At 47.1% G+C, this 72,089-nt stretch overlaps 2 long non-coding RNA genes across 18 annotated transcripts; one reads left to right on the top strand and one right to left on the bottom strand.

The window, feature by feature from the left end:
- The first annotated feature begins 1,856 nt into the window (after window positions 1-1,856).
- On the top strand, window positions 1,857-59,286 carry LOC108384557 (uncharacterized). 17 transcript variants are annotated; one of them, XR_012128548.1, is made up of 5 exons: window positions 1,857-2,188; window positions 2,434-2,606; window positions 3,536-8,155; window positions 10,877-10,930; window positions 22,764-24,171. It is a non-coding gene; the product is annotated as an uncharacterized lncRNA (long non-coding RNA). The 17 variants fall into 17 exon arrangements; XR_012128547.1 differs by lacking the exon at window positions 1,857-2,188 and adding an exon at window positions 21,805-22,571 and having other exon boundaries at window positions 2,199-2,606; XR_012128555.1 differs by lacking the exon at window positions 1,857-2,188 and adding an exon at window positions 21,805-22,571 and having other exon boundaries at window positions 2,199-2,606; window positions 23,529-24,171.
- Window positions 34,478-42,162, bottom strand: LOC140845475 (uncharacterized). Its single transcript, XR_012124262.1, has 3 exons — window positions 42,037-42,162; window positions 41,513-41,608; window positions 34,478-34,506 (listed from the first exon to the last, which is right to left on the bottom strand). It is a non-coding gene; the product is annotated as an uncharacterized lncRNA (long non-coding RNA).
- Window positions 59,287-72,089: the final 12,803 nt, after the last annotated feature.

A 72,089-nucleotide genomic window follows, 5' to 3' on the forward strand; every position in this document is an offset into this window, starting at 1 on the left:
ATGAGAACCACTGTCCGCCCTATATTGACTTGCAGTCTGGCCACATGAGCACAATGATGAACACACAGTTACTCACAACGCAATGAGTGCTGTTCAAAGGCAGAGAAGAGGTGCTCTGCGGGGCAGGGGAGAGGGACATGTTACAGCTGAGATGCTGTTTTTCCCGGAATCGTGTCTTGGACGGGATGAAGAAAGAAGCCAGCAGACAAGAGTAGGGAGCAACCGCGGAAGCTTTAAAGGAGTGAAAGAAAACGGTTTCTGCCAATCAGGAGGGGCTCCAAGGGAGGACGCCACCAGAGCTGCAGTGTCTAGGGTTCAGAAGCACAGAGGAATGTACATGATTGTTGGGGGTGGGGGTGGGGCCTTGTTGCTAGCGTGGAGCTGGATTCACAAAACAACTCCCTTGTCTTTCAGGCTGTGGTTTCAGGACATTTTCCAGATGTCCATGTTGTGGCTTCCTGTTTACTATAAAGCCTTGACCCTAGTCTCTCCTGACTGAAACCTACAAGGGCTTTGAACTCTATTAAGCTGTGTCCTACTAAGGCTTGCCTCAAAGAGGTGGAGCTTGGTGAGGGAGGAGGGCCTAAACATTACCATCAATTATAGCAGTGTCAGTCCTACCTGGGGGGTGGGACGGTGGGAGGGGGCTCAAGACTACTGCTGCAGTTAAAGGACGGTGAGGATGCTGTGCCCACCAGTTCAGAGTTCTCCTCTGAGGCCCTCCCAGACAGTCTCCTTCTTCTGGAGGCTCAATGTTTATTTGGACAAAGCCACTATTGTCCCAAAGTGCCCTTTGGAATAATGATGTCCCAGCAGGATTATAATGTAAGTCATGCGGATCATTTTAAGTTTCCTAGTAGCTACACTCAAAAAATTCAAAGCAGGTACCATTAAGCTTAATCATGCATTTTAACTGTTTAACCCCAAATATCCGAAGTATTATCATTTCAACATGTCAATATAAAAAGTATTCATGAGATATTTTATGTTCTTTCTTTCATATTAAGCCTGAAACACCCAGTGTGTGTTTTACACTTATATCCCATCTTGCTTCAGGTGCTGAATTTCTATTGGAAAAACCTCATTTCCATTGAGATTTCATAACATTTACATTAAAAAAATAGACTGATATGCTCAAGTTGCTCCAAACATACTTAAAAGTTTTCCATAATGGTGTGTTAGTGGAAAAATATTTTACTGTTTTAGACTTAAATTTAAATTACTTAAAATGAATTAAAATTAAAGACCCAGGTTCTCACTCATACTAGCAATATTTCAAGCTCATAGTAACGACCACCTGTGGTTAGGAGCTGCTTCTCCAAGCACACAGCCCTGGAGCCTGGGGGATGCCTCTGCTTGTCCTCCATAGAACTCTTCTTAAATTGGTTTTAAATTCTTTAAAATCACCCTGGACTCACTGGAAGCCTCACCTTTTGGGGGCAGATTCTGAAGACCAGTTGTCAGCCCCAAACAGTCAAAGCTGTAAAACATTTAGTTGTCTTTATTTGGTGTTTAAGGAATTGCAATCTGGAACCACAGGTTCAGAAAGAAACCCAAATGTATGTTCTGAGAAAATTAAGCTTTTAGGGCTTTTAAAGGCAAAAAATCGGAACTCCCAGGGGGCTTCGCTTCCGTGAGTTGTTTTGAAAGAATTCTGATTGGCCAAAGCTATTGTGACCGACCTTGAGTTACCCGTAAGTGGTTGCTAAACCTCCCCACCTGGCAAAAAGGCTACTTTGTTGTGGGCAGCAGATATTTGTCCAGGAAGTTCATCATTTAACAGGGTACAAAGTTTCACCTTCTTCAAGAACAGTCAGTTTCAGAGAGGAGGTCATGCATAGACGTTATTCCTTAATGTCCTTCCCCTGCCCCCATTCTGTTTTGGCTTACTGTCATTGTCCATGCTAACACCATTTTCTCCACATTTACACAGAAAAGTACTTAAGTTCAGGGCTAAGCCTGACTGCGTGGAAAAGGGGTTGTTACTCTGTGTGACTCCTGGCTGGACTTGTTTTGTGTTCATAAAACCCACTTGAGTAAACAAGTTCTAGTGTGTTTGAGTTCCAACTGCTTGCATTACTTCACAGTCACGCCTGACTCAGATTGCAAAATAGCTGGTGTGACCAGATGCACGGAAACCCTGGCATCTCATCATCACTCAGGAACTTGATGGTTCGAGAGACTGAAGGTGAGTGGGATCAAATCTTGTTAGGGATGTCACCCCCCACCAAGCCTGCACACTTCCTCAGGATCTGGGTTCACAAACTGCTAAGGCAGGGCTGAAACATTTCAGCCCCAGGCAGCCTGAGTACCTGCTCTTTGGTCCCTGGTTTTATAGCATCCTCCCCCTGTGGCTCATCCTGAACTCGTTTGGAAAATGACCTACAAGGAAAATAGTATCTTTATTGAACATTCTGATAATAACTTCAACAGATACACACACTGAACTACCCTGAAATATTTTTGGTCATCCAACCCAAAGAGTTCCCCTGTTAGCAGCTCACATACTCCACTATGAAGTTGTTCCGCCTTCAAGTTTATTGGGCAGCACCAGGATTGCACAGGTACAAGAACTGGTAAATGGCAACACCACCTCATACGCAGATGTGAGTATGGGCGCCTAGGTCTGATTTTCCCTTCATTCCCCATCCCTCCCTGCTCTTCTGCTCGGTTCCTCTCCCCTTCTCTCCATCCTGTTCCCCTCTGCTTCCCCTTCTGCTATGGAAACCCGGAAAACCTGGACTGAATCGCTGACGGAAGAACCAGGTGGCATTCGGAGGTCTTGGTGGGTGCAGGTTTATTCCACACCAGCGCTCAGAGGAGAGTGATCTCTAAAGGTCTGAGCCCTGAGCACAAGCAAGGGGAGTAATTTATACTATTTTGCTATGTGGCATTTCGGCATGCGCAGGAAGTAGGCGGAAGAGGAGCCCGGAGGAGTGAGAGAAAAAGACGAGAGGGCCAAGGGTTTTCTGCTGACCTGGACGGCTGTGTTGAATATTTTCCTTTTCATTTCCTTCCGTTTCACCCATTTAATCAACCTTTTAAAAACATGCAGCCCTGCAAAACCTACAGTCCACTGGCCTAGGTACTAGAGCTTCTAAGACTCCTGAGTCTATTTATATTACTTAATGATCCATCCCTTACTTGAGCAGATGGACACAGATATGTAAACACATAAATGTAAGTATGTACATGACAGTAACTGCTACCTCTTGCCAGTTTCAATGTTTCTCCACTCATACTCCATTCACATACTGCCAGGAATTGAAATTGATGTGCATTGAAATCCTAGCCCTCATTCATACTCTAGTTGTGTGTCCTTGGGCAGGTCACTTAACTTCTTTGAGCCTAAACTCCTGGTCTCAGAGATGAGGGTTGTAATCCCTACTTTACAGGGCTGTTTGAAGATTAAATGGGATGATCCAGGTAAGCCTTAGGGTAACACCTGGAGCAAAGCTGGAGGAAGTGCCATGCTGGTGAGGACTATTTTATTCAAACCTCCAGAACATTTGAAATGCCCTCTCTTGTCTTGCAGACTGGAACCCAGAAGGGAAAAGTGCCTCGCTCTTGACTCAAACGTTATAATATGCTGGCTTTGGAGTCCCAGCCACCTGAAGACTTCACATGACCTTAGAGGGCCAGGACAGTACATGCAAGGGGCATCCAAGCCAGCGGGAACAGAAGGCTTCTTACAGGATGTATCTTCTAAGGGGACATCCAGGAAGTTGAGGGAAAAAAGATGAAATAGTGTCTAAGACTAAAGGGATAAGAACAGGCAAATGACCAGAGGCAAGAGAAACACAGATTCACAAACGACAGGAAGAAATTTGGCATGGGTGGAGCCTGTGTGTGTATGCACGTGTGTGTGCATGTGTTGAAGGGTACTGGGTGGTGACTGGAGAAGTAGGTAAGGGTCAGGTGACCCAAGGCTAATTTAAGACATTTATTTATCCTTGTTTGCAAAGAATTGAAGGGCTTTACCTTGGTCATTCACGGATCTTGGAAAGATTATAAAGGCTGCTTTGTGAAGAAAGGTAGCAGAGGAGGATCGGGCAAGATATCACCGGTGGAGGCCTTGCTGTGCTTCCTGGGATCGTGTCTCGGAGGTGACCAGGAATGAAGCCAGCAGACAGCAGTATGAGCAACCATCAAAACTCTTAATGAGGAGTGGAAAGGAAGGAAAAGAATCTTGCTAATCAGGAGGGGCTCCAAGTAAGGATGCTGTTAGGGCTTCAGTGTCTAGGGTTTATAAGCACAAAAACAGAGAAATTTACATGATTGGCGGGGGCTTGTTGCTAGGGCCAAGCTGGGTTCAAAAGAAAAAACTCCCTTATTTTTCAGGCTGAATTTTCCAGGTATCCAGGATGTGGCTTCTTGTTTACTGTGAAGCCTTGACCCTAGGTCCCTCTTAACTGCAATTTACCAGGGCCTTGAGCTCTGGCTCCCTGCATCCCACTAACACCTGCCTCAAAGACACTTTGACATAATCCAGGCAAACATCATGAGGCCTGATGAAGGATAGTGGCTGTGGGATGGAGGACGGAGTGCAAATTGAGAGACATTCATTCAGAGAGCAAGACTGATTTGATGACTTCTAATCCGCGGTCATTGGTCCCAACATCCATAGAGGAAATACTTTAGTCAGTTTTTATGGATTCACAGGCCATGGTTTCTTTCAGGGTGTTTTACTCCAGCTCCTCCTTAGCTTATTTTCTTGACGTCAATGCAGTGTCTTGCCACTGGGGTGAAACTCATTTTATAAACACACCCTTAGGTGGTGTGGCTATGTTAGGGTAAGTAATATTAGTTTTGATAACAAACAACCCCCAAATTTCAGTAGCTCGACACAATCAAAATCTGGCTTTCCCCCAATAAAGTTCAGTGGGGTTGGGTGGGTGAATTTCCTTCAAGCCAAGATGACTCCCAATTCAGGTGTCTTTCAATCAGGGCTTGGGTGTCCCCAGCCACCACATGATCAAAGAGAAGGAGCTCAGAGCATTATGTGGGAAGTTTGAGGGGACAGTTTGAAAGGGGTGTAGCTCATGGATCCCCATATTCCATGGCTCAGAACTTGTCACAAGACTTGGATTCAAAGAATCTTGGAAATACAGTCTGACTGTGTGTCCTAGAAGAGGAGGGTGGGTCTGGTGAACAGCCTGCCGATTCTCTCGTGAAGGAACACATGCCGGAAGCAGAATGTTGAACCAGAGGGTAGGTTCACGTCCATTGTGTTTCCTTTCATTAATCCAGAGTGTTCTAGGTTTCTTCCTTCAGCTTAAATAACTGCAACTCTTAAGGAAAGTGAACAGAGAGCTTCAGGTGTGTGTAAGTCGGGCCTCATCCTCTGGTTGGTTTTTGTCACACCCCATGGAGAATGTGGAGAATGACAGTGGGATGCTGACATGAACAGCAGAGTGAGGCCAACAGTCTACTTTCAGCTTAACCCACGTGCATGTCACCCTAAGGCCTTGGTTTCCTTGTCTTGCCACTTGCTGGGCTGGTCCAGGCAAAATCGCTCTGTGATTTCCAGTGGGATGAGTGGATCTTCAAAATCTCTGGGAAAAAAATCTGTACAGTATATGGAGTAAAAGCACAAGGGAGATAATTAGGGGCACGTGATGAAAGATAAAGACCCTTTACCACTTAATGAGGGGAGGAGGTTTCAAACTAAGCTTTATTGGTTATCAGTTGAACTCTGCAGCCTAAATTCATTGTTTCCTATCATTTTTCTTAACATCTGCATCAAATGCTTATGTAGAAAAGAGAAAGGTGGAGAGTGGCCAAGAGCTCTCATCTCCATCTTTACTAAGAGCGGATCAGCGAGACTGACTCCCAGAAGTGCTGGAACTCTAACATGTTACTGAAGAAACCATGGCCAGTGACTGAAACAATCTAGTCCAAACTGAGACACCCAGTCAGGTAGGCCACTGACCATTCCTGTGCTTTGACCCCTCCTCCATCTTGGCAACACCACCTGGGAGAAGATGCTGGCCTCACAGTTACAAAGAGGACTCCTTCATGGCTCAGGGTTGTGTAAAAGAGATCTGGGAGCTGCCTGCAGGTTGCATTTCCACCCAGGACCTGGGTTTTAGAAGGGCCTGTGACAAGCACGGATAAGCAAGTCACCCCCATGCAAGCGAAAGGACACTGTGATAAAGGGTTGGCTCACCAACTACTCAAAGGAGAAAATGCTACTAAGAAAAAAAAAGCAACACAGCTTCAGCAACAGGCAGAGTGGGCATTGGCTGCTTCTCCTACACCTTCTCCTTCCTTCCCATAGAGCACTGATTGGCCTGGAAAACACCTCCTTTCCCTCTGCTATTCGCTGTGGTGCTGGGAGGGTTGATCCCATCTTTTAGCCTGAGTCCAAAGCCTATCACTCTGGCCAGGATTGGTTTGGAGATGGTCAAATAAATTGCCTGGAAGAGATGGAAGAAAGTATCTCTTTTCTCTCCTGGGGCTGCTCAGAGGCAGATGCCTAAGAAAGGAGCTCTAAGGGAGGGATGCCAGCCAAGAAAAGAGAAACTGAGTCTAAGACATCAGTTCAAGACCTGGCTCTGCCATTCCTGAGTCTTGGATACCCAGCAGATCCTGATTCACATCTTGATTGAAGATATTTTAAGGGGGTAAGAGAAGAGTCTACTGCTTGCGACAGGAAGGGCTCTGGCTACTGCAAGGGGCCGCCAGATCGCCTAAGGGATTCGAGTAGAGATAATTCTAATTACACTGATAATACCTTTTCTCTGAGCCCCTGCTACGTAGTTCACAAATACTGCTTTTTCTTTCCTACCAACTTATAAGAGAGATGCAATTATCACCATTACGTAGCTGCAATCATGGTGGTTCTCTTATGTTGAGTGACTTGTCCAAAGGTGAATTACTTGTAAGCAGTGGAGGAGGGATTCAACCCACTTCTGCTTGTATCAGCTTCTATGGGCTTGTCACTCTGTCACACTGCTGTCCTGCAGGGAGGGGCTGAATTAACATGGGGACAAAGAGGAGAACCAGGGGACACAGTTTGTTTAGATATACAAATCTTAGAAAGGATTCTCCATCATAGGCACAAGTGTCTAGGGGGAAAAAAGATTTAAAAGCAACAAACAAACAAATAGAGCCCCAGGAAAACAACAGGTGCACTGGGAGCAGTGCCCTCCTCCAGAGAAGGCCATGGAGCTAGCTCAGGTCGGTTTTGTACTTAACAAGTTCTTAGACCTTTTGGGTGCATGTAATAGACACAAACTGGCACTCGGTGTGTTACAAGGATATATAGTCTTCAAGACCCTGAGACCCTAGTGTTAGCTAATCTCAGAGTTTTGGAAGTGGGGACCGGGATCTCAAGTTTCTAACTCTTATTTTTCCATCTCTCTACTTGTCTGTTTTAACCTTTTATTCCTCTGTAGGCAGGCTTCCTCACCCTGATCCGCCATCTGTAGGCAGATCTGGCTGTCCCATGACTTCCTGGTTGACGTGGTTCACAGAGACCCAGACACCTAAGGAGACTGACTTTCTGTCTCAACTCCTGATCATTGCCACGTCCAAATTTCTCAGATGGAGAGAGTGGCTTGCTGGAGCAAGCAGTCCACCTGGTCCTCTCAATGCTGGATCTCTTTTGGGGTGAAGTGAGCAAGCGGTACCAGGCTATGGAAGCTAGGAGCCCACCTGCGGAGGGCTCTGTGGTGCATGGCCCAGATGTCCCAGCAGGAACTGAAAACCTATCACCTCAGCTGGTCTCAGCACCCCTTGACATTGTCTCACCTGCAGTCATGTCACTTCTGTGGGAAGGGGGTCCTCCTCCTCTAGGGTGGACCTCTTTGAATGTCACTCCACTCCAGAGGTCCTTGTAAGCTGCCTTCAGTTTGTTTTGGGCTTGAATCACAGTGTAACTGCACCCTCTCTCCAGTGTCCTTCCTGTCTCTCCTGCAAGGCCACCCTTGAATACATTTCCTGCTTTCAAATTTCCGTCTGAATCTGCTTCCTAGAGAACCCAACGCACCACAGTTGGTTCTAAGAATCACCTGAGAAAGGACCCTTGGTGAGAATCTGGAGCTGGAGACGCCACTGCTTGTCTGGTGCTAAGGACTCCATCCCTGGGGTTGGTGGAGCACAGAGGCCCCCGGGGCTGAGCAACAGAACATCAGATCACCTTTCACTGCTGGTGAGCTGGATGGGTACCAGGGGAAGGGGATGCATTAGCTGGCATGGTGTACCAGTCGTTTTATGAACATGGAGCAAGAGTAAATCTAAGGACAGTGGAATGGAGTGGCTATAGCTAAGCTCAATGGATACTCCGGAAAATGGCAATGGAAAGGTAACAGTGGTTAATAGGCACAGGAGAGCTGAGTGCAAAAGTCACAGACCTCCTGATTAGCACACAAAGAGACTCTCAAGTCCTACAGCAAGAGGGCAAAGAAAGCTAAAGATTTTTACCGGAATCCTTGCGCACCAAAGAGAATAAACCCCCACTCAAGCAGGGGAGCTATGCCCAGGTCCCCTGACCTTGGCTGGGAATCATGCAGGTGGATGTGTCCCAAGACCCTGAATCTCTGGACCCCTCTGACCCTCTGGGCCACTCCCTCCTGCTGAGAGCTGGCTTTCTCCCTTTGCTTGAAGATGCTATGGCGGTCTTGCCCCTACATCGTCTACCCTCAGCATCTGTCCCCTCTTGGGCTGCTAATAACCAGCGATCGTTCCCCTCTCGGCTTGGGGCTTGCTGAGAAGAGAGGAAGGAACTGAGGACCTGCAGGGTCTGGTCAGCCTGTGTCAGCAGGACCTGGGGTAGTGCAGAAGACTGGATTTTGAAGGTGTCTGACCAAGGGGGAGGGACATAAAATCAGATAGGCCGGGGTTTATTGGTTTGAGGGTACTTTCCTGGGTTATAAGAGTTAGCGCCCTAGAAAGAACTCCAGGAGATGCTGAGGAAACACAGGTCCAAGAAGCGTGGAGCAAGCAGTGGCTCCCGTCCCTCAACTTGCGACAATTCAGAAAGTCCTCCCCCGCCCCAGAGCTCTCTGCGGGGTTACTGAAGGCCTTTGCTGCAACGGCAGACTAACTCAACGTCTCCCTTTGCCAATCCCAGTTTTTTCCTCTCTGCTTCACCTGTAATTGATGTAAGAGCAACTTCCCAGGCACCCCAATTTTTATCTCAAAGTCTTGCCAGAGGAGCCCACCGATTACAAATACCGTCTGTCTTGTGGGCCAGAAAGTCCCAAATGTGGCTGCTGCATACATGCTCCCTGGAGTCTCTATATCTACAGGGGTGGAAGAGCAAATGATTTGCCCAAAGCAAATTATTAGTGCTCCCAAGTTTCAGATCCAGATATATTTGTCTTCAAAGCTATTGTTCCTTTTGAATCCTGCTGTGGTTTCCTATTTAATACATATTTTTATAATCCATTTGTTGTCAAAGTACCTAAATTCAGAGACAGAGAAAACACCAAGCTAATAGATTTCAACTGCAGTATGTAGTTGGAAACAGTTGGAACACTGTGTCTAAGACACGGAGCTAACTGTCTGTGGTTCATTCACTCATTCTTCAATTTATTCATTTAACAAACTTTGATTAAGCCCTTACAATATGCCAGGCCCTAGGCTTTGTACTGAGATACAGCAATCAGTAAAACTTATATTCTGATTTCAAAACTTATGGTCCAGCAGAACAGAATGATATATAAGCATGTAGGTGCAATAAATATTTAAAGGCAGATAAAGGATGGTTAAAGGATAAAGCATGGGAATAACCAAGCACCACTTTGTGAAGCCAGGGGCCTGCATGGCTACTGTAACGCCCAGGGTCAGTAAAATGCTGGTGTTACTAGTATAGAACTGACAGTAAAACTGATAACCCCATCTGCCCCTTGTACAACTGACCCTGGCCTGAGCTGAAATACCGTGAGCGTCCCCTGTCCCATATTACAAAAATTACAGCCAGTTGGCTTTGTGCATCCTAGCACAGGCAGGTATGGCTTACCAGCAACTCTGAGCAAAGCAGATTATGTTGGCAACATTTCCACTTTAACTTCATTATTTGGTGATATCCCATTGCAAGTAGGATGGGATGCAGGACACCCCCCGCTCCAAGTTGGTCTATGTGTTAATAAAACATGGGCGTGTGATGCATAAAGATATGGTCCATTTTCCTTCCCCTCTTCTGTCCAGCACTGGTTACCATACTGCCCAGGAATCCATAGCTGCCATCCTATTCAGTGGGCACAGCCAGAGCAATGGTAAAAAGTTCATAGAAGGAGGGCAAACAGTGGATTCAAGTTCAGCACAGTGGAGAAGAGAAAAAGATTATAGATAGAGAAGGAGAATGGAGGAGATAGTAAATAATTAAGCAACAAATGTGTACTGTTGTTTTCCATTAGAAATACAGATGACAACATGCTATTAAAAGGCTATGATAGAGGAACAGATTAATGGGGAAAGACAACAAGAGGGCTTATTATCAAGAGCTGTAAAACTAAGAAAGTGGGAAATTCTGTGAGTCAGAATAGAGGCTTTTTTCCTTGCTACATCCTGAGCATCTGGCCCAGAGCTTGACACAGTGTAGGAGCTTAATATGTGTTTTTAAATAAATAAATTAGTGACAGACTGAATGAATCACAGACACTTAGCTCATCATCTGTACACCATGTTCTGATTGTTTCCAGCTACGTGTTTAACTTTCATGATATCTTCCTGTAATTGATACCTACCACCTTGATGTTTCCTCTGCCTATAAATTCAGATATTTTGCCAACCGATCAATTGTAAAAACGTGTTAAACAGGAAAACACAGCAGGATGCAAAAGGGAAGCACAGTGGTTGTAAAGGGAATTGTATCCGGGTCTCAGAATGGGCAGTGGCACCGAGACCGGGCAAATCATTTATCTTTCAGCTCTCTGTACTGCCTCACACCATTGATGTTAGGGCTGATGGAAAGCATGTACAGGTAGGTTTTTCACTTTATTCCAAAAAAACTACAGTGGGTGGGAGTGGGATGATGTTTAAGTGTTTATGTATGCATAAAATGGTGTGGTTCAAAATAGCTGAAACAAAGGACTCATCCTACCACGAAAGCCTGTAGAAAGTCTAGGAAAATGCAAAGCTCCTGCACCAGACCGTGTATTCCTGGAGGGCTAGAGCTATGCTTTTTTCTCTTTAGACTCCAGGTGCCTTGCAGATAGGAAACTCTTAGTAAATATTTGCTTTTTAATGCAATGATTCATCATGTGACTCAGTTTCTCCATTTGTAAATTTGCCTATAATGCCCCTGAACTTGGGAGTTTTGTGAGGACAAGAGTCATGCAAGTCAGGGTCACATAGGGCTCTTGATATAGTATAACCACATGTTATGGTCTGAGCTGTGCTCCCCCAAATTCATATGTTGAAAGTCTAACCCCTTGTACCTCAGAATGTGACTATATTTGGAGAAAAGGCCTTTAAAGGGAGGGAGTTAAGGTAAAATGAGGTCTTCATAGTGAGCCCTAATCCTGAATGACCAATGTCCTTATAAGAAGAGGAGACTGGGACCCACAGAGCCACCAGGCATGTGTACGGAGAGGACATGGAGAGAAGAAGGCCCTCTGTAGGCCAGGGAGAGTGGCCTCAGAGGAAACTGACCCAGCCGGCAGCTTCATCCTGGACATCTAGCCTCCAGAGCTATGAAAAATAAATCCTGCTCTTTGAGCCATCGAGTCTGTGCCCTTTTGTTACAGTGGCCCTAGGAGACTAATACCCTGTGGTTATGAGCACAGATGTGCGAAGAGCATATACCCCAGCCCCCTAAGAGCAGGCTTCTGGTTCTTATATATTTTTAATCTCTGATGTATCTGAGGATTTTTAAAGATCTTTTTTGTACCAAGCCTTTTCTTTGTATAAAGGTTACTTCAGAAGTGGAATTAAGATGCCATCAAAAATGATCCGCATCATAGTATATAAACATGCACACATGGAATCTATTTTCCCTATCCTATAACCTGCTGCCCAGCCCGACGGGCTGAGTCCTACCACCTGTAACCAAGATCTGCCAGATGAGTCCTCACTCCGCAGCTCAGAAGGAATGGGCGAGGTCAGGATGCACTCACAGCAAAGCCGGAGACAGGGCAGGGCCTGCAGGGACAGAGGCCCCTTGCCGCATCGCAGAGCTTCCACGGTGCATTCGTTCAAGCTGGAGCAGGAAGCAGCTCACGGCAACACTTACATCAGCCACCGTTCCCAGGCTTCCTACCATCTTCCTCCACAAATATTTTCTTATCAGAGAAAAATAAAATGTACCTGTCAACTAGATGGAGGTAAACGTGTAGATTTTAGAGACTAAATCAGTTCAGAGAACTCCATGCCCCAGACTCTCCAATCTGCAGAGCACTTTTGAGAATAACCATTTGAAAGCCACTTTCTTAATGTCTAGGGCCCCAGATCCCTCTATGGGAGGCTGCTGAGACCTGGGCCCTTTCTGCTGGGGGAAGCAGTGCGCACATACGGTAATCAGATACCCTGCATGGGTCCACCTTCAGAATACATACGGTAACTTGAGGTTCCTGAAAGGAGTGAGGCTGCCTGCACCCCACACTCTCAGGGGCAGGACCGAGACATGGAGCCAGGAAGCCTAGTGGTCGCTGCCCTCATGTCCTCCCTTGACAGAGAGAGTAAATTCATGGGCACCCCTGTCACAGACATTCAATGGGGGTCCAGGTTCAGAGCCAGTTGTATTTCAAAATAAATAGATTTCTTGAGGTGTAATTTGCATGCCGTAAAATTAATCCATCTCCAAGTGCAAAATTCAATGGCTTTTTGTAGCATAGGTACAGGATTGTGCAACCACCTGTGCAATCTGATCTTAGCACATTCCCAGCACCCCAAAGACACTGCCTGTCCACCAGCAGTCAGTCCCCACTCCCACCTCCACCCTAGGTAAACACCAGTTGCCTTCCTATCTCTGTCGACTTTCCTTATCTAGAAATTTCATCTACATGGAGTCATACAATATGTGGTCTTTTGCATCTGGTTTCTTTCACTTAGATGTTTTTGAGGTTTGTTCACATTGTAGGATGTTTCAGAACTTTGTTCCTTTTATTGTCAAACTGTATCCCCAGGGCTGATTGCTTAAAGTTATAGAGAGTGTGTGTGTGTGCGTGCGTGTGTGTGTGTGTGTGTGTGTGTGTGTGTGTAGAGCTATTAGGAGAGACCGTGTGGGGAGGGTGGGGCTGAGTTGCTACATCACAGGCTATTTTTGAGTCCATGGCTGAGGTGACCTGTATGCAGGACCTGGGGAGAGCAAGTGGCTCTTTCTATCTCAGGGACAAGAGCGAGCCGACCTGAACACTCTGTTTTCCCCCCTTCCCAAGTGCTTGGCACATTTCCTCTGAAAACAATAGAGATTTCCAGTTGCTCAAGCTGCAGGCCTCTGGGGCCTTCTCCCCTACAGGGCTGGATTTCTTTTGTGCTTGGTCTGCTGGAATTCAAAAGCTCAATATCCTTATTCTCATCTCAGATTTGAGGTCAGCTTACCTCGCTATGCTCCATCCTCTGATGGATGGCCTGGGGTTTGAGCTGATAGGAGTCCCGTAAGGCACTGCCCCTTGAAGCGCACCTGTTCATCCAATTGTCTTCAAAGTCTGAAGGGGGTTGCATGGGAGAAAGCATGGGTGAGGGTCCAGAGGGCCAGACAACAACCCGTGTGTGTGAGCTATTGTGTGTGGACTAACAAGGTGGACTGTGGCAGGGGATGGGTCACCTAGCAGGGGCTTTGAGGTCTGGCAGAGCACCCGTCCCAATAGGTGGTTTAGGTCCCAACAAGGATTTTGGATAGAATTCATGTCAACTGAGAAGACTCATCTTGGGCTGGGGAGGAGGAAGCCACTGTTAGTGCCTTCGTCTCACTTCCCTTGCATGGACACCAGACTGTGGGCATGGATACGCCAGCGCTCTGCTGCCCCTGGGCAGTGCTGTCTGAGTCATAGGGCATGGCTGACCCTTCTTGGGAAGACCCTCTGGGTTTCCTGCTGATCAAACTAAAGGAAGTTGTGGTCAGTTTCCTTTTGTCACTGTAAGCAGGTTCCCATTTCCCTGAGTTCTGGGGTTAACTAATAAGAAAGGAGTAAATCTATGAGTCATTCCATGTCTTCTGATGTCCACAGCATTCTGAGTCCCCAGTCCTTAAATCTCCAATATCATCGAGGCAGATAATGACTCCCATATTTAAGAGGAATAACGAATTTGCCTTGCAATCATTTTTATAAGATCCTTTATGAATAGCAACAATGTCTACATTATGATTTTACATTCCACTTTAATAAGGATCAAATTGCTATGGGCATTCTGAATGAGCTGGTCTCGTCTTCCAACTGCAGTAGGTCTTCTGGCAATGGGCCTGCTCAGCTTCCTGGCTCTTTGCCAGATAAAATTAACTTTCTCCACAGTTCATCTCTTAACCCTCTTTGGGCAGCAACCCAGATGAACAGAAAGATTTACAGAATTTCTGGCTCTCAAAGGATCTTAGAATCTCCTCAACAAAGTACAGAAATTCTGGAAAGAGCAGACTGTCCAGTCTCTGTTTGAATACAGTCAGGGAGGGTCTCCCTGTTTTATCAGCAGGCAGGTCCTGTGCTTGTGCCTCCGTAGAACTGCCCCCTCCCCCTGAGCAGAGAGGGGCACACCAAACCAAGCGGTTTCGGAGGGAGACATGTGGGTCTTGCCTGACTTCCATGGTTAGTTTTACATGTCAGCTTGACCGGACTAAGGGGGGCCCAGATAGCTCATACAATATTATTTCTGGGTGTGTTTGCATTTCTGTAAGAGATTGGCATTTGAATTGGTAGACCGAATAAAGCAGATGGTCCTCACCAGGGTGGGTGGGTATCGTCTAACCCACTGAGGACCTGAATAGAACAAAAAGGTGGAGGAAGATGAGTTTGCTCTCTGCTGGGACTGGGATATCCACCTTCTCCTGTCCTTGAACATCAGCGCTCGTGGTTCTCGGGTCTTTGGGTTTGGGTTGGAACTACACCACTGGTTTTCCTGGGCTGCCAGCTTGCAGGTAACAGATAGTGGGACTTCTCAGCCTCCATCACTGTGTGAACCAATCCCTGACGCTGAATCTCTTTATATATGTGTATATATATCTATCTTCTATTGGTTTTCTGTAGAACCCTGACTAATACACTGACTGTGTCACTTTCTTGATGCTCACTATTAATCACATTACTTAATTTCTCCGAGTTTCAGTTTAATCATTGGCAAACTGCATGTAATAATGTTGATCACATGTGGAATGGAGGCTTAACTGTGATAACAGATGGAAATGCGGGGCATGGTCCATGTGCTCAACAAGCTGTAACTGTATTTATCATGAATATTAATACACTGGAAGGTATTAATGATAGCTCACTCAAGAAAGTTCAGACAAAAACAAACCTAAATAAAATCAACATCCCGTAAACTCTCTTGCATCCAGGTTTCTGCATGTGACCCAGGGTCACAGAGAGGAAGCCTTTGGGGACACAGAGAGGAAGGGGAGGTACAGCCCTGTGCAGGGCAATCGGGTCTTTCTGGTGGCTGGTGGCCGGGTCCCCTGGGGCAGTCCTGTGGTTTCTGGCCTCTGGTCCCCCAGCACCAGAGGAGAGACCTGGAACTGCAGTGTGTGTGTGTGTGGGGAGGGTCGGTAGGGGGGGGGTCTCCTGGGATCTGAGGTAAGGTTGTGCATTTCTCTTGCCTGTTGTTTCTGGACACATAGATTCTAAGTCTGATGCTCTGGTTTTTCTAGAGGTGTTAAAAGCTAAGGCTTTGATACATCTTACTGTTTAAAGTAACCTAGCTCCCAGACCAGTAATTGTTTATGGCAATTCCTCTGCTTCTCTGAATATATGAAATGCTACACAGAGCACAGAGTGAATCTGTGCCCAGACAGCCAGTGGTGGAAGAGCCCACAGGGCTCACCCATCTAAGCTCCTTGTTTTAGAGAGTGGGCTACTGAGGGCCAGCGTGGGCAGTGCCTCCCCCGGAATCTCACAGCTCATTGTGTGGAGTGGTGAGTGTTTGCCGTGTAATCGGTACCATATTTGTCATTTCATGTAATCTTTACAAGAATCCCAGGTGATACACATTATCATCCCCTTACAGGAAGGAAGTAAAGCTCAGAGAGCTTAAGAAACTAGCCTAGGAAGTCAAACATAATATGTGGTAGGGCTGGGACTTGGCATAGACCTAACTCCACAGCCCATGCCTTTAACCTACCCAGTTTGCTGCCTTTTATGGTGGGGGCTCTAATCCCTCCCTTCCTTCACCCTAACTGATCCTGCTTGATTAGGAAAGAGAACAGGCATGCAAAGCACCAATCCCCCCCTGCGCCCAGGGCAGAACACCGTCCTGTCTGCAGGACCACATGTAGCTCCGGAGGACTGAGAGGCCGGTGCTTGGCAGAGGACGGTGGCTGAGGACGGGGCAGGAGGAGGCGACCGGAGCATGGAGGACCTGTGTAGCATTTCAGGAACCCAGTTGTCCGATCCCTGCCTCCCAGCCAAGCCTCATATAGACCTAAGGCAGCTTGGAGACCCTAACTTCCCCCACCTTCCTCCTTCCCAGCCTCTGAATCTCTCTTGGGACTCTTCCTTTAAATCTGCCTAGTATATTGATTTTAATGGGTTTTCACCTAGGTCCTGGAAAGGAAGATGAATCTGGTAGCTCAATGTCCCACCCCTACCCCAGAATGTCGCACAGTCAGCACACAACCCTAAGTCAGAGCTCATGAAGGCTTCGTATCATTATACCATTTGCTGATCTGAGCACCCCTGAGTTAGGGGTGCCCCTTAGGAGGTGAGGCCCAGAGAGTCTGGGTAAAATGCCCAGGGGTCCTCAGGTCTTAGTGGCAGGACACAAAAAATCTTGACAGTTTTAACTCCAAAGCTGGTGGCAATACAACCATTCTTCTTGGTGTTGGCCCGACTCTCCTGGGGCCCAGAGCAATGCGCTGCTGGCCTGGGTCCTGCGGGATGAGCTGGGGCTGGGCCTTGGTAGGCTCTGAGCCTTCTCATGTTTTGGGGGAGTTGCAGAGAACATCGTGGAGTCCCCAGGCTCCTCTTCCCTGGTGGCAGTTTGGTTGGCTAATAAGTGACGCCCGGAGCCAGAAGCTTGCTAGCACACCCAGCTGCTTCTTTCCTTCGTTTCCTTACCTGTAAAATGAGGGGGTTGGACAAACAGGCCAGTTCACCTCTGACTGCTCGTGAGTCTGGGGTCTTAGAAATGGGGGCAGTGAGAACCCTGCAGAAAGTCCAGTCCCTGCTTCCCTAGGTCCACCCCTGAGCTCCTGTCATGCCCAGTTTCTGAGCTGATGAGGGTCAGGGGTCAACACAGTGATGCTTCATCTCACAGGAAACACAGATAAGTTGATGAAGGGTTCATAGAGGGTTTCATATGTTGAAAGAATTCTGAGGCTACCCTTTGGCCCTGGTGGAGAAGCATTTGGTGGCTGCAGGATTTGGAAGTTGTAGCACACATACTGCCTAGGAGCCAGCTCGAGCCCGTGGTGGAATATGCTTCTCAGTTCTAGAGGACTGAGTGATTTGAATTCCCATTGGCCTTGAATCAGTTCTTCCAGGAGGGAACTTCAGTCTCCTTTCTTCTGCAAACCACACTTCATGGATGGGTATGATGATTCTTGCTTTCTCTATGAATAAACCAATGCTCCGAGAGGCTGAGTAACTTGTCCAAGGACACACAGCTAGGATAAGATGTACCCAGGACACAAATCCTGATCTGTCCAGGTTCAGTTTGTGTTCTCTCTGTGCGTTAGTACCCTCTGCCCCTTACAGTGATCTCTGGCAGAGGCCAAGACAAAAATGTTACAAGTATGAATGTATTTTTTTTAAGAACTGAAAATCACCAAATGGAATGAACTTGAAATTATTTTTTTAAAAATTTCTCAGTTAAAGAATAAAAATCCTGGTTTGATTAGTCATAGAACAGTTACAGGAACACTCATAAAGCTCTTTAATATTTGTTCCTGCGTTTGAAAGGGAACAGCTATGAAGAGCTACTCTAGATGTTTAAAAGGTGACTCAGACCTTTCCTGAGATTAGCCCAAAGCAGATAAGGACAAAGTGTTTTCATTAAGGCTATTAAAGCTGGCAGGGGACACAGCCTGTGCATCACTTTAGCTGAAAGCCCCAGAGCATCTGTCAGCCACAGCACCTTAAAACAGGGGAAGGGTTAAATGTATCTGACTGCAAAGCAGGAAAGCCGTGGAGTTGATTCAGCAGAGTTCTCCTCCACTGGGCGGTTCTGACATGGCAAGTGATTTATTTGTGTATTCCTTTCCAATGTCTAATGTATCACATGGCATAGCGTGTGACTAAATGAAACTCAAGTAGAGATGAGAAAGGCACTCAGTGGTGTCCATGGGTTTATGGTCCTTAAACTGTTCCCTTAAATAATAGAATTCTTTAAGATCCATTACATGAGTACCTGTTTTTAGATAGTCTGGCAAGGCAGGTGATGGCCAGGGGTGGGGGCGTGGTTAGATCATGGGGGTCTCGAGGACTGCATTAAGGTAACTGGACTTCACTCTACAGATAGTGGAGCCCCTTTAAATGGGGGATGGACATTGTCAGGTTTGAATTTGGGAGCCCCTTTAGTTAAGTGTGAAATATAGAGAGAAGGGAGCGAGGCTGGGGGCAGGGAGACAGTCAAAAAGCCAATGGAAAAATGTCTGGCTCCCGGCTCAGCTGTCTGGATGAGGGCAGGCAGTGTGCCTGACTTGCTCACCATTGTATCTCTAGGGCAGACAATGTCTGCCACTTAATGGGCCCGCAATCAATATCGGTTAAAGGATCGAATGATGTAATTGCAGTGATACCTCTGCAAAGGTAAATCTCCGTCAGAGCCCTGGTAGGGGGAATTGGGAGAAGAGGATGGATTAGCGACCTAGGGCTTAAGTTCGGGAGGCCTTGATAACTGATGAGGCAGCGTAAGGGCAGAAAGGAGACTGAGGCTTCTCCAGGTTTTTGGCCTGGGCCCTGGGGCATGCCACTGAGTGAGATGGAGGCAGATTTGAGGGAGACAGTGCTGGGTCAGGATGAGGTTGAGATGCCTGGGGCCATGTCTGAGGATATCCAAGTGGAGATGTCTTAGTGGTGAGCCCCTGCGTGGCTGACTCTCCCCTCACCTCCATCCCTTTGCACATACTATGCCCTCTAAACCAGAAGTTCTTCCACCTCTTCATGCAGTTAAGTCTTCCTTACCTTGGACTTGAGGTGAACCTCACTTCCCCAGGGAGGCCTTTCCTGGACCCAGGTTGGTCAGTCAGGTACCCTGGTGTCAGGCTTCAAAAAAGGCAGCTCCTTCCCTTCTGGCCACGGCTGTCAATTGACAACAGACCCCTATGAGTATGGCTGATAGATTTAATGTCTGTTGCCCCCTCTAGAGCATGAGCATCATAAGGGCTGGGACAGTGCCCTTCTGGTCACCCATGAATTCCTAGTAAAAAGTACCACACCTGGCACATAATAGACACCCCAGCAAATATTTGTTTAGTGAATTAATAAATGTTTTATAAATAAATGAGGGCATGAATGAACAAATGTCAGGGCTCTATCTTGTAATAAATGACATGACCTAAGTCCCAATTAGCCTCCCAAGTGAAATCAAAGAGGCAGGTTTGTAGAGCAGGAATACAGTGGGTTCTCAGGCTTGAATCTGCGTGTCTGCCATATAGTAGGTCCTTGGGTAATACTTACTGAAGTATTCCTGGCTCTTCTTACCATCTTATCTGAATGTCTTTAGGTAAGAAATGCAACCTTTTGAGGCCTTGGTTTTCTTATTTATCAAAATGAAAGTAAGGACATCTATCTCAGATATTTTTAATGAGAATTTGATTAAATAACTTTGATCAATGCCAGGCATGTAGTAGACACTCAATAAATGCTCATTATCAACAACTGGGCTAACTGTGTAATGCAAGTTCCTGAGAGCTTACAGAGGAAAATAAAGAAGAAATGAATGCAACAGCCAAAACAACCCAGGTCCTTACAGACACATACACACACACACACACACACACACACACACACACACCCTAGCCCCTAATCCCCCCTCCACACTTCCCATTAGCTTTCTACTGCTAGTCGCACTCCTAGAAAGAGACTGGCTTTCTTGCTGTGAATAGTTCCCGAGTATTTTTGCTGGGAGTCAGAGAAGTGACTGAGTCTGTGGCTCTCCGTGCATGCTCACATGCAGTGCCCCCGCTCAGCCTGCACTCGGCACATGCCCGCGGCTCCTGCCTGCCCCACTGACCTGGCATTCTCAGCTCTCCGCACAGGGCTTAGCAGGTAGTAGGTGCCTTGTGCAAGTCTGAGCTAAGATAAAGGAAGAGAAGACAGGAAGGGAGAGAAAGAGGGAAGGAAGGGAAGACAGTGGCCCAGCCTGTGCAGCCGAGGTGAGGGGCGGCAACACAGGTTCTGAGCTCAGAGCACAGGTCTGGTTCCCACCCTTGATTCGGCTATTTTGTTGTTTCATTAGCATTAAAGCAGTGGAACAGAATCCTGAGGATGATTTCACTTGCTGCCTGTTTAAAATCAGTTTCACAGACAGCTTCCAGAGAGAAGTACAAAGAAGAGGTTGGGGAATCAGAGCAGGTTGGAGTCCAAGGTTGCACCAGCCTTTCTGGGATGAGGCCGCAGCAGGCAGAGCCAGCCCATCAGCCTGCCTCCCTGGTCATAACACGGTGCATGGCACCTAGAGGTTTGGGTAGAAATGAGGCGTCCTTGTTGCTGCAGAACAACTCCAGCTGTAAGTCTGGTTCTCATCTAGAAATACAAAGGTACAACAGGAATATGCATGTGTCTGGGCCTCAGTTGCTGTAAAATAATGTCCCATGAGCAGTTCTGACTCTGTCCCCTGTGTAGTCCACTCTGCAGGGCATGAGCCCACTGTCAGGACTTCTGACTCCCTCTCCCCCTCGCACACTTCACTACGTAGTGAGATACAGAGGTTTTTAAAAACAAATCTTTTTATTAAGTTGAGACATAACTGATGTATAACATTGTATTCTTTTAAGGTGCATGTATGTACTGTGAAATGATGGGCACAATCAGTTTAGCTGACATCCATCACCACACATACTTATAAATGTTTTCCCTATGATGAGACCTTTAAAGACCTACTCTCTTAGCAACTTTCAAATATACAATATAATACTGTTAACTATAGTTCCATGCTGTACATTATATCCCAGGACTTATTTTATAACTGTAAGTTTGTATATTTTGACTGCCTTCACCCATTATAAAGACATTTAAATTTCATTTATTATATAATTGTATCCTAAGGCTCAAGGTACATAAGATACATACATGCACACATATACACACATGTATATGTTCATATTATATATGAATAAGTATAGCACATATATATGCATGCACACATACATTTATATGTATGTTTCTCTCTATATAAAACACTTGTAGATATATATAAATATATACATTACCTATATATGTATGCCTGTACCTACATACACACATATGCATACCTATAACATACCCCCACATATACACACATATGCATATATGTAGGCTCCCGGGCTCCCCCTCTATATTCTAGGCCCTCACCTGGTGACCCTCTGAGGCTGATGTCCCTGCCACCACTGGCCTCCTGGCTTCTGTCAGCCCCCATCACTCCCGCCTCACCTGTGGCTGCTCAGCTCAGGGCCACAGGTGTTGGAATGATAGTAGCATGTGGTCCAACTCAGTCACTCCAGACCTTGGAGACACCCCACAGTGGTGCTTCTTGGGTGCTGGGAATTAACAGGTGCTCTCCTTTCTCCCCCAGGCAGGGCAGGGGCAGAGGAAGGCTGGAGGAAGGCTTGTTCCACCTGGGCCAGGCTGGGCCCCATGCCTCCGAGACCTTCTGACACTCCTCCCTGAGATGCACCTCTTAGTGCATCTTCTCTCCATTCCCTCAAATACATGCAGGCCCCCATGCAAGCCTGTAGGTGTCTGGATTCAAACTCAGCGTCTGCTGGCTCTTTTCCAGGGGAGTTTATTGACCCCCATTTCAAGGGTGCATGGAAACCATACCTAGTGGATCTGGAGAGGACGGAGACAAGAATGAAGTTGCCTGGCACAACATGGTGGTGGGTCAGCGGGGGTGGCACCGTTGTCCTCGTGTTCTGGCTGAAGAACCAGACGTGAGTGAAAGTGCCCCAGTCACCCAGCTGTGGACGTGGGGAGTCCACCACCTGCCTCCAGGCTGCCTTGAAGACCGTGGGTGCTTCTGAGCGTGGCTTCCTGGAGCACTGCAGAGCTGTGAGCTTTCCAGGCCCAGAGCTCTTGGGCAATGCCGGTCCTCTCAGAGGTGAAACCAGGAATGCAAGGCTCCGAGCCTGCAGCGCTCAGGCACCCACGGCACCAGGGACCAGAGAGACCATGCGGCGAGCCAGCCCCAGGAGACGAGGGGGCCCTGGCCGGCTGCGGGCACATGCGCCACCCCAAGGGCAGCTGCCTCTCTGTCCCGGCCCGCAGGCCCACCTGGATTGGGGGCCCAAAGTTACCAGACCTGCTGATGCCTGAAGGGAAGCCAGGCATTGGGGGGTTTAGGTAAGATTCCCCAAGGTCAGCAGCTCATTCAAATAATGTGTATGCGCATGCACATACTGTGCTGGCTAAAAACAACACAGAAGCACTTATGTTAGAAAAATCTTGCTGCAAGCCACCACTTTGCTGACTCTATAACTCATTTCATAATTTAATGAAGGCATTTTGGTTAAAATTGTTTTTGTTTTTTTTTAGGGATGAATCTAACAAACCTACCTCAGCTACCCCAGACTCCTTACAAGCAGCTTCAGGCTTCCAATCAGGGAAACTGAAGCAAAAGTCACCTGAGTCGTTAACTGAGAAGGAGTGGGGCTGAGGGGTGCATTTTGTCCGCCCCAGAGGCAGCACCCCACCCTCACACAGTGAGCTCTTAGGTGGGGCCAGTCAGGAGCTCTGCTTCCTCCCCCGGAACTGAGAGCTCAGAGCCTGTGAGATCCCAGGGAAGCCCGTGAACTTGTGTTGGTCAAGTGCCTACCTAGTACCTGGGACAGAGGGGACTCCGTAAGTGGTTGACACAGAGCCTGTGGCACAGTCTGTGGGGCCCCGTGCAAAATGAAAATGTGGAGTCTCTTCTTCACATGGTGTCAAGAATTTCAATACAGCAACTTCAGAGCATTAAGCCCAGCCAGGACATTTCCATGCACTGAGCCCAGTGTGGCTGCGCTGGTCATACACCCTTGCAGCCTGCCCCGGAAGGATCACTGTCATGATTAACTACCAGAGCTAACGTATGTGGAGCACTGTGTGCTGGGCACCATTCTAGTGCTTGTCCTGTTTTTATGTAATTCTCAAAGCGGATTAGCTAGTATTCCCATTTAACAGGTAAGAAAAATGAAGCCCAGAGAGGTTAAATCACTTGTTCAAAATGACACAGCAGGAGAATGACAGAGTTGTACTTGACCCAGGAGAGCTCCTGAAGCCCTGTCGCCATCACCACTGTTCTCTTTTGCCCTTGAACAGGGAGCTCAGCCTGACGTGAGGTGGAGAGTGCCCAGAGACCCCCTGGTCCAGGCCCAGAGCTCAGGACCTAGAATCTGACTCCCACGGCCGGCCAGACAGGCCCAGGCCCAGGCGGCAGGAAGGGTCAGCCCCGACATGCCGCCAGTACTGAGCCGCGCTGAAGTCTTGGACCTGAAGAGAAAGGAAGGAGGGTTCAAATGAGGACAGTCCTTCTATTCCCCAGAGCAGAGGCCTCCGCAGAGCCGAAAGCACAGGCTTTATTCTTTAATCCAAACTGTGGATCAGAGCTGATCAGCGCAAGGCGATTACTCCTGTTACAGCTCCGGGCTGACTCAGCACTTTCGGATCCTCCATCCCACTGACATTTAGAGTTTCCAGGGAACGGTGGTGGCGCCTTAGGAGATAAGAGGCTGGCCTGGTTGTTCCTTAGACCAAACCCACGCTCGCCTCTGACGGGGGAGCGTTTTCCTGGCGGCTTCTCCTCCTGGCTTGGAGCAGTGAGCAGTGCCTGTGTGGCCCTGAATTCCTCAAACGATCTCATGAATTTAAGACTTTAAATTGTAAGAGAGAGGATGAGGTATCAACAATATTCATGTTAAAAATGTGAAAATGGAAACTTTTAATTAAAATTGTTAAAAACAAAAGAAAAATGTGTCCCGAGGTTAATGGTTCACTCAGAGTAATGATTTCATTTCTTGTTCATGAAATACGAATGATGACCAGGGCTGTTAGGGTGCTGCCAGCGATAACAACAGCTAACGTATATTAAGCCCTTACAATGTCCCAGGCTCTACACTAAATGCTTTACACCAATTATCTCCTCATACATACCTGCTTGATGTAGATGCGATTCTACTGTCCAAACCACTTACACCTTTTTTCAAGTCACACTGAATTATAGCTGAAGCAATTTACATGCACTTAATCTCCTTAATTGAATGCTTATGGTTGGATAATGTAACCAAGGTGTAGATGCCTGTAATTCATTGAGCTCCTCTGCTCCAGTTGGACCTTGCCTGTTCTAAGAGGAGGGAGTGTAGCCAGTGGGAAGAGAAGACAGGGTTGGGGGGTGGCAAACGGGAAGAGGAGGCTGACCAGCTGGCAGGGACCCCCCATATGCCCTTGCCACATCTCCTGCCACTCCCCCTTTACCCAGCTCCAGCCACACTGTCTTCTTTTCCTGCTGTGTTCCTTAAATTCTCTCTGCGTCGCAGGGCCTTTGCAAGTGCTGTTCCCTTTGCCTGACGACTGTTTTCCTCCCTTTGCAAAGGTAATGCCCACTCACCCTTCAGACCCTCAGCCTGGACCCTGGAGACCCTGGATCCTCATCAGGCTGTGCAGCTTTCCTCCACAATGCCTGGCAAAACTACAGTTTGACAAGTTTTAGGGTCTTATTTGTTAATGCTTATCATTCATTAGACTCTTGACACCTTGAGGACAGAGACTGCTCCAGTCTTATTTATTATTTATTATTGTGTCCTTACCACTTAACACATGGTATGGATCTGACAAATACTTGTTGAAGGAATCATTAAATAGGAAGGTGAGTTCAGGTAGCAGGTGGATGTAGGTAATAAATTCATTCTGAGCTAGACCCTAGGGCAGATATGGGGGAAGGGGTTAGGGTGTGGGGGCCTTAGCCAGGACACTGGGTACAGATTCATCGTGAACCAGACCCTAGGGCAGATATGGGGGAAGGGGTTAGGGTGTGGGGGCCTTAGCCAGGACACTGGGTACAGATTCATCGTGAACCAGACCCTAGGGCAGATATGGGGGAAGGGGTTAGGGTGTGGGGGCCTTAGCCAGGACACTGGGTACAGATTCATCGTGAACCAGACCCTAGGGCAGATATGGGGGAAGGGGTTAGGGTGTGGGGGCCTTAGCCAGGACACTGGGTACAGATTCATCGTGAACCAGACCCTAGGGCAGATATGGGGGAAGGGGTTAGGGTGTGGGGGCCTTAGCCAGGACACTGGGTACAGATTCATCGTGAACCAGACCCTAGGGCAGATATGGGGGAAGGGGTTAGGGTGTGGGGGCCTTAGCCAGGACACTGGGTACAGATTCATCGTGAACCAGACCCTAGGGCAGATATGGGGGAAGGGGTTAGGGTGTGGGGGCCTTAGCCAGGACACTGGGTACAGATTCATCGTGAACCAGACCCTAGGGCAGATATGGGGGAAGGGGTTAGGGTGTGGGGGCCTTAGCCAGGATACGGGGTACAGATTCATTCTGAGCCAGACCCTAGGGCAGACCTGGGGGAAGGGATTACGGTGTGGTGGCCTTAGCCAGGACATTGGGTACAGAGATTCACACATCGGCTACATTGCAGGTCAGTGGTAGGGTAGCACACGGAGTCTATTCTTTCAGGGGGGTGTGGGGCTTACTCTTGCATGGCCTGGATTTGAAGCTAGGAGAGGAGAAAAGCTGACCTTTGGGTGTTAGACCACCCCAGGCTGCTGCCAGGTAGGTGACAGGTACACTGCTAGTGGCTGTGCCCTGGAGATCTTTATCAGGAGTTGGCAGATATTCTCTGTAAAGTAAGTAGCGTAGCCTTTGCAAGCCGCACGGTCTCTGTTGCAGCTACTTGCCTTTGCCACCATAATACAAAGCAGCTATTAACAATGCAGCAATGAATGAGCAGGACTGTGTTCCAGTGAAACTTTATTTATGGACATTGATACTTGAATTTTACACCATTTCATGTGTCACAAAGTATTTTCCTTCTTTCAGTCTTTCCCCCCATCATATAAAAACGTAAAAACCATTCTTAGTTTGCAGGCTGTACAAAAACAGGTGGCCTGTTGGATTTGACTCAACTCGCAGGCTGTGGTTTACTGACCTCTGGTCTACACACTCCTGGTCCAAACCGCAGGGCCCTTTCTCTGCCATTTCACAGAAAGGCAGCCAGGCTCAGGTCCTCACCCTGACCTTTACTCCTTGTGTGAAGAAGGGAATGTCACTTCAGCTCTCAGGGGCCAGACGCCAGCAATAGTTGGGCGGTGTTGGTGTCTGGTATCATGTTGGGGGTCTCTGCAGGCAGTGGGGGCTCCATGGGGTCTGTCTTCTCATTCTTTAGGAGAGTCTCTAATTTATACTCAGAATTAGCTCTCAGCCTCCTATTCATTCATTTTTCCCACTAGCCAAACTATGAAAGATTATGGGGAATCCATACATGATTTGTCATCACAAAATAGGATTTGACACCCATCGAGGCTGTGCAGTAAGATTCAGAGTGGGGCAAGGGACACGGGAGGTATTACTTCCCGTTGTGTGGGGGCGAAAATTACAGATCACAGCTGATTTAGAAAACAGAAAACCAAACCAACCTGTTTTCTCATAGCCTTGTTCTTGTAAATGACCCCAGTGTATGCTCAAACTGGCAAACTGGATCTGCCCTGGACTCTGTCCCCTCTCCCCGCGGTTATCACGGACATCTGCACATTTTCCCCAGGGTCACGCTACCTCCCCCACTTCTTCTGTTTCGTACTTTATCCTCTCTGATGGGCCACATCTGACCTCCTAAAATCATCTCCCTGCCTTCAGACACTCCCTACATTTTAGGCTATGATTTTTTTTTTCATAAAGGAAAATCATCATATCACATCGCTTACCTGATAGAAATTCCTTAATGGCTTGGGATAATGAGGAAGCTTTGGAGGTGGCTGGTGGCGCTAGTTGCATGACATGAATGTGCTTGATGTCCCTGAACTGTATATTTATAAATGGTTAAAGTGGTAAATGTTGTGGTATGTATAGTTTACTACAATACAAAATTCTTTAACGGATCCCCATTGGTCACAGAATACCCTGTAAGGCTTACAGGGACCTCAAAGAACCTCACCTCCCCTGCCATGTAAATTTCATTCTCCACTCACTGATCTTAACCTTCGCCAACTTGCCATTCCCAGTTACACCTGCTTGTCTCCATTTCATATGCCTGACGCTTATTTTATTTTTCCCTCTTCCATACTTTTCGAGCAAGCTCAACCTTTAAGATCCAGGTCAATAAGGAATATGGTCACCTCTTCCGTCAACTTTTGCCCTGCATTTCACTTTTTTCTTGCATTTAGAACTAAATGATTCGTTGTTGAATGATAATATCAAACACTAGATGAGAGGGAAAAAGGACTGTTCATAAGCTATGTATCCGGTTAAAAGAACCACAGTATAATAAATGCCTGTATGGCCACCACTCCGTCTAACAAACGATGCTGTCCACCTTTGTGGTCTTCATCTTCTGCCCGTCTCTCCCCAGACCCCTCCCTCCCTTCAGACTTGAATCCTACCAGGAATTTTATGTTTGTCATCCTATTTATTTTCTTTAGTTTGACCGTGCTTATTTGTTTTCCTGAATAATATATTATCTAGTTGTACATGATTTTATACAAATGAAATCATACTGTATATTCTCTGGACTTGCACTTTGTCCCTCAAAATGACATTTGGGAGAGTCATCCACTCTCACACTTTCTGGTAATTCATTGATTTTCACTGCTGTATACTTTTCCATCAGGTGAATGAAGCACATTAAAAAAGATTCCTGCTGGCTATGGGCATCTCAGTCATTTCCAGGTTTTGCTATTAAAAAGTGTGTGGATTTGGCCAACTCTGTACAGGTCTCTTGGTGTAATTGCAAGATTCTCCAGGGTGTCCACCCAGAAGTGGAAATGCTGGGGCAGACTTACACTATCTTCAACTCTACTCAATGATGCCAAATTGCTATCTGTGTGCTCTTAGCAAATTACCCTCTCACCCAGCATTGGTTGGGAGAAGTGATTGCCCCACTTCCTTGACTCATTTTGATTGTCAGACTTTAATTTTTTGCTAATTTGACAGATACGAAATGACATGTCATTTTACTTTGCCCTGGTGTCTAGAGAGGTTGAGTTGCTTTTGGTATGCTAATTGTTCATTTTTCCTTTTCTATTGAATAGAATCTATTTGGCCCATTATTCTATGAGTTGTTTGTTCTTACTGATTTATAGTTTGTTGCATATGTTGAAAAGTAATTCATTGTCAATTTTATACGTGCAGACACATCTTCCCAGTTTCAGCTCGTCTTTACACTCTCTATGGTTTCTTTTGATAAATTGAATCTCTTAAGTTTAATGCAGACAATTTTGTCTTTTTTGCCCTTTATTATATATGCTTCTTGTGTCTCATTTAATAAATCCTTTCCTAGCTTGAGGCCGTAAAGTCACTTTTCCATGTCATCTTTTAAATTTTCTGTAGTTTTACTTGTAATCTTATAGTCTCTAAGACTTTTGGAGCTGATTCTTGTATATAATGTGACATAGGATTCCCAGTTACAATATTTTTATATGTGGATGAGAATTATCCTAGAATTATTCATTGACCATCTACCCTTTCCCCCAATCAGTTATAAGGTTTTCATAGATGGAGATTCTGCTTCTGGGCTCTCCCTTCAGTTCCAAAGTCCACCCCTGTCCCCATGCCACACTGCCTTCATCCCTAGAACTTCATACCAAGTCTACATACCTGGTAAGATAAGTTGTATCACCAGTTATTCATCTGGAATGTCTTGGCTATTTCCATTTCTTTGCTTTTACACTTAGATTTTATAATCAGCTTGTCAAGTTCCACCCCCAAAAATGATTTGAATGTCATGATTTGGATCATATGATTCTTAATCATTGCTCTCATAGTGTTGTATATGATGCATATAAATTCATTTATGCTTATTTATTCACAGTATCTCCTTTTATTCTTAAATTTTTTCATAGTGCCTGATATAGAGCAAGTTTCTTGGGTGAATGAATGAATGAATGAACGAAGTCCTTTATTCAGCTGAGATCACTCTTATATAAAATCCCCAATTTATAGCATGGTTAAGTTGTTCATCTTTTGAAAGGATCTTTCATTCCATAAAAGACATGAGAAAGAATTGTCTGTCATTATTCCCATACCTACTATGTGCAGTGAATTGTGCTGAGAGAAGGGGACAAAGACCCAACTTGGAATCCTGCAAGAAGTCAAGCACCCTTAGTGCTTTGACAATAGGATACAATGTTCAAAACACTGGATCTGTAGTCATCTTCTCAGGGATGTGCAGAGGTGTAGGCCACACTTCTCTAGCCTGGGGGTGGGTAGGAACACTGGATTAAGTCGGACTCACAGGGAATTCTCCTTGCACAAGATACCTCTCCTTCAATAAAAAGTTTCCTAAGCAAATTGCAAAGGGCTACAGCCGAGTCCGTTTCCAAGGTCTGTTTGCTGAATGATGCATTCTTACAGCAACCCTAAAGGTGAGCTGTGAGGTCAGCTTCTCCAGGGAATGGACTCTGGGATTAAATTTGCCATGCAGGATATTCATTAGGGGTGTCATTGGGAGTCTATGATCCTGGTCAGGATGGTCCCTGCCCTTCTTGCTTAGCTCATCCGTTGGCATGGAGAGTCATAGCTTATAGGTCAAGAGAACTCTTGTGTCCCCTGGAAGAAATTTTCTTCCTTTGGGACCCAGGACCACAAACTCTGCAAAGCACAGAGTGGTAGGGATGAGAAATGTGCATTCCCAAGGTGGCCACTGGTTAATTCACAAAGAGTTCATTCTTAACATAAAAGACATCCAGAGAAGGCAGCCCAAGTCTGGAAAACATGTTTCATGAAGTCATTAGGGGTCTTGGATTGTTTTGTCAACTTTTGCTCTACCAATCTTTGAAGATTATTTTTATCTTCAAGTTCAAGGAAGGCTGCTCATATATACATTCTAGGCAGGCAGAAAATAAGAGTCTTGAAGATGTCCACCCTCAAGCTGTCTGTTCCTTCTCTTAAGGAGCTTTTTAGGAAGTCCAACTCCCAAATATTACACTTATATCCTATTAGCCACCCATACTTGTAAAGGAGACTGGAGAACATGGTATTGTACTAGGCATATTGTTGCTAGGAGAAAAATCAGGGTTCTGTTACGAGAATGAATAGAGTGGTAGTTGGGTAAGCAACTAGAGAATTCTGCCACACCTTCCCTGACCAATCCAATGCTGCTGCTCCACACCTCTTGGCTTTATCATGCTAACCTATGTTTTATTTTTAATAGGAAACATCACTGTCTGAAATGATCACTTCTTATTGTCTTGTCCATTTGCCTAGAAGCTGCCTGAGGGTGAGACTTTGCCTGTTTTCTCTGCATCTGCCCCTGTTGTATCTGCATTTCCTGTTGAGATCTTAGAGCACATTTGTTCTCATATCAAGGAGAGTCAGTGGTGGCAATAGACCATGAAACAATTCATTCATTCATTCAGCTACTAACTTATTCTACAATTATTATTTAAGTTCCATCTGTGTGTTAGACTCTATATTAAACACTGGGAGAGTTTAACTGTAAGACATAGACTCCCAAGGGAGATTACTGTGTAAACAGAGAAGTTAAACTGTGTAAAACTTCAATAAAGTCATGCATAGAAGCTGTAGAAGCCTAGAAGGGGAAATGATCCCCTGACTGGAGAAAGGTCTTCTTAGGTGAAACATTCTAGTCAGGACATGCAAGGTAAGTGGGAGTTCACCAGATGAGCAGGGTGTTAGGGTCAGGCTTCCCCTTCCCCAACAGGCTAAAGAAATGCAAGATGTGGCCAGATCAAGACAAGCAGCCTAGAGAGGCCCATTTCCTTTCTCCTGTGGGGTTTTTCCATAATGCATGTAAGACCACAGGCACTAGGAAGGCTGGGAAAGAGAGAGCAAAGGCTTCCCCGGGGTCTCTGAGGATTGCCTGGGAAGGAGGAGAGAGGGTGACAGAGCTAGGAGAAGGCACTCAGGGGATAGGCTGTCTCAAAAGTCATTATGTGCTTTTATGTAAATTCTCAATTATAATGATTCTAATGGCTTTAATAAGTCTGCAGTTTGGAGCTATGATGTTCTAATGTGTCAGCTGTCATATGCCTCAGTGAAATACTCTTTTTCTTTTTCCCTTGGAAACCCAGTATTAAGAGGGCCCTTGCTGTGGTAAATTCTGCTAATTTCTCCCCCAACCAGGGTTGAGACCTCTTACTGAATTTAAGCCGGACTCATCCCCCAGGGTGGAGCTCACAGCCCACGACACCCAAGGCTGTGTCCCTGAGACTCTGCCAGTGTCACACCCTAAATGTCAGCAGCAGAGAGAATGTTCCAAGGGGAATAAGTTACTGTGTTAGATGCAGCTCAACAGATTTGGATTCAAATCCTGCCTCTGTCTCATAGTAGGAGAGAACTGCAAGCAAGCCAGGTCCCTCCTCTGTGCCTCAATTTCTCATGTGTAAAATGGGGATGATAACATCCACCTCACAGTGTTGGAGGAATAGACAATCCCACGTGTGTAAAAGTCCCTACTGGCCATATAATGGGCTTTTCCCATTATAGCCAAACTCATTTTTGCAGATGAGAAAGAAAGGGTAAACTTGTACAATGTCACCTTGCTACAAAATCGCTAACACAGTGAGACAGCAAGATGTGGTCCAAGAAAGAGAGGAAGAGCTGTTTCTGCAGCCAGGAAACGGGCTCACCAGTTATCGCGGGCGTGGCCCTGAGAAAGGACTCCCTGGCCTTTTCTCTTGCTTTCCCATTGCTGGCAGTTCTTCCTCTAGATCCTTCATGGTAAACTCCGCTCAATTTACTCTGGTCTCTGCTCAAAAGGGGACTTCCCTGGAGAGGATCCCCCTAATACTTCTTTCAGAAGCCCCTGCATCACTCTCTGGCCCCTGGGCCTGCCTTGCCATCCTGACTGTGGCCATTTCACATACTGACTCGTAAATTCATGTACTGTCTGCCTCCCCCAGTTCAGATGCAGACCCTTCAAGAACGGTCTTACTCTGCTGTACCTCCGCATCTTAGAACAGCCCCTGGCACAGACCAGCACATAACGCATATGTGTTGTGTAGAGTTTGAATGAATGTTTCTTAATTTCCTTAAGCTTCTGATTGTTCCCGGGAATGGAAGCACCTCCCTCCTAGGGTTATGTGGAGAGAGCTTATATTAAATGGCTAGCATGGGAAACAGCATGGCATGTGGGAGCATGTCAGTCAATAGGTAGGATTACAATAATTAGGCCCCTCTAGCCCCCTGTGGCTGGGACAGGCCCTCAGAGCAGCCCCTGCTGCTAAAAGCCTTTGTCAATGGAGGAAGATTTGGGTCAGTCTTTCCCAAATCTGCCTGCAGATCAGAATCGCCTGGGAAGCCTTGAAAAAACACAGCTGTCCAGGCCCTGCTGTGCTCATTCTGTCCTAGATCTCTGGCTTGGGCTCAGGAATCTGCATATTTTAACTATTGGTGTGGTCATGACATTTCCCAGTTAGGAGTTAGGAAGGAGTTAGAGACAGACAGCATTGCGTCAACGTTTCAGGTAAGGTCATTTCATTATTATAAGGAATAAACACTTCCTAAACCAGGTGAGGGCTACATATAAAAAGCCCAATTGTGAGCACAGTAACAAGTGAGCAAAGAACATAAAACAGAGAGAACTTGCTGGCAAGGAGCCAGCAGCTTGGTCAGATGGAGAACCTACACCAGGCACGCCCATGGCCTGGCAGGTGCACCTCTGTGGGTGAAGCCAACAAGCAGGATGTGATAATTACATTGCTTCCTTTAAATCCTGATGCTGTTGGGTAGCAGGTAGGCAGTGAATTCCTGCGAGACTGTTTGCATTTCTGAATGTTTAATCTTTTAATTATGACTCTCTCAGAGTTTTTATAGTGTAATGCTAATAAGCAAACACATGGCCTCTTTCTTGAACTTAATTTTGTGCATAGAGTGTTTACACAACTGTGAATCCCCACAGTGAAAATACTGGGGTCGGCAGTAAAAACCATTGGGTAAACAAATTGAAGTCATTCCATGTTTACAATAAAATAAGTGTATAAATAAGTAACCAGGCGATATTTTCTTAGTAATTATCAAAGTCCGTGCTGTTGCTTTTAGTCAATGTGACATTTAAATTTGATTACAATTGAATTAAAAGTTCTGTTCCTCAGTTGGTTTGGCCATGTTTTAAGTGCTCAGTGGCCGCAAGGGGCAGGTGGCTTATGGACAAAGAGAGCACATTTCTGTCATTACAGAAGCCTCTACTGAAGAGTGCTGGTATAAAAGTTCTAGAAGTGTGTTAATTTTAAGCAGCTTACAGCTAGTGAATGGAAATCTGCAACCATGTGCCCAGTGAGTAGTAGAGACTAAAAGAGGCCACAGCACAAAACAAAGGTATTTCATTAAGAAAACAGTCCCAGATCACATTTTTTGTAATTATTTATTTTTTTATTATCTTAGGTATTTAAGAAGAGGCTCTTGATTGTTGATAGGAGAACACAATCGATACATTAAACAGATAATAAAAGGAAATGTGACTTTGGACAGATGTTTGAAAGGTTTCCCCCAAAGAGTGACTTTGCCTGTGTGGAGACCAGTAAGGCAGGAGGACCCTGAATGTCCACCGCCTCCCTCATGAGGACAGGTGTAACGTCCCAGGGCTTCGTGGAGTGAAGGCAGAATGGGGAGCACCCAGTTTGGAGTTGGTATCTGCACTTCTATTTCCTAAAAAAGAAAATCACATTAATCTGAGAGGACTAGCTACCCGAACTCACACTTTTTCTTTACTTTCTATAGGAAAGACAAGCTGGGTTAGACAGGGGCGGGTACCTACACATTTAAACCTTCGAATTGTGCCTCAAGACGACCTGGCTGTGTGACATTGATTGAGTTACTTTAGCTTTCTAAGCTTCAGTTTTCTCATTAGTATTATAGGGTAAATAGATGTCTCTGTCTGGTGGAACTGTTTTGAAAGGGAAATGAATATGCCTACAAAGCCCTGAGCCCTGAGCCCAGCACCTGTAACAGATGGCGTACTGTGATGCGTACCTGTGGGTTTGTAGCTCAGGTGGTCCCACTGCCTAGCCTAGCTTGCTATTTATCAGCCATCTGCTTCACAAAACCCCTTTGGTTTTTTGTTGATCTCCTCCTCTGTAAATTATGGATGATGCACTCTTTGAGAAGGTTTGTTCTGAGGAACAAATGAAACAAAATGCGTTAAGAAGCAGTGACATGGCTTGACCCATAATATAAGCCCATCAATGCTGCTGTGCTCTTGATTCAAAAGACATCCTTGAGAGCAAAACGTTTTCAGTCTCCAAGCTTGAAATTATTTCATTTTTCATGGTCAAGGCTGAGCTGGGCCATGTTTAACCATGAATGGATTTTCCTTCCACCCTGAGCTGTGTTTGTCCAACCATCCCTCTATCCCTGGAGAATATGGGCAGACAGTCAATTCCAAATTGGAGGGTCCTTGGCTGGTTATGAATACCTGAGATCTGAGAACAGAAAACTCCACTGGGGCTGTTGCTTGATCCTCAACTTCTTACCCCAGAGCCCCAGCTCACCAGGAGGCTGCCTCCCTGCAGGAAGGGGCCCTGTAGGCAGAAGGGAGAGGGTAGTGGCTCTAGCCTGTGGCAGATGACTGCTCTGGTCTGATTACTGGCACCCTAGAGCTCTGCCCTGCATATTTCCTGGGGTTTTCGTTAACCCAGTAATTCAGGGAAGCAGCTGGGCAGGAGGTTTCCTAACTCCACTGCACAGAGATGGAAGCTGACCTTCCGACAGGGGGAAGACTTTCCAGAAAGACTTAGCTGCTCAGTGGTCAAGCTGGGAGGAGGGCCCAGAACATCAGAATCCTGGTTTTGACTCTTTTTTCCCCCCAGTCTAACCTCCTTCAGGCTGCATAACCCTGTGTTCTTTTCGGCTCCCCCCATCCCTGGTCCTATCCAAGCCAGCCCTTTCTCAGAGCACCTGGGCTCCACTTGTCCCCCTTTCTCCTCTACCACCTTTTACCTTCCCAGTAGCTGAAAGAAACGTAATTTGACCAACATAATTCTGTCTAAAGGCTTAGGGACTAATATTTACCAGCTCAAGAAGGTTTTGAAAGAAAAGTTTGGTTTACTCTAATCACAGCCTGGTATGGTCAATTTCAGACACTTAATAACTGAGATACTGTGTCGAGGGGCAGAGTGGGATGCACTGCTTTGTCAGGGGTTGGCTGGTAACACTGGGCTGGCCTCTTACACCTGAGCCTTGGTCTGTGTGTGTGAAATGAAGCCATCAGCCCCCTGCCTTCAGAGACCCTCCAGCTCTAGGTCTCCTCCCACTTCGAAATGAGGGGCAGCAGGTGACACTTGGCAGAGTTGGCTCTCTCGGTCTATCCTCGTCCCCTGGCTTTGTACAAGACTCTCCAGGATTTGGAGACAGCACCAAGACGTGCAATGACCAGCCTTCAGGGACATTCTTGTAGCAACTCCCTATCTGGGAAGCTCTGAGCGAGCAGACCCCAGAATTCTCCCCTCTTTGGAGATGTCTAGAATTCTCTCTCCTTCTTCAGTCTCCAGGGGATCTTCCATTCCCTTCTGAGCCAGATCCAAAGATTTTCTGCTGTTTATATCCTTAAGTATTGTCTCCATGCCTCCCCCTCTGGAAAGCATAGCACAGCTGCTCTCAAAGCCAGGAGACACAGTGACTTCATGTGCCCAGAGCTTCTGCAGTTGTTGACACAGCCACAGGGAAGCTTGGAGGCAAGGGAATCGGGCTGTAATGGGGAAGCAAACTCTCTGTAACAGTGAGGGCGGAACAGAAATTAATACTTCAATCCTGTCATCTACATGCATACGCATATGTCAGCCATGGCTAATAAGCATAATTCAATACTCTTCAAACATTTATTGAGTACCTCCCATGATAGGTGCATATTTGCAAATGTTTTCCGGTTCACAAAGCGTAGTTCGTGTACTGAATTAGTCAAGCTTCTGTCGGTAACAAAATCTAAAACCAGTATTGCTTAATTCATTAGGGAAAAAAAGCATGGGTGTGTGCATGTGTGTGGTGTGGGGGGTTGGGGTTTACTGGAAGGATATAAGGGCAGTTCAAAGAAACAACAACAAAGAACATCTCAGAGACAGAGGGTAGGAACCTGGGGACTTTGAGATAGAATCAGTCAGGGTCAAGCTGGGTAAACAGAAACCATTCCCAGTCTTCTCAGCAGAGGGTATTTGTGACAGAATAAGAAATGTATGTTTGGTCTCTGCCCCTGGTTTCAGACCCTGAGCCCTGAAATCCCTTAGAATTTCCTGAGTAACAGGAAGGCCTTTTGGTCCATTTGAGGGGACCTTGGGTGTGCTCTGGAAAGCTTCAGCATGGGGCTGGGCACCGGAAAGACCAAGCCAAGATCAGGAGCTTGGGACTTTCAGCCCCACCCCATCCTCTGGGGAGGCCAGAGGGGCTGGAGATTGAGTTACTAAGAGATCGTGTTTATGTGATGAAGCCTCCATGAAAACTGCTACACTACAGATTTAGGGGAGATTCTGGGTTGGTGAGTGCATCCATGTGCCGGGAGGTGGGGCACCCCAACTCTGTGGGGACAGAGCCCTTGTGGACTTGGTTCTTGTGCTTCCTCATCGGGCTGTTCAGCTGTAACCTTTACTATATCCTTTATAACAAACCAGTAAACATGTTTCCCTGAGTTCCACAAACTGTTACAGCAAATTATTGAAACTGAAGAGGCGTCCTGAGAACCCCTAATTTGCAGCCAAGTTGGACATAAGTTGTGGGTATCTTAGGGTGTCACTACTTCGGACTGGCCTCTGAAGTAGGGGAGACTCTTGTGTGGGGCTGAGCGCTTAACCTGTGGGGTCTGCACGAATCCCAGGAGTTATCGTCAGAACTGAGCTAACTAGCACACCCAGCTGGTGTCTAAGAATAGTTGCCTGGTTTACAAAAACCCACACATTTTGGTAGCCAGAGTTTTGAGAGTAGAGAATGGAAGAAAAGTAGCTTCTTTTTAGCATTTCATACAGGGAAGTGATTATATGAGGGATGGAATGGCTGAGAATACAGGGGACACGGAGGTCCCCAGGTTAGTAACAGCGGAAGCCTGCCTTTCCTTGGGCTAGATGGAAAGTGTGTGTGTGTGTGTGTGGGGGGGGTGATACACAAAATCAGGAGTGGGGACCCTGAAGCAGGAGCCGGAAGCATGATGGACGCTGTCCTATCAGACGCTGGGACAATGAGGTGAGGAGGTCACGTTTGATTGGCTCTGAAGCTGCCAACAGGAGAGACAAGCCCATCCCTGAAGATGCAGCAGAACAGGGAGGTGGGAGAAGCCTGGGCTCCCCCTGTCTCTTGCCCACCGGTCCTCTGCCAGTGCATTCCCTGTCTGAATGTGCACACAGGCAGCTGGCACAAGTGGCTGGGTCTGAACGCAGAGCAGGAGGAAAGGGTCTGAGAGGAAATGGGCGGACGGCCTGCTTGGAAACCTCTGCTGTCCCACCCCCTCGGGAGCGCTGTCCCTGAGGCACTAAGCTCAGCTACCCTAACAGCACGACTTGTTCTCTTCAAGGTTCAAGTTCCGCAGCCAGGGGTTGTGGTGGCCCCAGCTTGGTTCAAGGGCCGTCTGGACGCTCAGCTCCCGCCAAGGCACGGGGTTATTAAAGGGACTGTCAAGCCCTGCGTCCGCCTTACCCTGTACCAGGGGGCTGTAGAGGCATTGTCTCACTTGATGGCTTGGGAGGTGGTCTTTATTTTCAGCTTTGCTTTGCAAACAGAGGCACTACAGCTCCTTAAAGCGAAAAAATTTCCCACATATTGTGTGATGGTTAAGAGCTACTCGGACTCACGGGAATTTGGGCTTGAATTGTGGCTTTATACTTCATTGGCTGAGCGACCTTGGGCAGGCGATTTGACCTGTGTTCAGATCTGTGTAAAGGGAATGGCCATATTCATGTTGTATCCTTATTGGGAAGATCCGACCACACACACACACACACACACACACACACACACACACACACACCCCACCCCTGACAAATCTGGTGTTCACAGTCACCTACTGCCAACAGAGCAGTGGCTTGTGTTTGCACGCTGTGACCCAGTTAGTTCATGGAAGGGTTAGCCAGGTCAGCAAGAGCTTCTCCATCTCATCAAATAAATCTGTTCTAATGCAGAAGGTCACCACCCAGAGTGATCAATGCAAAGATGGGGATTAACATCTGGGAGGGATTGGTCCTTGGAGAAAAGGTGACTTACTTTTTTTGTGGCTAAAGCACAGACACAGAGACATTATACACACAAATGCTGAGTGTATCTTTGGGGTTAAAAATCTCATGGTGGGAAGGTGGAGATTAGGGGTAACATAGCTAAAAAGCTTCTTAGGCAGTACTGACGTGCATGTCAGGTTTCAGAGCAGGCTTGGTTGCTCGGCAGAGAGGTGTCTCCACCGCACTGGGGGAGGGTGTGGGGGAAAGTGGCTTAGCTAGCGTCTGACCTGATGCCAGTGCCCTTGGCATGGGCTTTCGAATTATGGGGAAGAAACTTAAAATCCCAGCCCCATTATTCCTGATCACATGCACCTGGGAGGCTACTTTACCTCTCTGAGCCTTGGGTCTTTGGCTCTGAGTTGGGGGTGTGACTTCTCCTCATGGCCCCTGTAACTTTCTGCCGCTCAGCGCCTGAGACCAGGATCACCGCTGTTGACTCAAGGCCAAGTCTTGGAGCCTTATTCTCGTGTTTGCTTCTCACTCCGCTCCGTGCCCTGCCTGTCCCTCCACATCCCCCTGGCCCATCCCGTGTCTGATGACTTTCCCTGGGCCTGAGCTTCCTCTAGAGGGTAGAGTCTACAGCAGCCTCACCCAGGGCTGGGCCTGCCTCGTCTGCCCTTAGGGCCTTCTGAGGGGCATCAGACTGTCCTGTCTGTCCCTGAATCCTATCCGCACATCTCAGCCGTGACCCCGTGGCCATCAGCCATTGTTGCCATGCCCCAGTGTCACTCAGGTGGTCAGTCCAAGGCATGGGGGTGGGGGAGCCTTCTTCCCCACCCAGGCTCACAGCCTGCTTACAGAGCCAGCATCTGTGCTCCTGTCCAGTCAGAGGAAACTGTGTTCCCTACCCTCTGCTGGGGTCTGGCCTTCCTGTACAATGACGAAGGGGTGGCTGAGAAAGGAAAAGGGCAGGTGAGCTCCTGTCATTCTCAGCAAACACTCTAGATTTGCCTCCTCCAGACACCATCTTCTTCTTTTTGTCTCAGTTCACTTAAGGGCTCACCCACAGCCCTGCCTCTGAACCGTTTGGATTTGGTATTTTCAGTTATTCACACAACAAACATTTATTAATCACCTACTACATTCATTTCCTAGGGCTGCCATAAAAATGCACCACAAGGTGAGTGGCTTGAAACAGCAGAAATACATTCTCTCACAGCTGTGGGAGGCCAGAAATTCAAAGTCAAGGTGTGGGCAGGGCCTTGCTCCCCGGAAGGCTCTAGAGAAGGCTCCTTCCTTGTCTCTCCTTAGCTTCTGATGGTTGTTGGTAAACCCTACAATCTGATTTGTGGAGCCATCCCACCCACATGTACCTGCTTCCTCCCTGTGTCTTCCCTCTCCATGTGGCCTCTCCTCTCTAGGTGACTAGTTCAAATCTCCCTCATTGTGTAAGAACACTGGCCATTTGATTGGGACCCACCCTAAACCAGTAGGACCTCATCCTAACTGGGCTATTATATCTGCTGTGAAGTGAGTGAAGGGATCTCAGGTGAGTCAGAAGCTGGGGCGCGCTCAGCGATGTGCCTGCCTGACCGGCACGGAGAAGGAAGCCTTGTCTTGGTCAGGGAGGACACTTCGCAACAGGAGCTTCACCTTCTGCTTTTCAGAAGAAGGGGGACAGTACCTCCTCGCCTGACCAGCACCCCACTAAGCCCCGCCAGGCGCCCCAGCTCCTGTTGGTGTCCAGGGAACTTTTGTTTCGAACCATCCTCTCCACTTCCTCCTACAACCTGGTGAAAGCTGACCTTGTGTCTTGGACTTGTCTGGGGTTTTGTCATAGTTTGTGTGTTCCCAATTGCAGATCTTCTGTAATTCCCAAATAAAGTCATTTTACGAATCAAATAACTGGCTATTTTATTTTTACAGTTGGCACAGCCAAGATCCTATTTCCAAAGAAGGTCACATTCAATGATGGGTGGAGGGGTTAGGATGTCAAGATATCTTTATGGGGACATAATTCAACCCACAACACCTACTATTTGCCAAGTCTTGCGATAGGCTTGCTGCTCAATCCTTACCTTTTGGCCTGATGAAACCCCACCTTCAGGGTACATTCTAGCCGGGAGGGGCCATCAAATGAATTCTTTGTCTCTGTTCCATCCTAATTCTCCGTCTTAGCTGCCCAGATCTCTGGCTTTCTCTTTCCTGTATGGTTAGATTTTCCAGGGTTTTTAAAAATATTTTAAAATTACCCCAATATCTGTGTCCAATCTCTAACAGAAAGTTTAGATCAGTGGGATATCTGCAAACATCTGCTAGGGTGAGGCCAAGTTGGCTCACTCAGGATTAAAAAATGGGAAAAAGAATAGAATTAAAGGGAACGAGAATAATCATCTGTCTCAGGTTCTCATAGGAAAGAAAAAAAAAAAAAGAAGTGCCTTCAATCATATTCAGGGGAATCCTCCTGCCCAACACAACAGCTCTCCTCAATTTTCCCTGCAGAAAATGGCAGATATAACAGATTTTCAGAGAAGTTAGTTACAGTAAGGACTGGCGAACTTTCTGGAAAGGGACTATTGTAAATATTTTCAGCTTTTGGGGTCGTAGGGTGTTTGTCACTAGCATAGCTACTCGACTCTGCCTTGTGGTGGGAGAGCAGCCACAGATGGTAGGGAAAAAATGGACGTGGCTATGTTCCAAACAACATTTATTTACAAGAACAGGTGATGGGCTGCATTTGAGAACCAGAAAGCATCTGGAGTGTGATTCTGGAGCAGGTGGTGGAGCTGGTCTGTGCAGCTGGCTGCAGCTGGCCCACGTCTTGTGATGGCAGTCTCCACTTCTGAGTGCCCCCTCCCCGTGTTCTGTAAGAGAGGACCCCTCGTGTGGACTTGCAACTGTCCCCTGCGCCCTCCGCCATTGATCTTGGGGCCCCCGACTGCAACCCCAAACTGTCCTGCACCCAAGAGCCCTTTGGATTTTGACACCCACCGAGTCTTCTCTCCTTCAAGTAAAGCACTTTGAAACTGCTGTGGTCACTCCGTGGTCGGCATGGATTTCTCTCCCTTTTCAGGTCACCGTCGTCTCCTGGGATGTGGGCGCCAGAGAGGGGATGAAGAAAGTAGAAAAAAAAGCGCAGTTTCAGTTGCTGCCTCACAAACTCACCTGGCGGGCAAGTGAGGGCTTCCTCCTATCCCTCTTTCCCATACAGATCTGACACGGGTTTGCAAAAATTTACTTTGCTTAAAGAAATCGAAACTCCTCACCACCCTTCCCCTCTCTATTAACATGGTGACTTTGCAAACTCTCTGTCCAGCTTCTGTAGCAAGAGCTCAGAGCTCAGAACTCAGCCTCAAATGCTGTGAACAGTCACTCCCTTGTAATCCTGCTAAGATTCAGAGAACAGCACCTGCTCTAGGTGATAGAAACTGATCTTATTTCTCTAAGAAAAATGACTTAGTGATCACTCCACCACTTCATCCCACCTTCCACGGAAGGAAATGAAGCGTAGCTACCTCAGGGTTGCTTTTCTAAGTGCAGTAAAGCACCAAACCCCCTTCCCCTGCTCCTCGACTTCGGGATGATCCTCTTTCTGGACCCTTTTCTGGTGGATGAAGTCAATGAAAAAATTCCGATTTGATGTATTTGTTTGGTTGTTTAAAACAATGAGTTGAGAAACTACTGCATGTGAACCCCCATGCTAGGGACTGGAGATACAAATATGAAAATATGGTCTTTGACTTATAAAAATACTGCAGTAGTTTTGGGTGAGGAACACATAAGCAAACAATTAAAATATGACGAGGTACTTAATTGAAGTTTGTATTGGTGGTATTAGGACCTTAGGAGAATGGACACTCAGCAAATATTGGCAGGTATGGAGAGGCAGGCCTGCAAGGCTCCATGAAGCAGGCAGTGTGCGAGGTGAGCTTCCTAAGCAGAGGTGCTTGTCAGCGTGAAGGAACCGTTCCTACAGATGCTTGGAAGCAGCATCCTGAGGACGAGAACAATTTTCTTTCATGGTTCAACAGTGTTCTAATTTGATGCTTTTCATGGAAAGTGAAAGCTTTACTGGCTCTTGATTGGCGCTGTGGGGACACAGAGCTGTGGGGTCTGATGTTCAATCTCAGTTATCTTCATGCATTCAGGATATTTATTGAGAATCCATAACATGCCAATCACATGGCAGAAAATGGAGATATCTTGGTATCAGTCTGGCTTCTCTGGAAGTTTGGGGTGTGATATACTTATTTGGGGCCTACAACTATGAAGGAAGGGAATGCAGAGGGAGAATTTGAAAGAAGAGGCAGGCCCAGTGAAGCTTCCATTAATCCCCCAGATTTTTTCAGCTTTGGCACTACTGACATCTGGGGCCGGATAGCTTTTGTGGTGGGGCATCCTGTGCATCGTGGGCTGTTTAGCAGCCCCTCTGCCCTCCACTCAGTAGATGCCAGTAGCACCTTCCTAAGTCAGGACAACCAAAAATGTCTCCAGAGATTTCCGAATGTCCTGGCAAGGGGCAGTGCACCATCGCCCATTCTCCAGAGCCATGGGGTGTTGTAATCCAGAGCCAAGCATCGGAGGTGCTGCTGGGCAGGCCGAAACATCCAGGCCTTCATAGCATGTCCCAGCCACTGGAGGGGCTGCCCAGCAAGGGGGTGACCCTGACTGGAGCTGACAGAGGTCTGCAGCCACACTCCCCACCGCCAGGAACCCGTCCTTCCTTGCTGGAAGGCGGTACGGGTGGTATCTGCATGCATGTGTCCTCAGCCCCTCCTGGCTCCCCAAGATCTCAGCTGGTCCTTTGTCCCACGGGGCCACTTGGAAGAGGGAGGCCACTGTCCCCACTATGGCAGCTGGCAGCGGGCCACGTGGACATGAGTTTCCCTCCTTTACTACCTAACCCCCCTTCATGCTCAGCTCCAGCCCCGCCCAGCTGAGTACCTCTAAGATGCCGGTCCAGGCTTCATGCATGACCAGCTGCACTGTCCAGGGCTCTACTCACTGGAAAGAATTTCTCCTGCTAGTGTCCTTCAGGGCCACCCCTGCGTGGGGCCACGATCCATGTAGGGCTCACAACCACATAACAGACTCATCCAGGCACCAGGCCCAGATTTTTTCCCACCCCTTCTGCTGGTCACACAGCCCCCCTCCCACAGTCCTAGGCATGAGGGGCTGAGCAAGGGCACCCTGGGGTGGAGCCGCAGCGGCCGGGGCGTGGGTTGCTGCTTGGACGGCTAACAGGGCCCCCTGCTGCTGCCTCTGCTCCGTCCAGGGCACCCGTGTCTCCTGAGAGGCTGCTGCTCATTGGAGCAGCTCAGGATTAAGTGAACCCAGCTCGTGATGGGTAGTTCCAGACAGATGGTCATCATTTTGTCCCTACCAAGAACCAGGACCACGTAGGAGCTGTTTTCAAAACACATGCGATTTCATGTGATTCTCTACTGTAGATGGCACGGCCTTTGGCTAAAATCCAATGCCTGCCCGGGATAGGTCCCTGGGGCATGCCACCGATTCCATATGGCACCCTTCCCACAGTCGATACCAGCAGCGTGGGGGCTGTTGAGTCACACATCTCATGAGGCGGTTCCTTGCACCACAGCCTGGACCGGCCACAGAGCCCCTTTGTGCTCTGGTCCCCACTAAATGCTGGCAGCTGTCATGTCACTCAGTGTATGTACATCAACGTATTAACCTCCATGCGGCAACTGCTCTGATGAGAACCTGCGGAGGGTGCCAGGCGCAGCACGCTTCCTTACGCGGGGAGGGAGATGCAAGAGGAAATTCACTGCCCTCTACTTTGCAGAGGTGCTCAGGCACGCCCCTGGCCACCGGATCCCTAAACGTTCTTTGGATTTAGCAGGACTTGCATCTTGATAGGGTTTCTCTGGGGCACTTGTATCTTATCAAGGTCTCCAGCCACGTCTTGCTCATCTGGGGCTATCAGCACCACGCTGTCAAAGTGAAGTTCTGCAGCCTATCTAGTGAGCCCCTACCTCTTTTGGCAATTCTATGAAAGAGGACAGAGTCAACACGGCTCTGGGCGGGCCTGGGCTCCAAGCGTACGTTAATGCTCATGCCACATGACCACAAACTCCCTCACACCCTCTTTTCTCACTGGGATGCCGCAGACGCATTTGCCAAGTCAGGGTCAGCGTACCACGCCCCGAGGCTGTTTAACCTTAGTTGAGCTTGTAGTGGTCTAGACGTGGCCTCTAAGATCTACCTGGTTCAAGGTCTATCTGGTTCCTGCAGGGGCCACGCTAGTGAACTGAGTGGAAAAATGACGGGAGCACCTGTCCTACCGAATCCTCAGCTTCCTAAAGGGCTGCCTTCCTCCCTGCCCAGCCACGAGTCAGGGACTGTGATTGTTTGTTATTGGCTGTCATGGCTGGGGGAGGGCAATTTTAGAAGCTTCCACCCTGTCTTCCACACTGTGATAGCGCATCCCCCAGGCCAGGGGCCAGTGCAGAGCCGGAGATGCCCACCTGTAGACTAGACCTTAGACGTGTGCTTCCAAGCTGCCCCATGTGGCCTGTAGATGTTACGTGATATGGGTATTTACCCACCTGTAGCTACAGGATTTTGCAATAGGACGTGTATGAATCTGACTGACATCCTTGGCACGTGGGTGTCAAGAGCAACCCCGAGCTCCCGAGAAGCTTCTGATGTCTCAAGCAGACCCGGCACTCGTGAGATGGCCAAGACAGCTCACAGAGGGCCCGTGCCTCCCCGTGGCTGCCTTTCCAGCCTCCCCTACCTGCCCCGGTGTGCATGCTCCTCTTTTCAGAGGCTGAGGGTTGCTATGGTGACAAAAAAATGAACTGTGAAGGTCTATAGAAGTGCCGTAATTAGGGAGAAGGAATTTTAATCAGTATTAATTGTTTTCCAAACTATTCCTTCCAGTGAACCTGTAAAGTCACATCACATCACCAACAAAGGCCACAGTGGAGACAAGGAAGGCAGAGGATCAACAAGGTGCTGTGGGGCATTAGCCCCATCTTCATGTTGTTATCCTGGGGGTTCTGGGCCCTGGGCTGGGATGCCAGGTAGGGGAGGGAAGAACCAGGAACAGTGAAGTCCCTTAAGAGTAAACAGAGTTCGAAAATTACCAAGCAAGTTAGCACCTGCTAATCTCTTCATCCCAACAGAGAAGGGGATGTGAGGCTGGCAGGCAAGGTGGCACGACCCCACCTCACAGGGAACAGAGCCTCCTTCAGGGGGCACGGGAGCTGCCTGAGGCCATGTGGTCAGCAAGGGGCGCACGGCCATCCCTCAGGTCCCCAGGTCCTCAGGCTGGCTGGTGCTGTCTGACTACCAGCCCCCCTCGAGGTGGCTGAGGGCCAGAGTGGGGGCCAGGAGCCTGTTCCCCTTGGCACCCTTCTCTCGCCTGCAGTGCGGAGGCGGTAAGGGTGTGTGTCCCATGCCTTCCTCAGCAGAGTCCTGAGGCTCACCAGTGGCCAGTGAGGAAGCAGCTAGCCAGAGTCAGCCCCCCTGGCTTCAGAGAGCCTAATCCACTGTTATCTCGAAGAACAGCAGTGCGGGAGGCCATCTGGGCAGACACTGTGCTCTTAGCTGCCAGGACAGCAAGTGGGGCTCAGAAGGGGGCTCGGTGAAGAGCAGACAGCCTGCGAACGCGCCGTGACAGCCTGGGGAAGGTGGGGCGCGGGGAGTCCCGCAGAGCCGATCCCGCCCTGGGCCACTGAGCTGTCCTCACTCAGGCCAGCCGGACAGGGGTGACAGGGGGAAGAGACGGCAGGTCCGGAGACGGCCCAGGCCCAGGCAGAGGAGCGGCTGGGCCAAGGTCATGTTGACGTGAGCCGTTAAGCGGAATTAGAAGCCCATCTCCAGATTCCTGGGTCAGGCCTCCTCCCACCACTGCCCGTGTTTCTCTGGTAGCCCCACCTGGATGCTTAGTTGTGATTTTAAACATTTTGGTCAAGGAACATCTTAGGAAAGGGATGCCTGAACAGACGCGGGAGGAGGCCAGGCTGGGATCCGTGCGGCCATCCGGGAGGGTGCCTTCAAGGGAGAGGGAGAGAAAGTGCAGAGACCCTGGAGCAAGAACAGCTTGGCGCATCTGAGGCACAGGGGCCAGCAGGATAGGTGAGGGGCTCCATGGGGAGACCGTGGGGGAGGAGGTCTTAGGGGAGACGGGGGCCCGCCTGGGACGCTGGCACAGGGCCTGGGAGGGAGCTCCCCTTTTCTCTGAGAGAGAGGGGAACATCCGGGTGTTTGGAGACCAGGACTGGCGCAGCCATGGCCCAGGCTCTGACGGGAGCCTGCTGGCTGCTGCTTGGAGGCCAGCCCGGAGGGGAGGCTGGGACCCCTTTAGCAGCTACCCCACAGCAGGAGGCCAGGGCTGGTGGCGGACATGTTCCCGTGTGTGCCTCACTTTGGGTGTGAGCGCAAAGGAAACAGGAAGGTGTTTAGTCTAAAGCCTTAGAAGAACAGAGGCACCATTTATGGAGATGGAGAGTATGTTGGAAGAAGTTTGTGAGGGAAAATAGAGTCTGGGTTTGACACCATCCACATAGTCACATTCACAAAGCATGTACTGTTTCAGAGCATTTTTATCATTTCTTCTTTCAGTGGATTTTATCCTCACAACAATCCTGTGAAGTGTGCATGAGTAACACACACACGTTTCTAAATATATCGGGACACTTTTCGGAAAGGGGGCAGATACATTTCAGAGAGGGCAGTTGCCACGGCAATTGCTTTTATCTTGTCACCTTCCTTATTGCAAAATTCTAGAAGTATGATTTTATGTAACAGAGCACAGCAGAGCAAAGTGTTCCCAGCCACCTACTGTCCTCAAGAGCTAGTGGACTTCTCTGTGTCTAAAACAGCTGTGCCACTGCTACCCGGAGGGGGAAGGCCGTGCCGCTTTCCTTCTAGGGGCACAAGCCAGAGAGTGTGCACTGCACCTCCACTCACACCCTTCGGGCCAGAAGTAATCACGCAGCCAGTCCTAGCTGGACATGCATGGGAAATACCGTGATGGCAGCTGGGTGCCATGTTCCCCCCTAAAACTTGGAGCAGTATCCTACTTAAAGAAAATGGGGATGGGTGTGGGGGACAGGTGGCAGTCTCTGCCACAGTTATTCTCCCTCACCCCCATTCAACTGAGAACTGGACCTCAACAAGATGACGAACTCCCCAAATTACCCATCTGACCACTTACGTCTTCAAAACATTTCTGATTTTTTTTGCCAACAAAGGGTTGGTAAAAAGAAAGTTACATTGTATAACATCTTCAAGAATTTTTTAAAAGTCTTCCTTACCCCACAGCTCTCTCTCCAAAATATTAACCTCATTGAAGTTTGTAAACGTCCTTTTAGCCTCTGCTGATCTGTCCATTTCCATCTCAATCCAATCACAAATGAGCAAACTGAAGCCCAGTGAGAAAGAATCACCGCAAACAGCGATGCTAGCATAGCCAGCAGAAGGGGAAGGATGAGTGTGTGTCATGTTTTGCCACATGTGCGTGTGTGTGTGTGTAAATCTTGGGCAACTCCTTACCTCTTGATGAAAGTTCCTCAAATCACTCAATGTTCATGCATTTACAGGCTAAGGCCTCCACCATCCTGACCCCAACACGTGGTGATCTTTTCCAACAAGGAAGCCTGAGCATCTTTCAAAGTCTTGCCCCATCTCATTGGTGCAGCCTCCTGCCCCCTCAACACCCCCGCAGGAAAAAGACACACATTTCTTCCTTTGGTTTCGCAGACACATTCTATCCCCAACAAGAAGGCAGTGAAGCTGAGGCCACATCTGAAGGCTGAGTCAGAGCTTGTGGCTGGGTGGGGTGGCTACATCCCAGGGTGTCAGAGCAGGCACTGGATCTGAGGTCCTTCCTGCTCAGCCTCCCAGACGCTTTACATTCGATGCATAGCTGTTTTGGCCCATTGAACACCTCTCTCCTTCCCTCCTGGAACAATCCTCATCAGAGAGCTAAAAACTACCCATTTTCTGTTCATTCCTGATGCACCTTGAGTCCCCGCAGAAGGGAAAGCTGTGCCTCTGGCCAGCTGGGCCCTGAGGGTGGCAGAGAGCAGCCCACCCAACAGCTAGAGTAGCTGCCTAGAGGCTGTGCTAAGAAACGGTGGTGCTGCTGGAGGCACCACATTGCAGAAATGAGCCCCAAGTGCCAGGAGGGCATAGGTTTGGGTGGAGTAGGGTTAGGGTCAGGGCTGGTGCAAAGATGGGCCCCGACCCAGAAGGGTGTGAGGAGGCCGCAGTGTGGTGGTGGATGTGTCTCTGGGTGAATCAGCTTTTAGCCTCTGCCACATCACTCTCTGGACCTCTCCCCTGCTCTTCCTTGAACCATGCCCTCCCCTCCTCTCTGCTTCTCCCACTGGCATACAGCATCTGCTCCTGGCTCCTCACGCAGATGGCTCCTTCTCCCTGTCGGGCTGGTCAAGGCAAGACCAGCACATAAGTCAAAGGGCTGGTGCAGAATGAAAATGCAGAGCACCTTGTTCAAGTAGTAGTAAGTGTCCCAGGACAGTGTCAGCAGAACTCTGAGTGAGCTGCAGGACACTCTTTAGTGCAAGGTGCCAACTGCCCAGGTCACACACCTACAAAACTCCCGGGGTCAAGGCATAGTCATGTCTGTCCCCAGCACCAAGAACAGTGCCTGGCCCAGGGCAGGGATATCTGTTCAAATGCTCTTTGAACAGAACCGATCCTATAAATTCCTCATCCAGGTCACTGCTGTCTTACAGAGTTATTGTCCAGACTCCTTTTGACAGTGGAAGTGGAAGCGAGTACAACCTGGAGCTAAGCTTTGGTTCAAGGAATGGCAGCCTCCACTGGAGTAGAATAAAAATGGTAGAAGCTACATCTCCCTTAGTGCTCAGGATGCATTAGGTGTGATTTGAAGTGCACTCCACAGAGAGTAACTCATTTCAGCATCACAACCATGTTCTGCGACAGGTACACCAACGTTTCTACTTTATGAAACCAAACTTGTGTACACAGCCATGACGTGACGGCACCAGGATTTAAATGCAGCATCTGGGCCCTGAGTCTGTGCTCTCAAATTCTAAGCTACTGCCTTCCTGGCAATGTAGTGTGAGCCAGGGCCTCCGGGGTGGGCGTGGGACCTTCAGAAGTCGCAGCTGCATTCCTTTATTTGCTAGTGATGCTATTTCATTGTTTTTTAAATTATTTTAAATTATGTTTCAAAATTGTAATGGCGAAGAGACATAGAACATGAAATTCACCATCTTATTCATTTCTAAGTGTACAGTTCAATAGCTTGCAGTTCAACGTATATTCACATTGTTGTGCAACCAATCCCCAGAAATCCTGTCATCTTGCAAAACTGAAACTCTGTACCCATTAAACATCTCCTCGTTTCCTCCTCCCCACCAGCCATCGGCAACTACCATTCTACTTTCTACTTCTATGAATTTGACACCTCTAGGTACCTCACATAATTGGAATCATATAGAATTTGTCTTTTCGTGATTGGCTTATGTCATTTAACATAATGTCCTCAAGGTTCATTGGTGGTGCAGCACATGTCAGCATTTCCTTCCTTTTTAAGGTTGAATACTATTTCATTGTATGTATATACCACATTTTGTTTATTCATTCATCTGGAATACTTGGGCTGCTTCTGCCTCTTGGCTATTGTGAATAATACTGCTGTGAGCATGGGTGTGAAAATATCACTTTGATTCCCTGCTTCAATTTCCCAGAAGTAAAGTGCTGGACCACATGTTAATTCTGATCAATTTTTACGTGTTGAACCATCCTTGCATTCCAGCAATAAATCCTACTTGGTCATGATGTATAATCCTTTTAGTAACAATTCATTTTAATTTTGTTGAATGTACATGGTTTGCTGCTGTGAATACCACCAGCAACTGATGAACATTATCTCTAATAGTAGTAGTAGCATTATTATTACTATTAATAACTCATGATACATGTATGGCCTCTAATAGCAATGGATATGGTACTAATGCCAAGCAGATGTCACATAGATCCTCTCAGTTATCTTATAAAGAAGAGAAAGCAGTATTATCTATTGTATAGATGAAAAAACTGAGAGATTAGAGAGGGTAAAACCACTTCACCAGAGCCAACAGTGAGAATCACCAAACAGCTGCCATATAGATAGAGATTGCTGACTAGGTCTGCTGTGTGCAGCCCTGAGGAAGCAAAACAGGAACTGTTGGGCGTACAACAAGTGAGGACAGGGCTACGGGGGTAAAATTCCAGCTCTGTGATTGTCAGAACTGCCTTGTGAGAGAATGGACCACACAACATCAGCTGCATTTTTTGGGGGGTTGCCTGCAAAGGTGAAGAGGTCTCAAGGGAGATGCTACTGAGAGGTAGTACAAACATTATAAAAGTAGTAGAAAGGAATGGATAATGTTTAAAATACCCGTTTGTCTCTAATGCTTTATTACTTTGGTTCTTTTTAGCACTGAGCACTAATGGTAAGCAGAATTTTGAAATTGTCACAATGCTCTGAAGCAGCATCTGTATTCTTGAGAAGGGTTATTTAAGAGAAATATCTGAATCTGAAGAGAATTCCTCCACTCTGGATATTCTTAAGACAGCAGCTTTGTCTTACATGTTTATTTCTATCATGGTTAGTAGAGGACGTGGCCCATAAATAAGTATTTGTTGAAGGGAAGGGCAGTGGAATGAACAAATGAATGCATGAAATGAAATTAATTCTCTTTCCATCCAAATAATTTCAAAGGGACATTACAGCTGGTTAAGGAAAGAAGGAACTGTCAAAGACTCCCTTTGACACAACAGAGTCATTGGCCAGCAAGGTTCAGAAGTTTGCCCCAAATTACCTGGGACATTGTGTTCCTTGCCTTATATATTTACCAACTAACATGATGTCCCTCCCATATTCTAAGATTTCCTATCAACAATAACAATAAAAAATGTTTCTATGTGATTATTGAATATATTTCTAGAGGGCTTGCTCTAGGATAAATAACTCCTTCAGTTTCATGACAAAGATAAAGTTCACAAGGAGTAACATATTTTGGGGCTTAATCTGCCACCAAGCCCCTCTCTATAGCTAACCTAAGTCTCTCATGATGTAGTTTGTCAGTTTCTGAAATCAAAAAGATACTTTTCTCTGGGTTATCTCAGAACGAGGCCTCCCTCCCTCTACTGTGATAGGTCTTACACTTTGTTCAAGATGCAAAGTTCCTTGTGTCGCCTCCCTCACTAAAGCACAGTCGGCTTCAGGCTAAGTGTCCTGCACTGCCAGTGCCGACCATGGGCTGGGCACACGATACATGCTCAGGAAGTATGTTGGGTTCACACCAGCCTGGAAGGCACCCCAGGGACCATGGAGCATCATGCCTTCATTTCACAGCCAAGGACACTTATAACTGGGCAGCATAAATGACCTTTTTTTAATCTAACTGCTCCTCCTGTGTGTTTCCTCAGAAGAGTCCCTGGAGGAGATAGGGCTAATAGCACTTCAGACTTAAGTCATTACGACACATAGTACCACAAAGTAACAGAGACCCAAACCGAGATTCCCTCTTCTGCCTTCCCAAGATGTGCCCCCTGGGATGTTTGCTACGAAATCAAGAGACAAGCAGAGGAGGGGCTTGACACACTGACCTCAGCAATTCCTCCTAGGGGAATGTGATTCCCTTTACTATACAGGGAGACATATACATGCATGTGAATAAGGCACTCTTATTGCTTGACTTGAGCCCAACAATTACATTTGATTGGTGTTGTGGGTGTGTGTGGTCATGCCCATTACGGCCTGTTAGCATCAAGGCCCAGCGTGTGGGTCTAGTCGGCATGAAGTGGAGGAGTCCCTGAAGAGTACTCGGGGACAGCCCCTTGCAGAATTGCCCTGGTCCTCGGAGGGCACCGGCTCACCCTGCAGCTCTGCAGGGACTCCAGGCCATTGCGGGCACCTGGAGCATGGGGCCACTGCTTCCTTCCTCCTCTGCCCAGTACAGTGCTGGCATACAGTCCCTGCTAAATAACTATCTTGATCTATATTTTCTGCTTCCAATTCTGGTTGCAGTGCTCTCCCCTCTGCCCTGTGGTGCTTTTAGAGATGTGACAGGCTTTCTGCACCCCAGCCAAAGCACTTGCTTCCTCCTTCACCAAACTGTGTGTGTTCCCTTTGTGCACAGTAATGCCTTGTGTCCAAGGACAGTCTGTGGCTTCGCTGAGGCAACGCTCCCTGGACAAGATCAGCTCTTTCCTGCTGCCTGTGAATAGAGCCCTGGGAAGGTTGAGTTCCATCCTTGCCCAGTTGATTTCTGATTGATCAGCCCAGGAAATGAATCAGCAGGCGGGTTGGGAAATGTTGCAAAGTGAATGGTCACTGATAACTGGATCAAGAGCTGGAGCCAGAACCCAGAGGAATTTATCACCAGTACTAGGATTCAGTGGGAGGTTCCCCAGGATGCTGGCTCGTATGTTGTGGGCTGGTGTTGAACTATCCCAGCCCATACAAGAGAGATATTTGCACTCATAGACAATGTGGGGAATTAATGAAGGGCAAGCCTGAAGCCAGACTGACCTGGGCTTGGATCTCAGCCCTTCACTTACTAGATGGGCTTTGAGCAGGCTGCTTAAGGTGTCTAAGCCTTGGTTTCTTTATCTTTTAAATGTGTATACTGGTATCTTATTTTTTAAGGGATGCGTGAGTTAGTATAGATCTGAATGTAGTTGGTGTTTGATAAATAATCTGTTGAATGCGTTACTGAATATAAATAACCTTTCCTATTGTCTGGCCCATCATGTATGCTTTTAATCAATGAATAAGTGAATGAATGAGTATCAATTTTATAACATAGTATATGCTAGACAGTCTGTTGTTACAAATAGTTCTCTCCCCCACCAAGATTTCATCCCCTCCAACCTGTTTGCTTTCATGATTTATAAATGCTGGCCCAGAGAGGTGAGATAATCTTGTCAAGGTCACAGAGAGACAGGGAGTCAGAATTTCCATCTAATGTCACCCCTGCTCAGTGTCTGGTGGCTCCAGTTAGTCCACCTCTCCCCACCCCACTGCTTCTAGAGTCATGCAGATCAGTTGCCTCCCAACCTACGCCAAGGAGCTCTTCCATACTCACTGGGGCAACACTGAGTCAGGGCCTCAAATCCTACCTGGGCTTAGATTTCCTCACTTCATCCCATCTGCAACGGTTAAACTTATATGTCAACTTGGCTAGGCCACAATACCTACACAGTTGGTCAAACATTATTCTAGATGTTCCTGTGAAGGTAGTTTTTAGATGAGATGAACATTGCAATAAGTAGACTTTGAATAAAGCAGATTACTCTCCATAATGTGGGTGGGCCTCATCCAATCGGTTGAAGGCTTTAAGAGAAAAAAGATGGACCTCTTTAACAGAAGGAGGGGTCCTGCTGGCAGACAGCCTCAGCCAAGGAGGTCAAGGTTCAGCACCAACAGTCAAAAATCATGTTAATTGTATTTATCTTTGAAACGTGATGAGAAAGGTATTTACCTCTTCCTTCCAAAAACTCATAACCCTGATATAATCTGTAGAAAAACATCAGACACATCCCAACAGTAGGCATCCTACGAAACATCCTCAAAGTTGTCAAGGCCATCAGAAATGATGAAAGTCTGAGTAGCGGCCAACAGTAGCTTAAGGTGACATGATGATTGAAGGTAATATGGTACCCTGGCAGGAACTATGGAATATAAAAAGGACACTAGGAAAACCTAAGGAAATCTTAATAAGCTGTGGACTTAACTTGTTAATAAGGCCTCAGTGTCAGTTCGTTGATGGTAACCAACATGCCATGCTAGTGTAGGATGTTAGCTCAGCAGTCCCTCTTAGCTACAGTTGCACTTTCCCAGTTTGTTACCTGCTGTCAACCACGGTCTGGAAGCAGATGATCCTCCTTCTGAAATCAGAAGTCAGAGGTCATGAATTCCCTACTGCTATGTCACAAGGCCTACGTCATTCCCTTCACTACATCTCATCACATGGCATTTATCATCTCACAACATCGCAATAAGAAGGGTGAATACAATATAGTAAGATATTTTGAAAGAAAGAGATATACCACATCCACCCAAAGTTTACGGCAGCCTATCACTATAATTATATTGTTTTTATCTCTTACTGTGCCTTGCTTATAGATCAAAGTTTATCATAGGTATTTAAAGGAGAAAACATTGTATATATAGGATTTGGTACTACCTATGGTTTTTAGGCATCTCCTTAGGGTCTTGGAACATACCCCCCATAGGCATTCTAATAGGGGAAACTAGGTGGCGTACACAGTGTGCTCTGTACTATCATCTCAATTTTTCTAAATCTAAAACTCTTCTAAAAAAAAATGAAGTCTATTTAAAAAATAAGAAAATGGGAAAGTTATTAAGCATCAACAAATCTTAATATCTTGACCTTATTTGGATCCTGATTAAAAACCAACAAACAAACACAAGAAGAAACCTGAGACTCAAATCCAGGGCTGAACCTGTAAGATCACGCCGATTGCCTGTGACACTATGGAAGTATTTTTGTTTCTTTTACTCATTTTCTCTTCCCCTAGAAGAATGTTCCAGAGCTTAGTTTAAGTAGAAAACTCCAGTCAAGCCTTAATCTTTCAGGATTGGGAGAGGTACTTCACAGGAATTCATGTCGCTCCACCCCAAGCCCAGATCGTAGTAGTAATCTGCATTCTGAAGAAGGACACAACTAACAGGATTCCCTTAAGGACAGTCGGCATTTGCTTCTTTCAGGGCCACATGTTCCTCACCAGCAGCAGGAAGGTTTGAGTCTGCTCTCTAGCTCCACCTACTGGACCTTGTCTAAACTCCCTGAATAAATGCACATGCCCTGCAAGCCCCAATGCTAGGCACCAAGGGGAAAGAAACAATTTGTTACACCAGTGAATACTGGAATTGGAGGGAACTGGAACTTTTAAAATGAATCTCGTCTTTCATTGAAAGGAAAGTCAAGTGTTAGGTGCACTGGGCAATGGTAGGTGTGGAGTCCAATTGGCCAGGCTCTCATCCCTATCCTGCTGCATCTTAGTAATGACACTCAGGCAAGCCCATGACACTCTTTGACATTCACTCTCCTTATCTAAATGGGAAAAATGAACCTATTTCACAGGGTTGTTGTTAGTTTGTTATTATGTTTCTTTGGTAGTTTTAAATTTTTCATATGAAGCTATAGAAGTTTTGATGGGTGTTTCTTGTTTGATACTTGAGGTCTAACTGTCGTTTTGAGGTCCCACCACACACACGTGTATATACACAGCCTTCCTTTGACAGACTGGGAGAATGGACGGCCAACAGGACTGGAGAAAGGACCATTTCCATCTAGGCCAGGGGAGGAGGCAAAAAAATGGCAAGAGAAAAGCAGCTGAAACCAGCAAGATCAGCGCAGGTTAACACCTGCTCCACTCCTGGATTATATTCCAGGAATCCCATTCACCTTTTGTTTACTCATTCATTCAAAAAAGATTTACTCCACACCTACTATGTGCCAGATACTGGAGCAGCAATAGCAATCTGCTCTCATGTCCCCCCAGAGCTAGCTTGCAGTTTCACTGAAAATAATTCCTAAAAGAGTGACTTTGGTCTCTTTAAGAGAAGGTGGGTACAGAAGTCATTCACACATATATCTGGTCAACTGAGAATGTCAACCTCAATGGCAAAAAAAGTGGAGTCCTTTGGTCTACCATTGCTCCAAGGCTAGTCACCAAGCCTATAGTCCAAGTCTAAGGTCACCCAGCTAACAACTCTCTCTCCAAATCCACGTGGGCAGCAATTTTTGGATGAATAATACGGACCTTGGTGTGGTTTGTTTCCAGAGAACAGATTTTCTGCCCAATAGGTACACACATTCTGGGCTTCCTCTTAGAACCTAGATACCTTCACTGGACAAGTGGACATTTTGATTTGCATATTGTAGGAGCTCAGTTGATATCTGTTGAACAAATAAATGCATGAATCATGCTCTAGAGGATTTGTTAAATATACATTAACAAGAGACATGTCACCTCTCTATGTACTAGTCAAATAGAGATTCTGACTTGAAGATCACACCTCAGATTTTGCTAACAATACCAAGAAGACTTCACCTTTTGTTTATAAATGAAGCATACAGACAATTTCATTTCCTTATGCCTAATATATTGCACACAATTCAATGCTGAATTTGACACCTTTTAAAAGTCACATTTTAATTGTTATTTGTATATTTAATTATATTCCTAGCTAGATTGTGGACTCCTTTTGAGAGTAAAATCCTCAGGACATTTTCTCAAGGTAAGACTCTGAGGTCACTGCCCTCTACTCTGCCTCCCCTCCCTTTACACTCATTCCACTCTTATCTACCCAGGGTGCAGTGCGCCAGGTTCTGTGCTGGGCTATTTGAAGTAAAGATTTGTACTTTTTATCTCAGCATTCTCTCCTTACATCCTCTCTTGAAGTCATTGCCCTTCACAACCCATATACTAAATATATCTGACAGAGGGAAACATTGACCTCTTGGTTGCAAAATCTAATAAACAGATCCCCTTACTACTGTGTTGGCCTTCTCTGTTACATCTGATTCCATTTACCATTCTTTTCTTCCAGGAATCCCTAACTTTTCTCTACCTTTCTTGGCACCATTATCTTCTAGTCTTCCTTACTTTCTGTCTGGAGCTTTGTACCACACATATCCAGTTACACTTCCATTTGAATATCTCCCCAGTCATTATAAATTCAAAGCGTCCAAAATTAAACATGTCATTAGGGTCACCAAACAATTGTCCTGAGGATCAAGTGGGGCAGTCACACTGGGGGGAGATGCAGATGGTTGGGTTCTAAACAGGTTTGGAACTCAAAGGCAATTTCACGACTCCAAAGCCAAGAGGTCAGTGCGAGGGCCCAGATGCAGAACGGGGCTCGCAGCTGGCGGAGACACTTACGGAAGCAGGAACGCTGAGAGGGACGACAGCTGAGTGGGTGGTGGAAGCACTATGAGAACATCATGACGCTGATATGCAGCTGTTAATGGGATGATCTTCAAGCTGGTTTGAGTGGATGCATGAAGTCCATTAAATGGGTAGGCTGTCTGCCTTCAAAGCCCATGACCTTTTAACTACTAGAGATTTCAGAGATGGGAAAATAATACGGTTGAGGGGAATGATGTCTACAGGAACCCCAATAGAGCCATCCTTGGAAAGGACCATGCAAACCCTATGGTAGAGGAAGCTTAGAATTCTCCATGCAGAGACAAAAGCACATTAGTGACCACATACACGGTCGTCTCTTCCTAAAGGAGTTTAATTCAAGTACAGAGGTCCACATACCCATAAGCTTCAGACCTCTAAGTGATGGAATTAAGGACAGAAATCATGGCAAACATTGTCTTACATGTTGAGTGATTTCACTTTAGGAGAGAGAGGGGGGAGTCATATAGCTGAGAAAGGTTAATTAGTATTTAAGCACACAATTGTGTTTTCTATTTGGTCTGACTGGAAAATAAATTATGTTTTTCAAAGCACAGGCTTGCAGGCTATAATTGAAAATGCACATGGTGAGTGCATCTCAGACAATGTGGCAGAGAAAATATGCAGCATCAAATGGAAGCAAACAGAGGAGCCCCCCACCTGCTGTCCAGGTCTCAATGAGAAAAAGGGGAGGGGGCCGTAGGACCGGAGAGAACCGGCTGCGTCTCTACCCATCCTCACCCTTTCACGCCGGTCACCTTGGGCAGGAGGCTGTGCCTTTCTGAACCCCTGGGTTCTCATTTGTAAAATGAAGGTAGTAATACTTGTTCTCAGTGTGTTGTTAGGAGTTAATGAGATAATGTTTAGGAGAAGGGTTGGTACGGCTTTGGGCAAAAATAAGTGTCCAAAACATGGCATGTCCCCAGTAAATGCTCACTTACCTACTGACTCAATCTTACTTACTTGATCTCCTTCTTCTCTGAATTTCTATGCTATTTCTATAAAAGCCAAGAAAACAAGCGCTTAATGAGATGGCAGCTTCTATTGTGTTCTAATTGTATCATGTTTAGATTATCAGCTCAATCCATTTCATGTCATTTATTTCAACTGAGGAATATTTGTTAAGAAATGACCCTGTTCCTAGTAATACCAGGGAACACAAAGATAAGTAAGACCCAGCACATGCTTTCCAAAAGCTGAAACCACACTGAGGAAAATAAGAAACATATTTGAAATCTCTGATGGGTATCTGGCCATCTAGTACTGACCAGCAGAAAGTTCTTATGGGGGGGGTGATCGTATGTGATTTTCATGGTAACCTCACGAATTGTTGATTTTTAGAGATGAGGCAGTTGAGGCTTCAGCAAGGTAACTGACTTATTTGAGGTTGCTCAGTAGAGGCCGGCAAGAGGGTGGAGCTTCGATCCACAGCCGCTCACCCAGCCCACTGTGGGCTTCGTCTCCCCCCCAAGTCCCCACTCCACACCCGCCTGGCCAGCTCACCTCTCACCCCTCAGTGCTCAGCTGTGTCTGAGTGTTGAAGATCAGCTACTTACCACCTTTGTGTTAAACCTATGGGAAGACGACATGGTTATATGCTAGTTATGTTCATGGCTAAGGACAGAGTAGAACTGGATTATCTCATCAAGAAGGCTTTCTTTCCACAGGCCCGGCAGGACCCACCACCTGTTTCTAGAAAGAAAATCTGAAGTGGTTCTCAGCATTGTCCCAAGTAACCAAGGCCATTGTGAGAACACATTTTAACTTATATGAATAAATCCACATGGAAACGGACTTCTTTGTTCTATCAGCAGTGCCTAGAAGAAGGCTTTCCACAGAGTAGGTGCACAATTCATATTTTATATCCTTACTTTGTGATAACGAATATTTCTTTTCTTTCTATTAACCTTTATTTCCAATATTCATATTCAGCTCATCGTTTAACAAATTCTAAATTTATTCTTTATTGTCATCATTCTGACGAGGTGCAAATGATCTCAGACTCTTTACTTATTAAATATCCTTGTATCTTCCTTGATATCATTTTTCAATTCAACCATTTTAAAAACATAAAGTAGTCATTATTATTAATTTCTTACAGTTAGTGGTTGACTATATTTAGCCATTTGGTTTATCAACGGCTGTGTTCACCTTTGCTTTCTCCATCCCCATCCACCCTCTTGAAGATTTTGTTTTCCATTGAGGTCCAGTGCTCCAGTGCTTAGTAAATTCTTTGTATTTACTTTATGAAAGTCTTTATTTCACGATCATCAATGATCGTTCTGCTGAGTGTACACCTGCAGATTGCCACATTAAGTGCTCAAAAATTGATATATTATTACTATTTTTTTATTAGATTATCAGTCATTTTTTTTCAGCAGTTTCAAGAGGTTATTTCCTCTTTCCTGGAGTCTATTGTTGGGATGAAAACGCTGATTGTAAGCCTCATTACCATTCTTTCACAGGTAATCTGTCTTTTTTCCCTGGTGACTTTTAATATTACCCAGTTTTAACTTTGCTGTTCTCAGGTGTCTCTCTTGAAAGTCTAGGCAGTGGGAGGAGAAGAATTGCAAGTATTCACGCTCTGGGCATTTACTTCATCCTTCCCATGCGTGGGGTCCTGAGGACAGGCTCCGAGCACTCTGTCTGTGGGAGCATAGCCCTCAAATGTGGTCTCAGCTACCCCTCATCTCCCAGCTGTCCCATGTACCACACGCCCCCTTCCTTGGCTGCACCAGGAGATCCAGTGTCCCACCTGTGGGTCCTCCCCTGCTCCTCACAGGCCCCAGCTGTGGACTTGGCTTGTATAGCCCAAGGAGGCCTTCAGCTGCCAGACCCTCCCTGCACGTGGACAACCCTGGGAGCTAGGGGCCACCTCACACTGTATTCTCTGGGTCCCGAGGTTGCCTCTCCCTCCATCAGGCCCAGTCCTCACTTTTTCACAGTCTGATCTCTAGCCTGGAAAGCCTTATTGTGATGGTTAATTTTATGTCAACTTGAGTGGGCGAGAGGGTGCCCGGGCATTCGGTCAAACATTATTCTCGGTGTATCGGTAAGGGTGTTTGGGGATGAGGTTAACATTTGAACTGGTAGATTGAGTAAAAAGCACTGCCTCCCTAATGTGGATGGGCCTCATCCAATCAGCTGCAGGAGTGACTAGACCAAAGGGATGACCCCCCATGAGCAAGAGGCGACTCCTCCTGCTGACGGCTTTGAGCTGGGACACGGCTCTCCTCCTGCCTTCAGACTTGAGCTGAATCACTGGCCTCTCCTGGGTCCTGAGCCTGCTGGCTTTCAGACTGGAAATGACACCTCTGGCTCTCCTGGTTCTCAGGCCTTTGGACTCAGATTGGAACTCACACCATCGGCCTCTCTGGGTCTCCCGCTTGCCAACTGCAGGTCTGGGGCCTCCTCAGACTCCACGGTCACCTGGGCCAGTTCCTTATTCCTCATTTATTGACCTCTCTCTCTCCATCCTGCTGGTCCTGTTTCTCTGAGGCGCTCTCACTAAGACCCTTACCTTTTGCTTCTGTGTTGGGTGGGCTTTACAGTGACCCCTGACCCTGTCTCCTGATGCTCATGCCCTTATCTAATCCTCTCCCCTTGTGTGTGGGGAGGGTTTGTGAGTAACTTCTAACTCACAGGATGTAGCAAAGGCATTGGTCTGTCACTCCTGTGATAACATAACATTATAAAATTATATAAACCTCTTTAATTTATTTATTCACCCAGAATTTATTATCACAAATGACATAGTAACTACTCAAAAAAATTATTTTCTGGGATAATCAATTGATTTCGTGCCTCCAATACATCCCACCAATCTATGATAATATATTGTTTGAGGCATGTGTTTCTTTGCATATGTGTGTATTTAAGAGCTAAAATTGAGCCCACAGCTCCCTTTCCTATCAGCAGACACTGGCTTCCCTCTGTGATTTTGGAAGAGGCATCAGGGGCTCTGAGCCTTAGAAGAGACCACACGGTCCAAGCCTGGGGGTATGGGACTCTCCCGGGGCAACACCCCATACCTCCTAGTTGCCAGAAAGTCTGTAGCCCAGTAACTGTCCCAGGGGGACTCTACATGATACAGGAGTGGAACTCAGATTGTAGCAAAACAAAGAGCAGCAGCGTGTGCCGCCTTCATGCTCCTTAGCTCTGCACGCGTTTTAGAAGAAGAGGGGACATCAGGAGCCCTCTCATGCCCAGGACCCATTCTGCCCGTCTGATGCATGATCTGTCACTGGCAGCCATTCCAGCCCCGCAGTCAGCAGAAGCTGGATAACCGTTTGTGCATCGGAATGTGAGGAAGAATAAGGACTTCGGATTCGGACTGATCAGGACTGAAGCCCTAGTTTGTCTCTGACGAGCTGTGCGCTCTTGGGCAATGGCACTTACCTCCCCTCTGCTTTGGTCTCTATCTGTTGACTTGGGATGCCAGCAGCGCCCTTTCAGGGTTAGCGTGAGGATTAGGCACCGTATCAAGCTTCATAACGTTTGGTTATCTATCTTATGACCACTATCCCTTTGCTGCAAGGCTGCCTCAAGCCTTAATGATTGATGACCATGTACCTGTGTTCCTCTACTTCCTGTTTCTCCTCTGTCCTGCTTGGTGCTAATCAGACCCAACTTAAGGCTCAATTTTGATAATGTGATTCCCCTGCTCAAAGATGCTCACCAGCCTGTTATTGCCTACTTGGTTATATTTTCCTTTTCTAGCATAACTCGCAAGCCTCTCTGTCTGGAGGATTCACAAGGCTCTTCTTAACCCTCCATCCAAGGAGAAGCAGCATGGAATAGCCTCCATGGCCCCAGTCTCTGGGTCCAGCTCATGGGGCTCATCTCCCAACCCTCCCAACTTACTAGCTGTGGGGTCCTGGGCAAGTTGTTTAATGATAGTGCCTGCTGTAGAGGGCATTTTAAGAGGTAAGTGCATTAACTCTTGCTAAGCACACATAACAGTGCCTGGTCATATGGAGTGCTGTGTAAGGCTTGCTGTCACATTTGTCTCCTTACATTGAAGTCCTTGGACACTTTATAATAGACTTGTTTTTTAAACTTTATGCCTAACATTCTAAATAATTGTATGTGCGAAAAAAACCTTCTCTTCTTGACTCTAAGCTCTTGAAAGATAGGAACTTTTGTTTATCTTCTGTAGCACCTAAAATAGAGGTTCAAACTGAGGCAGTGTTCATTGAATGTCTGTGAAATGACATTACTTGTTACTTTAGTGTGCTAGGGCTGCCATAACTAAGCAACAAAGGGCGGGTAGCATAAACAACAGAGAATTTTCTTATAAAAGCTGTAAGTCAGAGATCAAGGTGTTGGCATGGCTGATTTTCTCTGGAGCCTCCCTTTTGGCTTGTAGATGGCCACTGTCTCTCTGGGTCTTCTTGTAAAACACCAGTCAGACTGGATTAGGGCCCACTGATAGGACCTCATGTTAGCTTAATTGCTTCTTTAAAGATCCTGTCTACCATCACAGTCACATTCTGAGGTCCTGGGGGTTAGGACTTCGACATATGAATTTTAGGGGAATACAGGTCAGCCCATAACCCTTAGCAGCTGACCATCCAGAAGGCATATGCTTGGCTTTACTGGGTTGTGCTAAATGCCCATTTGATTCATCAGTCTTCTTTAATTGTTTAATAACTCTGCCTTGGGTTATACTGTCAAAGCTCACATGATCCTCACAAGAATATTAAGAATAACTGAGGGCTGGAGTCAGAGTCCTAGATCATCTGGGCAGGATGAGCCCACGGAGATGCTGGGATCTGGGCAGGAGGAGCCCACGGAGATGCTGGCATCTGGGCAGGAGGAGCCCACGGAGATGCTGGCATCTGGGCAGGAGGAGCCCACGGAGATGCTGGCATCTGGGCAGGAGGAGCCCACGGAGATGCTGGCATCTGGGCAGGAGGATCCCACGGAGATGCTGGGATCTGGGCAGGAGGAGCCCACGGAGATGCTGGGATCTGGGCAGGAGGAGCCCATGGAGATGCTGGCATCTGGGCAGGAGGAGCCCACGGAGATGCTGGCATCTGGGCAGGAGGAGTCTACGGAGATGCTGGGACCCACTCCTGAGGTGCACATGGGCCCAGAACTCTCAGGCGGCCCAGGTCACATAGCCACCCCACGGCAGATGGCTCCCCTTCTGCTTCTAGATGCTTTCCACCGACATAAAGAAGTGTATCAACAGCTTGGCCGCCTACTGCAAGGATTCTAGGGTATCACAAAAGGAAGGTCCTCTGCTTAGACAAGGCTTGGCCATTACTCCCTGAGCGGATGGGAATCAGGTGCCCGTCCTGGCGGGCGGCCTGGAGCTGCCTCATTACCTAGTGTGTGCCCTATTTGTTTCTTACCCTTCCTTTTTCACTTTTATGAAGTTTAGAGTTAAAAACCCCCTTCAGCTAGTACAGTGCAAGACCTTGCTGATGCCCATGCCTAGTGCATGCAGCTCGGATGCTGACTTGAATGCCGGTAAGGTGTGAGTTTGAACAGCTGTTTTAGAAAGCAACTTGACTAGATTATGAGGACTCTTCAGCACCTTCATTACTTTGTTCCAGTAATTTTACTCCTAGAAATGGACCCAGGGAAAAGAAGTAGAGATGTGGACAAGGATACATGTTTGCACCGAGTGTGTGTGTGCACGTATGTGTTTGGGAGGTGCTTTTTTTTGATAACATCAAAAAGTGGAAACAAGTGATCTCCCAATAGCGTGTCATTATTAAATAATGACAGTACATTTGAAAGACAGGATATAAAGTGGCCACTAAAAACCACAGCTCTAATGAATGTTTAAAGATGTGGGAAAATGATCACAGTGTGATGTTAAGTGAAAGGGCAGATTATAAAACTGTGTATATTTGGATCCCAATTGTGTCCTTTGACATATGCATTTGTTAAAAATATATTTTTGTGCTGAAAGAACAAAACTTGGAATATGATGGATCTAAGCTAGTGCGTCCCAATGTGGGTGATTTTGCTGCCTTAGGGAATATTTTTCAAAGACCGGAGACATTTGTGACTGTCATAGTTGGGGACGGGGTGCTGCTGGCATTGACTGGTAGAGGCCAGGGCTGCACAGGGCTGCCCCCCGACAGCAAATAATTGCCTAGCCCAACATGTCAAGAGTGTCAGCTAAGAACTCTGCTTTACCTCCCCATCTCCATGCTGTCTCTTTCTAACTTGTGCAAATTTCTTCCCTCCCTCCCTCCCTCTCTCTCTCTTCATCCATCATTCCTTCCTTCCCTTCTCTCTCTAATATTTATTGAGGCTTTAGCATATACCAGACACTGTTCTTAGCATTTTACTGTGTATTAACTGATGATAACACACAACAAAAACATCAGGTATTATTAATCATCCTAGGTGAAATAATCTCTTCAAACTTTTTTGAAGTTTCAAAAAATAATTCATCAGAAATGCTTATTACAGTGTCTGATATACAGATAGAACTTTAGATGGACAAATAGCTGTGTGTTTATATGTGCATGCATACATATACACACGTGTATAATTAGCATGTATGTTGCCTCCTGTATTATGGCAAACCTGTGTGTAAAAATGCCTACTTTTGTATGATGGGATGGGAGGGAAGCTTGGTGTTTTCTTCTTCATTCTTTTCTTTATATTTTTCCGTACTGATACTTATCAATATCTCCAGATTTCTTTATTATGTATGAATTACTTTTGTCACCAAAACAACCTAATAATATTTCCTACCTCTGGGGGATGAAGGGCCAGCTCTGAGACTAGCTCCTACCACCAGAGCAAGTTTAAAGAAACTCAGTTCCCATCTAGCTGTGTAACGTATTTTGCTAACATAGAGCACTGGCTCTCACTGCCAAAACAAAACTTCAATTCTCTGATCCTATATAGTCAAAATTAGTGCCACAGATCCTGCTTGTAATGACCGCTTGCTGCAGTACTGTGACTAGCTCCCTTGGGGTTATTTCCTATTGATCTTATTCTGCAATAGGAAGTCTCTTTGTTCCCCTTGGCACGACGCTTCTCATTTCCTCTGATGCTGTTGTGGGGAAGACACATCTTAACATCGTAAGTTTTCTACCTTGTGCCAAATACATCTGGGGAGCTCTTAAGAGATACAGATGATCCATCCCTATCTTGAGGTTCTGATTTGTCTTACCTGCGGCTGGGTATCTGTTTTTTTTTTTTAAAAAAGGTCCCCAATCTTTAAATGTGGAGTCAGGCTTGAGAAGCACTGCCTGAGGCATATCATGCTCAGTATCCTTGAACCGGCCCAAGGACAGGGAGCTCCCCTTCCTCAGGGGCAGCCCGTGGGGACCGTGTGACAGCCCAGGTGGAGGGCCCAGCCCAGCCACCCCTCCTGCTGATGCTTGCCTCACATCAGCAGTCTGCCATTTCCAGGCAGACCTTTGCGAAGCTCTTAACCCAAGTGCAAACCTCCAGGCCCCCCGGGACTTGGGGCTGGGTAGGCTGTCTTCCACATGCCAGCCCGTCCGCTCTGAGGGGCAGCCTCCCGTCCCATCTCAGCCTTCTCCAAGCAAACCCAGCCCGTGCCCTCAACAGCCCTCAGGCCACACAGACGCTCCTCATGTTCTGCCTGTTTGGATTTTGCTTCTGCTTCCCAGCAACCGTGCAGTGCCTCCTGGTGCTGCGGCCTGCCTGACATGCACCAGGCTTCTCTGCTCATTTCTGGAGTCTGAATAATCTGGCTAATTCTTCTTTCTCCTGTCAGGCAGATCTTCCCCCCAGTATGTCACCTGTCCTGACGCAGAGGTCAGGGGCACTGTTGGCTCAGTACACAAGTGGGCATCTCCTGGGGGGATTTCTCTCTACCCCGGGGCAAATGCATCTGATTGGCCTGAACAGGGGAAGCCCCTGAAGGCTCCTCCCAGCCCCAGAGCTCCTTGTGACATCAGCTTTTGGAAACCTCACGGAGACCTCTGTTTTAGCTGCGCCTCAGGCCAGTCGCACACTCTGCCCAATTCTGTGGCCTTTGGGATGCAGAGAGAGGCATGAGAACTCTTCATGACAGATATCAGGCAGAATTCTGGCCACAGCATAGCCGTCCTGCGGCACAATGCCCAGAGCAGCTTAAGACGCAGGAGAATGTCTGTCTGCTCGGACAGCTTTGAAACGTCCCAGGAGCCCTGGCCGAGGCGTACTGCACTGAGAAGGAACTCGAGGTGGGCCTCCTCCCCGCTCCATCGGCACGTCCTCATTCCTGGGGTGCTGCTCTGTCAACATCCATCCATTCCCAGTACGCTTAGCCCCTTGCTCCTGGGTCACCCGGGCCCTAGTGACTGCGTCCATCTGCTCCAGCTCTGACCCCCATCCTGCCGGACCTCTGACATTCTCACCTGACCTCCTGAGCAAGCCCCTGCTCGGGACTCCTGGCCAGCCTGGCTCCTCCCCCTGTGCTCCTACTGGCCTCAAACACAGGCTGTGAAAGCCTGTGCAGCCCAAAGCTGCCTTATTTTAAGACATAAAGCTGACTTTCTAGCTTCAGACCCATACATCCAACTGAGTACAGGATGTCTCCACCCGTAACCCTCAGTGGGGCACCTCTGTTCACTGTATGCCAAGCACTTCGATTCTCCTCCATTCACCAGACTTTTTCCCGCAACTCTATTTTGTATGTCAGTTGGGAAAGTTATGGCCTTGTCACTTGGAATTATTTTTTCAGTAAATTAAAAACTGAAAGAAGAACTTTGGATTAGAAGTGTGTTCGCCTTTCACCTGGTACACACTGAGTGTGCACCACGCATCGGGCTCTGTTCTGAGGAAAGCGCAAACCTTCCCCTTAAAGTAGTCAGAGTCCGATGAGGAGACAGCCTGGTCCGCAGCGCTGTGTTCTCATCACCCACACCTGAATCCTGGGCAGTGTCCTCATTTCCTTTCGTTCCCTCTCTATCTGTGCCCCATGTGCAATCACCCGATCCTGCAGCGAGTACTACCGTTCAGAGCTCTCGTATACATTCCTTCTCTCCAGACCCCTCCCTAGTGCCTGACAGGATCCCTTGAGCACAAAGCAGCGCCCAAGCTTCCCAACAGAGCTAGGAAGGCCCTTCCTTCTTCTCTTCCCTTCCCACCTCCTACAGGTAAAACTCAACATTGTTGAACCATTCGGTTTCACAAAACAGGGCAGACCATTTACACTTGTGCGCATTCTGGAATATCATTCCCTTTGCATGGAATGTCCCCTTTGACATGCGCCTTAGGCAAAATCCTCCCATCCCTTTAAGGCTGAGGTTAAACATCTTCTCATCTGTGAACTTGCTGGGCACAATTGCATTGCTCTGTTATCCTCCACTTGATCTTGCCTGTCCCTGTATTGCTCAGATAGTGTCAGACTCATGCATACTTGTGTCTCTAAACAGACTCCGAGCTCCTCACCAGGAGCACATCTTAGGCATCCGACTAAGAAACCAGATACACAAACAAATATGGAAATATAGAACTATGATCTAAAACCTGCAGCAACCACCCCAAATCAACCAATTATCTACAAATTGGTCCAGGAAGCCAGCCTGCCATCAGTCACACTTGTAGGAAGTCAAAGTACTCTCTCTTGTAGCAAGCCAGGAAGATAAACAATAACCCTTAGAACAATTCGCTCCAAAAAAGCCAGGACTGGATTAATAACTGACAGCTTCCCTAGTTTTTACCCCTGGTTCCAACTTAGGATCAACCAGAGAAAGTCAAACAGGTGCCTCTACCCCATCACATAGGGTGCCCTGCTTGTCCTTAGCCTGCCTCCAGCTGCTTGCCAACACCCTCTGCTCAGGACATCCCGGAAGCCTTCCCTTCCTCCACTGCAGAACTTTCCCACCCTCCACCTGCCTTTGAGTGTCTGCAAAACGCAGCCTTTATTTATTCTTATTTGGGTGATCTCTGCTTATTTTCACAGGACACATTGAAGGCGTCTGATGGAGAGACCACTGAAATGCATTGCTAGTAAGGTAGCACCCCAGAAGTGAAAATAACAGGAAATGTTCCTCCCCCCCCCTCGGAGGCAAAGGTTCCCTGAAGCCAGTCGCCTGACTGAATGTACTCTGGGCACCCACAGGTCTGCCCCCCACACTTTCAGCTTTCCCACTACGTGGTCAGACCCCAGCTGCCGCCTGCTGCTTCGGTGGCTGTAGGACCCTAAGAAATTCCAGATCACCTGACTCCTTAGTTGTTTTTCAGGCTTAGGGTGAAGCCTACTGCCCACAGGGCAGCTTCTGTCCTTCCAAATAATTTGGTAATGGTTCAGTTTTCACCATTAAATGACTATGAACCTTTGAAATACATAACATAAATAGAATGAAAATTTAGCCCATCAGATTTGGCAGCTTCACAAAACTGACCTAAACCTTCTTGAGACTCTTGGAGTCCAGTTTCCAGATTGAGGCGGGAAATGGGAGACACTCTGGTGTATTTAATACTCATGAGAACCATTGGGAGGTGGGAAAGGGAGCCCGAAGAGGGAGGCTCTGGGAAGAAAGAGGAGGTGAGAAGGGCAATCTGCCTGCCCCTGGGAACTTCACATGAGGAGGGAAACCGAGTTTTTGTTCAGAGCTATTCTGAGTTTCTTCATGGGACGAACTAAGAAAAGGGGTTTCAGTTGCAGTGTTCAGGATCCCTTAAAAGATAAGAGTGCAATGCACCCTCAGATCTGCCCCCTTTCAGCTATCCTGCCGCCACCCCCTCAGGGCGACTCTCCTCCCTTGGAGAGGAGCCTTTTACCCACGGGTCTGTCTCCACCTTGATCAGGTAACTCATCTCTCTCATGCTTCTGGGCTGTGGACCCAAGGGAGACGCCCCACCCGGTACCGTGGCTTTGCTGTGGCCCTCATGTGACAGCCCCTCACAGCTCTGGCTTCTTCCTGCTGGAAGACTTTAGCATGTCAGCTATCCTCTCTGTATTTCTGTTCTCTTTAAAGAGGACTCACAGGATTATTGGGAGAATCAAAGGAAATAAGGGATACAGGCATCTGTACTAAATTGTTATGGTTATTATTACTGTAAGAACTCAATGGTACATGTGAAAATGAGTTTCTTGGTTGCATAGTTAAATCTGTAAAAATTATGAGACACATAGAGACTCTTTGAGTGGGTCATAAAAATCAAACAACTAGGAAAGACCTGCAGTAGTGATTCAAAACTCCACCATGAACCATGGCCAAGTGCAGACACCTGGGGAGATGGATTTGAGTACGCTGTGCAGGCGGGGCTCTCGCAATCCACCACAACCTTTAGGGGTGGGACACCCAGAGAGTGGGCCGGTGAGGATATGGTGGGCAAAAGCCAGGATGAGGCACTACTAGGAGAGCTTTGTGGATTTTAAATGCACAGTCTCTGCCTTTCATGACAGTGGTCTACCTATTGATTGGTATTAGCCAAATGTATGTAGAGGTCATTAGGTTGGTCTAAGAAGTGTTCTGCATAAAGAACTTATTTAATCCTCATAATAGCCCTGAGAGGCCCAATTTATTATTGCCATCCCACTTTGCAACAGAGGAGACCAAGGCCAAGGGAGATTAAGTAAATTGTCCAAGGCTGACAATCCAGATGTGGCTTCATGCCGACTCGAGAGCCCCACCACTAATCTTAGACCTGGGCTGCCTCCCGTTGAGCAGCCACGCTCTCAGCCTGCTGGTTGACATGGTCAAAGAAATGCCCAGCAGAGACAGAGCAGAGAGACCCGCCCTTCCTGGGGATCAGTCTCTTGGAGCATAAAGCATGAAGATGGGATCAATAAAACAGTACACTGCAGAGATGGGGGGCAGGCATTATCCTGAAAGCCAAGTAAATCCTCCTACCAGCCTCGTGCTTTATTCCATAGGTGGGGAGTTTCTGAAACACTGGTTCTGAAGGACAGGATCAAATAACTCTTAGAAAAATTAGAGTTAAAAACATTAAACAGCCTCCTACTAAGTGGGGTTAGTCAACATGTGAGGACGATGAGCCTATCCAGCCTTCTCCATAGTTATTTGGCTACTGAATGTGTTTTGCCCTGAGCTTCTCTGCTGTAGATTTTAGGTAGTACTCGGTGTGGGAAATAGTTCTGTAGGCATTGAGACTTATTACGGAGTTTAAACAATCAGGTGTGCATTTTAGGAAGATCGTTCTGGTTTTGGAGTGGGAAAGGGATAGTGGGAAATGGGAGGCCAGCGCACGTGTGAGAACAAAGCCAGGAGACTGGTTAGAAGGCAAGTGCACTAGTTCAGGGTGCTCGTAGGTTAGTTAAGTTGAAGGAGTATTCAGGGGGCAAGACTGATGCAGCTTTCAGAGAGAGGAGAGGAATAGACAGAGGTGACTCCCAGATCTGACCTGCGGCTAGCCCCATGAGGTGTCTACCCACTGAGTCAGACGGCAGTGGGAGAAGTGTCGGGGGTGGGGATGAAGAGTCACGGGGATTGATGGCTTGTGGGATGCTGATGGAATGCTTACTTTGAGAATCCCAGCAGGGAGTGGGTGTCTAAGGGCCTGAGGTTAAGGACCAGGGTCAGACAGGACATTTAGACTTGGCATTCATTGGCATACCAGTGGGAAATAAATCTGCAAAAATAAGTCCCATCATCCAGAGAGAGGATGTAGATAGGAAGAGAGCTAAGTGATCCTGTGAATCACCAGCCTTTAGTGGATGAGCAGAGAAACCCTGCGCAGCTGGAAGAACGAGAAAGAATGACCAGGGGCAAAGCTAACCAGGGAAACTGGGTCACAAAAGCCAAGAGAATGAAGATCTAACAACATGAACTGGAAAACCATGAGATTTTAAGGGTCCATTCCACTGCCCACACCTTATAGACTGGGTTCCTAAAATTCTTACTGAGGGATAATTTGTAGTTAAGAAAACATGTAAAACTAAGCTGGAGGGGCAAGGCTGTGCATAAATTTTGACATCAAGGGAGGTTTTATTTTAGCAATTACCAGTGAAGTGCATAATATGTAAAATAATTTGTATCTTGTATTAGTGACAATAATGTTAATTTGTCGACTGCCTTTTTCTGTTCTATGAATAATACTAGGTACTTCTCATGTATTAAATGAGATTAATGATCATTCAATAATTAAAATAATTATATGGGGCAAATACTGTTTTCTATCCATTTTCCAAACAAAACACACACACACACATCCCACATCCCAGGGGCTTGGGATAGTTAAGTGCCCAAGGCCACTCCATTAGTAAGTAGCAGAGCCCGAATTCTAACATGGGTTTATCTGCACACATAACCTGGGCCAGCAGGCATTGTACCGTGCAATATCAAATCCTCTGTGTTGTAAATACCCAGTTACACATTCCTCTGTCACTAGAAACTCTTCAGGATGTGTCTCTCTCAGAGCCTTAGCAAGATGCTTATGCATTCTGCTCACTGCAGAGAACACACACAGTAGGAACTAAGCTTCAGCTTCTGGTTTCCTGACCAGTTGGTTAACACCGTTTGAGCTTCACCACTCACGGTTTTCTATCTTTCATCCGAAGACAGCTTCAGGAATGCCTTGACATTTGCACGGACTCACTCAAAAATGCGTAGGTAAATAGAAGGTATGAGAAGTATTTGAGGATGCAGACAGATTGCAGTATATCCTCATTTTCAAATGCAATCATTTACACATGCGGTGGGAAGGAAACAAACCCAGG

This window comes from Manis javanica, chromosome 2 (assembly GCF_040802235.1).
Source record: "Manis javanica isolate MJ-LG chromosome 2, MJ_LKY, whole genome shotgun sequence".
Lineage (NCBI taxonomy): Eukaryota > Metazoa > Chordata > Mammalia > Pholidota > Manidae > Manis > Manis javanica.